The sequence below is a fragment of the Arachis ipaensis genome, chromosome B9 (genome assembly GCF_059453495.1).
Source record: "Arachis ipaensis isolate K30076 ecotype BB chromosome B9, ASM5945349v1, whole genome shotgun sequence".
NCBI lineage: Eukaryota > Viridiplantae > Streptophyta > Magnoliopsida > Fabales > Fabaceae > Arachis > Arachis ipaensis.
In genome coordinates this window covers 8,831,360-8,902,173 of record NC_142444.1, presented here as the reverse complement: position 1 = coordinate 8,902,173, position 70,814 = coordinate 8,831,360, and the positions used below count along the sequence as shown (strand labels likewise).

At 31.4% G+C, this 70,814-nt stretch overlaps 9 protein-coding genes and 2 pseudogenes across 12 annotated transcripts in view; 3 read left to right on the top strand and 8 right to left on the bottom strand.

The window, feature by feature from the left end:
• Positions 1–3,162, bottom strand: part of LOC107619440 (coatomer subunit zeta-2) — a 3,636-nt gene extending 474 nt beyond the window's left edge. The window contains exons 1-5 of the mRNA XM_016321733.3: positions 3,000–3,162; positions 1,885–2,044; positions 1,105–1,252; positions 915–992; positions 492–576 (exon numbers count right to left, since the gene is read on the bottom strand). Coding sequence (XP_016177219.1) covers positions 492–576; positions 915–992; positions 1,105–1,252; positions 1,885–2,044; positions 3,000–3,011 — 483 coding nt within the window. The 5' untranslated portion in view covers positions 3,012–3,162. The remainder of the gene's footprint in view (positions 1–491; positions 577–914; positions 993–1,104; positions 1,253–1,884; positions 2,045–2,999) is intronic.
• Positions 3,163–6,218: 3,056 nt separating this feature from the next.
• LOC107617114 (EPIDERMAL PATTERNING FACTOR-like protein 3) lies at positions 6,219–7,175 on the bottom strand. The gene is made up of 3 exons (XM_016318906.3): positions 6,918–7,175; positions 6,697–6,749; positions 6,219–6,599 (listed from the first exon to the last, which is right to left on the bottom strand). The coding sequence occupies exons 1-3, from the start codon at positions 7,030–7,032 to the stop codon at positions 6,363–6,365; spliced, it is 405 nt and encodes a 134-aa protein (XP_016174392.1). The 5' UTR covers positions 7,033–7,175; the 3' UTR covers positions 6,219–6,362.
• A 6,510-nt stretch (positions 7,176–13,685) lies between these two features.
• On the bottom strand, positions 13,686–15,219 carry LOC107616577 (uncharacterized). Of its 2 annotated transcripts, none has more exons than XM_016318532.3 (2): positions 15,110–15,219; positions 13,686–14,094 (listed from the first exon to the last, which is right to left on the bottom strand). In XM_016318532.3, exons 1-2 carry the CDS (start codon positions 15,135–15,137, stop codon positions 13,844–13,846), a joined length of 279 nt encoding a protein of 92 aa, XP_016174018.1. In that variant the 5' UTR covers positions 15,138–15,219; the 3' UTR covers positions 13,686–13,843. The 2 variants fall into 2 exon arrangements, with proteins under 2 accessions (XP_016174018.1, XP_020967115.1); XM_021111456.2 differs by having other exon boundaries at positions 13,686–14,088; positions 15,110–15,211.
• A 7,453-nt stretch (positions 15,220–22,672) lies between these two features.
• LOC110266415 (uncharacterized) lies at positions 22,673–23,245 on the bottom strand. The gene is made up of 2 exons (XM_088497749.1): positions 22,921–23,245; positions 22,673–22,824 (listed from the first exon to the last, which is right to left on the bottom strand). Exons 1-2 carry the CDS (start codon positions 23,243–23,245, stop codon positions 22,673–22,675), a joined length of 477 nt encoding a protein of 158 aa, XP_088353875.1.
• Positions 23,246–23,522: 277 nt separating this feature from the next.
• On the bottom strand, positions 23,523–25,255 carry LOC148543673 (uncharacterized; annotated as a pseudogene).
• A 5,923-nt stretch (positions 25,256–31,178) lies between these two features.
• LOC107614913 (IQ domain-containing protein IQM1-like) lies at positions 31,179–36,493 on the top strand. 3 transcript variants are annotated; one of them, XM_088499586.1, is made up of 9 exons: positions 31,179–31,476; positions 32,029–32,486; positions 33,053–33,167; positions 33,563–33,628; positions 34,010–34,098; positions 34,219–34,306; positions 35,048–35,278; positions 35,392–35,493; positions 35,645–36,493. In XM_088499586.1, exons 2-9 carry the CDS (start codon positions 32,035–32,037, stop codon positions 36,059–36,061), a joined length of 1,560 nt encoding a protein of 519 aa, XP_088355712.1. In that variant the 5' UTR covers positions 31,179–31,476; positions 32,029–32,034; the 3' UTR covers positions 36,062–36,493. The 3 variants fall into 3 exon arrangements, with proteins under 3 accessions (XP_088355712.1, XP_088355714.1, XP_088355713.1); XM_088499588.1 differs by lacking the exon at positions 31,179–31,476 and adding an exon at positions 31,615–31,640 and having other exon boundaries at positions 35,645–36,188; XM_088499587.1 differs by lacking the exon at positions 31,179–31,476 and adding an exon at positions 31,793–31,940.
• Positions 36,494–45,112: 8,619 nt separating this feature from the next.
• Positions 45,113–46,009, bottom strand: LOC148543672 (uncharacterized). Its single transcript, XM_088498633.1, has 2 exons — positions 45,582–46,009; positions 45,113–45,494 (listed from the first exon to the last, which is right to left on the bottom strand). Exons 1-2 carry the CDS (start codon positions 46,007–46,009, stop codon positions 45,113–45,115), a joined length of 810 nt encoding a protein of 269 aa, XP_088354759.1.
• A 16-nt stretch (positions 46,010–46,025) lies between these two features.
• LOC148543671 (uncharacterized) lies at positions 46,026–46,543 on the bottom strand (annotated as a pseudogene).
• Positions 46,544–58,183: 11,640 nt separating this feature from the next.
• On the top strand, positions 58,184–61,389 carry LOC107614911 (protein IQ-DOMAIN 6-like). The gene is made up of 5 exons (XM_021111566.2): positions 58,184–58,420; positions 58,501–58,755; positions 59,409–59,636; positions 59,951–60,064; positions 60,262–61,389. The coding sequence occupies exons 1-5, from the start codon at positions 58,355–58,357 to the stop codon at positions 60,943–60,945; spliced, it is 1,347 nt and encodes a 448-aa protein (XP_020967225.2). The 5' UTR covers positions 58,184–58,354; the 3' UTR covers positions 60,946–61,389.
• A 565-nt stretch (positions 61,390–61,954) lies between these two features.
• LOC107618961 (Ribosomal protein L34) lies at positions 61,955–64,777 on the bottom strand. Its single transcript, XM_016321157.3, has 3 exons — positions 64,450–64,777; positions 63,122–63,218; positions 61,955–62,413 (listed from the first exon to the last, which is right to left on the bottom strand). Exons 1-3 carry the CDS (start codon positions 64,697–64,699, stop codon positions 62,341–62,343), a joined length of 420 nt encoding a protein of 139 aa, XP_016176643.1. The 5' UTR covers positions 64,700–64,777; the 3' UTR covers positions 61,955–62,340.
• A 6,035-nt stretch (positions 64,778–70,812) lies between these two features.
• LOC107614910 (RAF-like serine/threonine-protein kinase PRAF) overlaps positions 70,813–70,814 on the top strand; it is a 516-nt gene continuing 514 nt past the window's right edge. The window contains exon 1 of the mRNA XM_016317037.1: positions 70,813–70,814. This exon is cut by the window's right edge and continues 514 nt beyond it. Within this exon, the coding sequence (XP_016172523.1) occupies positions 70,813–70,814 (2 nt within the window).

The following is a 70,814-nucleotide window of genomic DNA, read 5'->3' as shown; positions in this document are numbered from 1 at the left end:
ATATATCTTTTCTCTTGGTACCTATAATTATTTATTATTGCAGAACCATACTATGATTTAAGTTCTTTTAAATTTTTTTATTTTCTATTTTTAAATTTCAGACCTTCTAACAGGATTTAGACCATATCAAGTTTAATAACAGGTCAAGATTAATACTTATAAAAACCTATAACAGGCCTGGCCTAACAAAAGTAAGGCCTTATCTTGCCCTGTTTCTAACCCTATAATTTGACTACTCTAGCAAACTTTGGTTTATATTGTCAAAAATGTTTTTTGTGCCTTAAATATGTGAGATTAGCTTTTATGCACTATTATCAGTTGCAAAAGAATTTATGCTCTATGCCGTTACATAGACAAAGTAGTTTTCTTTTTATATGATAGCATGATTAGATGTTAGCATACAAGAGAATAGAAATTAAACTCAATGTGCAGTCAAAAGGAGTACAACTTGGTGACAGTAACTGAAGTGAGATGAAAGAGAAATGCATTACCTGCTCAGACAAGGGAGCATCGGCATCCAAGCTACTGGATGTCACTTTTTCAGCAATAAGAGCTCCATTTGTTTCAAGTATGATCCTTCAAGGGCAAAAAACAAATAACTATTAGAAACGTCGATTACCAAGGAGTAAGGACCTCGTTGGTTCACCAGAATATTGCTGATTTCATTTCTTATTCACTTTAAATTACAAGAATTGACACTTTATTTTAACATTTCTTGGTTTTAGGATTTTGTAAAAGAAATAATAAGAACATTAAAAAACTTGTTTTTTACTATTTCCTTTATAAGATCCTAACCCAGAAAATCAGATGCACCATTTATGTGATTAAAAATGAAATCAATACAAACATGTTTTCTAAAGCCAGGTTGTAAACTTTATTGGGAAAGAATTTGTGGCAAAGAAATATATACACACCCTCCATCAACAATTTCATCAAGACATAAAAGAATTAGATCCAAGTTCTCAAGTGCCTCTCTCTTGTCAACATTGCTCCTGTGAAAAGACATTCAAAGGGATAAAAGAAAAACAGAGGATGATGAGTATATGGCAAAATAAATTCACATCATTGGTTTCAATTTAAATAGGAAAATACAACAAAGAATACCTTAACAAAAGGGTGACCGCGTCAAAGAAACCCTGAAGAACCGACGCTAAAATGAGCTCATTTTCATCATCACCACCAGTGACAAAGAAATGCAGGTCTTGTACAAACTTGTAGATAATGATATTGTTCTCTAGTAGCGTTACCTCAGCTGCGGATGATTGTAAACAACATCATCAGCTTCTAAAGCAAAATATTTCCATGAGAAAGTTAGTGGATAACATCAAGGACACTAATAATTAGAGTTGAATGTGCTTGTTGACAGCATTTGGATTGTTGGAAGACTTATATTCAAACATAACTAAGGTCATTACTCATTAGTGATATTCATATCATTAGTCAGTATAATAGAGAATTGATATCACTGTTAGTGTCTCAATAACTACCCTTTTCGATAAATATCTATTATGAGTTCTCACATTCGTGCAGTTAAACAATGGGGCTTCGAACTATTAATTTCTTTTCCTTTTAATTTTTTTTAGCTAATATACTAGCAATTATCAAGGATGTCGAAGATTATGGCCAACTAACAACTGAGTGCAAAAAACTAATTCTGAAGTGAAAGTAAATGGAATCTATAAGCAGAACTGCTACTGAAAAACAGTTTTAGGGACAAACATGCATAATTGAATAACCTCTTCAAAAAACTACATATCTGTTGCATCAAGAATAATTTTAGACAATAGATAGATGATAGATCGATATAGCCCGTGGCATTAAAACCCAATAGAAATTAATTGACTTCTTATTATGATGAGTATATCTCCAAGCTCTTTTGCTCACCTTCTGTACGCGCATTTGTCTTAACAGTCTTGCTAAATACAAACTTCTCAAAAGCTAACTTTGCATTGTTGGTTGGCCAGTCATCAGAGTAATACTTGACTGCCACACGCTTCCCTTCAGAGTCTAGAAGAAGAATGTTCTTCACTGAAGGACACATACCCTATAGATGAAAAACAAAGCAATAAATCATAAAGGAAAGCAAAGAGAGGCAAAATTGACAAACAATAGGAAAAGGATCTGTGAAAATTAGCTTATTCAGTTTCACAGCATTCATAGGAAAATCAAACTTCTGTACTCAACACTTTCCTCTAAATAGTCCACTATATTTCAATATCTATGGCATTTGAACTTGTAAAAGCCACACAAAACCCCAAAAGTCACAAACAAGGATTTCAATGTAGGAACCATAGCACATATATAGAGTATTCACTTCAATTATCGGTTTAATCACTAGACCAACGTAATCAAAGTTGAGAGTTCATCTAAACTCATGGAACTTAGGCAAACTTGAATCATAAGCTCAACTCAAACTCTATTTGGAGATCCAAACTTGGAATCTCCTAAAGTTCAACTCAAGAGTGTGAAAACCTTGCATCACACTATAATGCTTTTAAAATAATAATGAAAGAATCTCTTCCATTAGAATGATTCATGGTTCCACAAACTGATGAATACCCAGCTACAAATTAGTACATTGGTGCCAGATAAGTTTATTAAGCGAAGCATCACAAATGAACACTCGTAATCATTGTTCTGAACAGATCTGATATTAGAACAAAGAGAAAGATACGATTTGAACAGCTAATTACAGGAACAGAACTTCAAACTCCAAATCACCCGATTATCCAACAAACAATAACAAATCAGGAACTTCACGAAACCGCAAATCTGAGAATCATTGACACAAGCTACACTATGATTCATGAGCACACAAGATCCACCGCAACATAAAAAGATCAAATCTTCATTCAGCTCATTTCTTCATAAACCTAATAATTATTTAGCTAGATTGTGATTTGTGCACATAGCAAGATATTGATACTATATCCGATGCACTGAAGTTGAAGTGACAAAAAATGTTGCAGAGAGAGAGAGAGAGAGAGAGAGGGGCTTACATGAGACGCCATATCTGAGAAGAGAGAGAAGAGACTCGAAGAGAAGAGAAAAGAAAAGAAGGAGATTCAGCAACTGCAGTGCACGTTGAAGATCTGCGATAAAATGGGGGAACTCAACAGGGATGACTCTCTTCTCTTCAGTTTTTCATCTTTCCATTGTCCCTGGGAGAAGGGTAATTCGGTAAATATCAATAATGCCACATTTTTATTTTTTCCTCCTTCGTTTATTATAATCCAAATTTAAAAGAATAATCTGCTAGATAGATTAATATTTTTTAGTATGATCATAAAAGAAATAAAAATCCAAAATTTATTAATTTGTTTGTTACTAACAAGTTATTTTTTAAGAAATTTTGTACTTTATACCTTTTATTTTTGTTTTCTCGAGCACATTAATCAACACTCACCCTAAGTAACTAAACTTTTTTTTTTGCCAATGAGTAAAATATAACCAACATTTATAAGGAAATGCAAAATATAATTTAAGTTTATTTTTTAAGTTATAATTCATAAAAGAATAATGGTAGAGGATCAGTATAATTAATTATTGTTACTAACTAATAGATTGCTACATGTACAAGACGACATTCGAACCCCGACATTTATTTTTAATCAACAGTTAGCCTATAATACGTAAAAGTGTCGATTAAAATCATAGTGTTAAACGGCTAGGTTAAAAATTTTGGACGGGTGACCAATATAAATTAAAATTATTAGTTTTTAAATTTTTTCCTTCATAAAATATGTTTTTAAATAAATTTGTGAATTTATCTAACTTAAACAAATTTGGTTCAATCCAAAAAAAGATCTACCACAAATAATAAACCTAGATTTAGACCACATTTACAATATGGGTTAAGTTCATTTGAGTTAAATCTCAACTCAATCCAACTTATTTTTCATCCCTACTAATAAGCATTTAGCTTTAGTAATCTTGAGTTTGAATAATCTATGAAATTAAATACATATTAGAAGAGAGAGTTACATTTTTTTCTATTATTAGTTAAATGAGTCTAAATATCAATAGTAAAAACAAAAATACAAGTTAATTTTGTTCACTTAAATTATTATACAAGTTTGTAATATACCAACTTTACAAAAATACTATCTCAACAACAAAAATCAATCACCAAATTAATTATTATATATTTATATAAATATATATAATTTAATTTATTTTTAATATATATTTTATATTAATTATTAATTTAGTGGTTGATATTTTATATACAACTAACATCATTCCCAACTTTAATATGCAGTTGAATTCTCATATAACCTTAATTGTGTGCTCTGATCCAAAGGCATTGAGTTAGTTACTTACAGGTGATTAACGTTATCACAAACCTTAGAATATGCGAAAGGATTATATATTATTGGAAGAGCTTTAAATATATCAAAAAAAAGTACTGGTGTTCTAATTGTTTTAACCGTTGATCTAAATTATAAAAAATATATAATATATATTAATTGAAATTAACGGTTAAAACAACTGAAACATTAGTATTTTCGGTACACTTAAAAATTTTTTTATATTATTTTCCTCATGTAAAATATAAGAATATAATATTTCCAAACTTCTATTTTTTGGTGAATGCTATGGTGTTTAAGTCGTGTTGCCTAATTTATTAAAAAAGGCAAAGAAATAATATTTAATAAATTTTAATTATTTTATACATTTTATTTTTTATTTATAAAAGTAAGTTAGACAATTTAAACACAACAATAAAAGACACCATAAAATCCACCTTATTTTTTTAAGAAAGTACATGTCCCTAATCTTGTTGTCTATTATTACAATTATATAAATTTATAATCACATGCATACGTCATAAAAAAAGTATTGTTTAGTCTGGTTCCTATTATTATTGTAGCTAAGCTGGTAAAACTGTAAAAGTAAAACTTTTAAGCGATTGGGGAAGAAGATTGGAAAGTGCATCATAGATTGGAACTTCAAGAATCTGCAGCTCCTATCCCAAGAAATCTTTTTTCCTAAAATGAAGATTGCGATGTTAAGACCAAGCAAACGATTTGAGTCAGACCTTGCTTATGTATCTTTCATAGTTTCCACCCATGCCATTACTTATCTACATCTTATGAACTATAAACATCTCCTTTTTTCATTTTTTTCCCCTTCCAATTTTGTCTTATGTAATTCTCCAGTTTCTATAAGTTTATTGTCCAATGAAGACTAAATTTGAGAATAAGTTTGTTATGGAAAGTATAATGAAATTTATTACGTGTTTTTAAAGAAAAAAAATTAATATTAAAATAATAAAAGAAAATAAATAAGTGTAAGAAGATACTCTACTAGTATAGTAGAGCATTAGTGCTTATCCTTTTCTTATTAGTTTGTTGGCACTTTATTAATTAAGTATGACAATAAATTCAAATTTAAAATTAAAAAAAAAAGTAAATTATATTTTTTGTCCTTAAAATTTGACAAAAATTTTAAAAATACTTCTAAGTTTTATTTTGTTTCAATTTTGTCCCAAAAATTTTCGATTTGCATCAAATATACGTTCGACGGCTAAATTTTCAAAAAATTTAAGACCGATCTAACAATAATGCATGAAAATTATGTTTGATTTGCTTGTGTTGAGAGTTGTTCTTATGAAATTGTTGTTGAATTGGTCTTAAATTTTTTGAAAAGTTAGCCGTCGGGAATATATTTGATGCAAATCGAAAACTCCTAGAACAAAATTAAAACAAAATAAAATTTAGAGATATTTTTAAAATTTTTGTCAAATTTTTGGAAAAAAATTACTTTATCCAAAAAAAACTATGTCTAAAAAAGAGCAAATACTATATATTTGTGTATAAATATATTATTTAATTTATTTTTTATATATATTTTATATTTTAATATATATTTTATCTTATTAGTTAATTTGGTGACTGTTTATTGATGTACATTTAATACGGTTGTAAATTTTTTTATTTAAAGAAAAAATGGATCCATCCCCTTCTGCTCAATTCACTTCTAAATTCCTACTTTCATGATAGGAAATTCATTGAGGGGATTAGAAATAATTTTAGAAGAAGGGTAAAATTAATTTTGTTGTAGTTTGAAAGAAATATATATTTTTTTTTTTATTTTTTCAGTATTATCTTTAAGGGAACCAACAAATATACACAAGTATGTGTATGTTTTTCAGGTGGTACATCATTGTTCTGAGATTAACATCATGAAATTTAGCTGCTTGGCAATGATTGTAATCACAAGGAAAATCTTTACTAATCAATTAAAGTTTGTACAAAATACAAACAAACTAAAAGAGTGATGCAGAACTCAGTATCAAATCAACTTACATAATGTAAAATAAATACATCTATAACTACTCTATTGAAGAATGTTTAATTTCAAGGGCTGTAGAAGGAAGGGCCACACTTGCATTTCCAACTCTCAGGCTCATAATTTGTATACTGAATCCCCAAATGGCTTCTCTTGTTGCTGCTTGTGTTTGGAACTTGGATTGCTTCACATGGAACACAACCATAGCATTTGTTCTCACATATTGGTGGACTTGATCCTATTTTGCTCACTCCTCCTCTTTCATTTCTTACTTGCTTCTTTCTCTCTTCTATTCCCAACATACCCTTTAAGAATAAAAAGGGAAAAAATAGCATTGATTATTAGTCACTAGGACACCAAAGAAACCAAAAAGAAAAGGGTAACAAGTAACAACACACTTACTTTTTCTGATTCTGTAGTATCTACTTTTAAAGACTCCAGTGGATTTTCATGTGCTGATAAAGATTATAGGTGAGAATAGTTAAGATGCCATTTAACCAAGATGTTGAGGAAAATAAAGATACTTAATTATAATAAAATGTTTGTGAAGTTTCAGCAAGTAGTAACAGAAGAATTAATGAAGACAAATTTCTCAAAATTGTTTTCTTTTCTGCATAACAAACCTGGATGTGAAATGCCATGATGATCATTTGGAAGAAAAGGGTTCCTTGCTATTACAGCAGCAACAAAGTTCACAACTTGCAAAGCTATTAACAAACCCAAGAATCTCCCCTTCATTCTTCTTCTTTTTCTACAAAAAAAGAGGTGGAATATGATGATGTTTGTTGTTGGTATTTGTTATTGGTAATAATAATGTTTGTGTGAGAGAGGGTGAAGAATGCAGATGTTGAAATGATTCAGACCAATAAGAGAGTAGGCATGAATGATTATAAGTTTATAACTTCAATATATACATACATATATATAAATATGAAGAGATTAAAATAATATACATAAAATAAAAAGTAAAAAAACCAAAGGAGGGTGCATTCTTGAAAGTCCCCAAAAGCAGAAGCCATGACCACAAAACATTCTATGGTCACACTTTAAAACCTTTGCATTGGCCGAGAGATCTTTGCTTCACAAGCAAGTGATGTGTTTCTTGTCACACAGTTAAAAATAAAAACAAAAAAACCTTCAGCAACTTTCACCTTCATGTATGACAACTCATCACTTCTAAGTTCTAAGACTAGTCATTTTTTGTTTCTGCTTCTAATATTGGATAACTTACCTTTCAATACAAGCCAAAACCTTTTCTCAAATCAATCAAAAATAGTACTAGTGTTAAGGTGGTCCATAAATTCAGAATAACAGCACCCTTTTTGGGTCTGAACTTCCCTGCAACACCCTTACACTATTAATTATCTCATATTGGAAATCACTCTTTTTTTTCCTCAAAATTTGGATTTTTTATTTTAATATGAAAGAGAGAAGTGAGTTTTACGTTAATGTTATAAAAAATAGGGTTTTACAGTGTTATGGAGGCGCTTTTCTGGGCAAACACAATACGCAGAACATGTATTGTACTGACAATACACAAACTGTGTATTTACAATACGCAGTCTGTGTATTGTCTTTATAAATTAAAATAAATTGATTTGGCAATTCGCACTCTGCGAATTTTATAGCCCCATAATTTTGCAAAACATCATAACTTCTAATATTAAAGGATTACACCAATTTTTATCCAATATCCAAAAAAATTAACCTCAAAATTTAGGGTCAACATGCATTATATTTTTATTTTTCTGTTTTTAAAATAGAAAAAATATTTTTTTCAAGCTAAATGATTCATTAGTTTTCAAAATAACTAGACTAGTAGGTAATACCTATTATGTGCATTTCATTTCCTAAATTCTTTTAAATAATTAATTACATTAAAAAATATATAATTGATTCTCTGTATATTTTTTTTACATTACATCAATATTAAATTCTTCTAAAACTAAGACAATGTTTTAAGGAAACGTTTTAGCACTACAAGTTCCTTTTCTTCTTCTGAGAACTAAATTATTAATGTTTAGAAGCTAAACTGATGGTTTTACCATGAAGAATATCTCACTTTTTTTAATTGTTATAGACAAAAAAAATAAAACTTTAGAGACCTAGAATACAGAGCCTTTCCTTTTTCTTGATGATTTCATTGCCACATAGGGAAGAAAGAAATCAATGGCAGAGTGCCAGTTATATCTTTATATGAAGTGGGAAAAATGCATGAGCCTCTGAGGCAGTTTCAGTTCTGCAGGTAAAAGCAAATAATTTAATGAGTTAGTTAATGAATTAAATAAGGTACTTAAATATTCTCAACATTGTAAAAAGGGTAGGTTGTTGGAGAAACATGCAAAGCTCCTCTTACAAATATCCAATTTCAGCTATTCCATATTTCCTCTTCACCAGTTGCCATTCAATTTGGGGTGTCCATATCACCTGCTGGATATTTTATTTTACCGCATTCAATGAATAAAGCATATTCCACTTACACCATTTATTGTGATCTAAATTTACATTCATCAAGGACGGTTAAAATTTTTAGATATAGATAATTTTAAGTGTGAAATATAATAATATTTGATCATTTTGATATTTTATATTATTATAATGGTACTGATATTTTTGTAAAAAAAAAATATTTTTTAATTATTCAAAAATAAAATATCACTGATGTTTTATAAAAAAATATTATTTTAATTATATAAAAATTGACGTTTTATAAATACCACAACAACATATAATATATAGTTTAAATCATTTTTAAATACTTTATCACTTATAATCCAATATATAAAAATAAAATTCATCAGAGACCAACTAAGGGGGATAAAAACAAGCATGTACGGATGAACAATATCAGGTTAGTATTAATTATTAGTTTATTAATGATAAAAAGTTAATTTTTAATCGATAATGTTAAAAAGACAATATTTAAAGTTATCTTATATAATACAATAGACACAAAAAAAAATTTATATAATATAACATGCATTTATAATTTTATACATATGTAATTATATAGTTATTATATTTAAAATTATATACTTATTTTTGTGATAATTAATAAATATTAAATAAAATAATTTTAAATTATTTTTTACTGTTTGTCAAATATTATTGATTTTTAATAAAATACTATATAAAGTACTTAATAAATATTTTACTAATCAGTAATACGGGTTAAAAATAGTATTAAATTATTGAATTAGTTTTGTATTGAATTAGAATGAATTTGACCGTATAATCTCTTTTGTTTTAACTCAAAAAATTTTCTGATAACTTCTAATAGCTGACAAGATAAAAAGCATCCAGACAATCAATTTGAACGAATTGATGTCTGACTTTTCAAACAAGAACTAAATCCCTCCAAATGTCAAATAATTATGCTCTCAAAATGATGTTTTCTGGCACTTTACTAGAACACTCCCACATCCACTTTACCGCAAACATTGAGAACTAACACACCCAAAATCAGTCTTGTTATACCTATCAATAATATTTAGTAGTATCTCTCTATTTTTAGGAATTTTATTAAAAAGAATTCCATGGCATCATGTAAATAGTTTAGTATGTGTCAATATTTACTTTAGGACAAATCACCCATATAAATCAAGCTGAAAAAAAAATTTACGACCAAATTAATAATTGTTACAAGGTTCAACCAAGATCAGGTTGATTCGAATTAGTGGGTGTGTGCGTGTGTTTGTAATTCGAATCAGTGTGATTCGAATTACATTGAAAGTGTAATTCGAATTAGACTAATTCGAATTACATAAAAATGTCCTCTTGATTGAACCTTGTAACGATTTTTTCTTTGGCTGATTCACGTAAATTTTTCGCTACCATGGTTTATATGGGTGATTTGCTTACTTTATTATTCTTAAATTTTAGTATCATTCTTAATCAAATATCCAAATGTCTCCTTTTTTTCCCTTAAATTTAATTGAATGTCAAATAAATAAACACCAAACTTTAATTAGTATAGGCTAATTAATGAGTTATGCTACGTGTATACCAAAATTAGCCACCAAAATCAGCTACTTGTATAAAATATATGTCGTAATACAAATACATATTAAAAATAAATTAAACTACACATGTATTTATACATAAATATATTAGTAGCTGATTTTAATGGCTAATTTTGATGTACAAATAGCATTTTTGCTAATTAATATGTCATTAATATTCAGTAATCTCCTACTCTAATTGATTGAGAGCACCCCTTTTTTGTGTGATAAAACTAAAAAAAAAATCCTTTTAATAGATAAAAATAGATAACAAAATAACAAGATTAGGTCATGAATGAATGAATCATGTTAAAATGGAAATTGTGGGAAGGAAGGAACAGCTAAAGAACAAATGCACCCACCTATATATAGACAAGTCATACATATACACTTAACACTTATGTGGTAATGTGCAATTTGGGTGTGCACTATTGACTGGAAATTATTACTTATAGTGAAGCAGTGTGATTTGATTTTATGTAAAAAGGGTCTTTCATATGTTGAAGTTGATGTGTTATATGGTCAAGGTGTGAAGCTGATGATGTATTGATTGATAGATGTTATCTTATCTCTGATCACTACAAACAGTGTGCCAAAGAAAGTGACAGAAAAGAAGCCTAGTAAATAGTGTAGAGTTTTAGGACTGCTGAAAAGAAGTTAAGAAGAGAATTTGAGGAAAAGGAAGAGAAAATTCCAAAAAATAAATAAATAAATAAAATAGAGGTGTTATATATGGGTTGGATCCTGTGCATGAGAGTGTCTAAGATGTTATGGGTGACGTTAACTAGGAAAAGAACTCGTTAATGCATGACATTGCATGCAATTTAAATAGGCTTAAATTTTAAGTCTTAGAAAGGAACAAATATTATCTCAATTACTTTCTTAATTTTTAAATAAAGTAAAAAGTCAACTTCAAAAAAAAAAAAAGAGACTAAGTCCTTTGAAAAGTAAGGTTTAATATCTTAAAAGAGAAAAATTAGAGAGTTGTTAATTTTAGTTTATATTGGTCAATATTTTTTACCTAGTTTTAATCCAATAAATCAACTTTATATTTTTATCTAATACTTTTAAATGTTACTGATTAACTATTGGATAAGAATAATAACTTGTGCTTGTGTTGTTTATCTTAAAAATGAAATAAAATAATATATTTCTTAAAAATGCTTGTTCGCATCACTTTTTCTGTCTACATAATTAAATATTTAATTTATTGTTCATTATCTTTGCATTTATATATGAGGGATAGTATTCTCAGTGTAACTAAATGATTAGGACCAAGGGGGATGATCATAACAAGTTAACAAAAAGATTTTGAAGTGTAATACTCTTTTGATTCTATATTGATAAGTTATTTTAATTTTTTTTTATCTATTTATAAATTAGTGTATACGAAAACAATTTATATCTAGTTACATTCATTTATAGATATATAAAAAAATGTATCAACATAGAATGAGTACATTTATGCAAAGCATGAGAGCACAAGATATGATCGCCAACCATGACAATCCATAGTTTCATACAACCCTAACTAATATCAACCTATAACTATAGAGCTATTAATAATAATCCCAAACATATATAGGTCATAGAGTATAATATAGCAGCTCCATCAAGTATACCCAAATCAAACACAAGCCTTTAAAATCAAGCAAACTCTTTTCCGAGCCTCGAGGTAGTTTTTGATTGAAAACTCGATGTTGCGAGAAAGTTGAATTTTGTCAACCGAATAATTAAATAATATTAGGTTTGGCAATAATAATTTTATCCACGTGTACACAACATGATTCAGCTTGTTTGAGCAGGGCTCGTAATTCGACCGGTAACGAATAAGTTGAGAACAAAACAGGTTGAACTGCAAATAAGATCGAGTACATGTTTAGGTTTATCCGATATACCCGCACTCTTGATATATATATATACAGTTAATAATTATTATATATGTATAATGAATTTTTTTTGGTGACTATATGTATAATGAATTTAAAGAAAATAAAACTCACATCCTCTCTTTTTTATAATTTCATCAAACCATTAAATTGGGAGAAGAATGATGATGTTGTTGCAACAAATTGAAATTGGAAGAGTAACAAAAATTTTATTATTGTTTATGTTGTTTTAATTTTAGCAAAGACTTAACGTTATGTTATTTGTAATTTTAACATGGATTTTATTATGCTTTTGTTATTATTAATTTTAATATAGACTTAATTTTATATTTTTATTTTATTAGTATATTTATGAAATATGAAATGATTGATTATTGTATTTGATTGAAAAAAATATTAATTTTGTTGCAGGTAAAGTCAGGTAGAAATTAGGATAGGATGGAGAACTTTAAGGTGCGAGTAGGGTTAGAATGGAGAGATTTTCAACCCACAAATATAATAGAATTGAATTTCAGAAAGATTTTAAACTTGCAGATAAAATTAAAGTAGAAGTTAAACTCTATCCTAAACTATCCATTTTATATATAATACTCCTTTCATTTTATATTGACAAGTTATTTAATTCTTTTTTATCTATTTATAAATTAGTGTATACAAATGCAATTTATATCTAGTTACATTCATTTATAAATATATAAAAAGGTTATAAGATGTATAAATATAGAATGAGTACATTTATGCAAAGCATGAGAGCACAAGGCATGATGGCCAACCATGATAATCCATAGTTCCATACAAACCTAACTTATATCAACCTATAACTATAGAGTTATTAATAATAATCCCAAACATAGGTCATAGAACAGAATGTAGCTGCTCCATCAAGTATACCCAAATCAAACACTAGCCTTTAAAATAGAGCAAACTCTTGTTTTTTTATGACAATTGAGTGAAAGCTGAATTTTGTCAAACAAATAATTAAATAATATTAGTATGATTATATCCAAATTTCATTCCATTTACAGCTATCAGCCTATAAATATTTAGATGAACGTGAATCTCGAAGATATACCATATTTACATGCAAGAATCTACCATAGAACTTTCACATCAATAATGTCCCTGCCCAAAGGGTAAAAGCTTTCTCTGCTTTTCTTAATCTGTTAAGGAATGGATTCAGCACGTTAAAAAGAAGTTGAACCAAAAAAGTATATAACAGTTTTGACTTTTGACCAAAACCTCATATGCACTCTATCCAAAACATTACTTCTTAATTACTCTGATCTGTTTGAATACTTCTACCATCATATTTGTGACAACTATCACAAAGCTGGAACATTAAGATCCTCGTTAAGAGGGTAGTTATAAATGAAAATGTAAATGATCAAACATTCCTGCATCATTTTAGTGGAATCTACATGTAATAGAAATTATTAATCTAATGTTGGTAAATTTCTTAATTTTTTTTACTTTACAATTATTCCTTACCATAGAGAATCCAAATCCAAAAAAGAGCTGATATAGCAAGGAGTAATTGATACATTATAGCAAATTGAATAATGATTTGTTCCAAGAGCTCACAACAGTTAAACCATTGACACAAATTTTCAGAATCATAATTACAAAACATTTGAAGGGACATTACTTCCACCATTCTCTTCACTTTGATGATGAATCATGATCCTGAGAGTCTTTATTTGGATGCAAGGCCTCAACTACAGCTTCAATCTCCTCCTTCACCCGTTCAAGAACGCCCGGGGCTTTGACCTCGCTAGTATCTGTTTCCTCGTCAATGTCATCGTTTCTCCCATGAGTTTCTTTGTCATGGGTAGGCGTCTTGTCGTGATGGAAAACTGCCTGTATCTCCTCCTTTGCTCGCTCAAAGATGTTTGGTGATTTGACATCTTTTTCTTTCAAAGATTCAAAAAGGAATGAATTAATTGGTCTTACAAGAATCAGTTAATTGGTGTATTTAAGATTCAAAAAATCTTAGGCAGACGAAAACTTAAAAACATTCGCAATTTTGCATAAAAGTTAATGGAACTAAGAAACAAGTGAGTGCCATAATGGTGAGACCTACTTACTTTGTTGTTAATCGTTGTGCCTAAACACAAGTTACTAGATGCTTTAGACTCACATAAAAACATCTTCATATGAAACTGATAGCTAAGACATAATGGTTTTCAGCTATCATCTTCAAATTAAGTCATCTTTATGTGAGTAGTCAGCTTATTAAATTTGTACATGTGCAACAATTGCTTGTTTAACGAATGAAAAAGATACCAAAATTACCCACAAAAAGATCATGTAGATAGCAATATTATCTACAGAAGAACAAAGATACAAACACTTAAAAGAAAATCACCTAGACAAGAATCATGTCACCATCAATATTACCTACTTTTTAAGTAGATTTGTTGAACGAATCAAATTTTTTGAATAAACTGGACATCTGCTTTTTGTTCTTCTCTGGTTTTTCAGCAACATAAGGTAATTTTGGTACTTCAATCCTTGTTTGAATTAGTTTATTCTGAATTTAGAACAGCCTATAATCTAAACCTTCCTATAAATTCAATACATTTTTTTCTTTCAATTATATCCGAGAATTAATCTATTCCCAAACATGCTGCAAATGTATAACAAGAAAAACTAGAATCAATTAGGCAATAATAACTATTACATCATGTTATTGAAAAAAATAAAAATCAAATACTCTCCACACATTCCCCCTCACAAATAAAGAAAGGATCATTTACGAAATGAAATTCACCAAGAACTTGAAACAGATCAAAAAACAAAAAGGCAAAAATGATTATGGACGAATATTTAACCATAGATGGAAAAAGCAGTATGAATGATTATAGCATGCAGAAATTTTGATTGCAAGGAACGAAAAGCATGGAAGAAGGTTTTGGTGATGGTTACCTGAATGAGAGTCGTGTGGTTCTGCCATTGAAGCGAGAAGCTAAGTTACGACGATACGATTGGTTGAAAGAAAAGGGCGATGTACTTTTGCATTTGTTACTCTTTCCTTTTACATCTGGAGCGGTAGATTTTAGCCAACTGGGCTTAAATGGACCTTCCACCTCTGAATTGGACCTTCTTTCTTGGGCTTATTGTGAGGCCCAATATGAAATATTAAGCCGCTCTAAACTTTAGCAGTATTTTTTCTTAAGGTGTTGGTGTTACTATTTTGGTTTTAAATCTGAATGGAAAATAGCCCAAGTGCAAAATGAATCCTCGGACGGCAGAGCTCACTTGGGAATTAAGGAAAAAACAATAAATTGCTCATTCACTTTTTATTTGGAAGACAAATAAATTTTTAATTAATTAAAAATATAAAAATATTTTTTATTTTTTAAAATTAGAGACATTTAATTTTTTTTTAAATCTATTTATTCTTATATATATTTTAGACGAAAAAATTTAAATGTCTTGCATTGTAAAAGATAAAGGGTGTTTTTATATTTTTAATTAATCAAAGACGTATATATTTTTGAGTTAAAAAGTTAAAAATTTATTTGTTTTTTTTGAAGTTGAAATCACCAGAAATTAATAGCTAAGATGCTCAGACGTTATCTATTGATCAATAATAAATTTTTAAATAAAATTTAGATCTATAATAAATTAGTCAATAACTTATGAAAATGAAAAATCTCTTAAAAAACCAAGAAAATACAACAACAAAAAAAATTAATGGTAAGAGACTAAAAGGCTGAGATGCCAGAGAAGAGGCTTACAGATGACAAGCCAGAGGCAAGAGAATAAGGGAAATAAATTCTCTCTTTTTTTCTAGTTATTTTGTTAAGTGTGGTTTTTTATTATTTAACATTCTTTTCATATATATTTTTGTGCTACTAAAGAAGTGTATAAACTATGTTGAGAAATTATATTTGATAATAATTGAAAAAAATTGAAAGAATTTATTATTATTATTATTATTATTATTATTATTATTATTATTATTATTATTATTATTATTATTATTATTATTATTATTATTATTGATAAAAAAGGGGGTTAACTCTAAAGTTAACACAATTTTTTAATGAGTTTGAAGAGAAAAATTTTAAAAATTAAGGTGGAAAGAAATGTCTATTTTACAAAAGATGGAAGTGGTATTTTCTCTTTTTTATAATAACATTGTAAGAACAATTTTTTTATTAAAAAAACTATTTTTAGGATATTCATTTCCAGCTTTAATGACTAAAATATTTTACATTGAAAAGAATTATTCTTTACCATTTTTATATTATTAACCAATAAAATTGTTAAAATTCTACTTGGTCTATTCTCTTCCCTAATCACTTTGATATGTAATGATGGTTAAATTATTTTGCACTTAAGTTAAAAGTTAAAACTTCCTAGAGAGGTATCAATAATGCTGGACAAAAAGCACTGTGTGTAAACAATCATGTCACTTACATAGTTTGTCGCAACAATGTATAAATTTCCCACTTGATAGTTCATAGTTGCTTCAATATTAGGGGACAATAAAAATAACTAAAATTTGCCGTATTTAGTATCTAGCTTTCACATTGATCAAGTAAATTATCATTCAAAAAAATGAATGTAATTGTATGTAAAGCACAGTGTATCAAAATTAAACTTATTTAATATTTATTAATTATAACGATAATTAATAAATATTAAATAAAATAAGTTTGGATTGTTTTAACTTATTTTTTTATTTCGTAAACATTATTAAATAATTAAATAGTAAAAATGATGATTCATGATTCATGAGAGACAGACAGGGATTCATGGAAAAACAACAAAAATATTATTCACATTTCACAGGGGACGGTGTGTGTTGAGTGTTGTGTTCGCAGTGCACACAAGACACAACAGAGTCAAGGTCGTTGTCGCAGTTGAACGGTTTTACGTTTTGTTTAGGGCACTTGTTTCATTCTTCTTTATTTGTTTCTTAATGGAAAAACATGTTCTTCTTCTTTCAATAGTCCCATGAGGACCATAACCATGAACCGCGTTGAACTTCAACAACTTATTTCAAACGGCGTAGATACTACAAAAACAGAGACAGAAAATTAAATAAATTTCTACCTTTGTATGAACACAATGTTAATATCTCTTTTTAAATTAGATTTCTGGATATGATGTAGTATATACTCTTCAAACGTGATTCTTCTTCATTTTATTTCCTTATTATTAACTATGTTTCTTCGTTTAAACCAATTTGGATTAGTCAAACAATTAACTCACTTGAATCTTATTCTGGATATGCAGTTATTTATTGGCCTAAGAATAATTTTTTAAGTAGAATTTTAATTTATGATAGATTAATTATTAACTTGTCAATTATAAAATATCATGAAAAAATACTTTGTTTCTTCATTTTAAAGTTAGAAAATATTTATAATTTTTTTAATTTGGATGCTTTTTTATGTTTTTAAATATATTTAGTTAATATATTTATGCCTTTATTTTATTTAAAAACTAAAAAAATATAAGTTATATTATAGAAAAGACCCTGTCACCACAATTACTACTAACATTTTGGCAGAAATACTGTATCCATCAAGATTTAAGCCTCATTTTTATTAATTATTTTTTATATAATATAATAAATACAAAATAAAGTGATCTATAGATATATAGATATTATAAATTACTAAATTAGTTATTTGAGAATTCATAAAGAATATAACTAAAGAGAGTGAGAGACCGAAATTCAAATCAATCTATTTCAATTCTTTTAATATGATTATATCAAACTCTAGCTATTGATCGATGTAAGAATATAACTTAATTTATTCTTTAAGAAGGACTGCATCTTTTTTAATTGCTTTTGTTAAAATGTTTTAAGTACAACAAAACTTAAGAGCAACATATACGGCCAAATAAAACAAAAAAATTACTTAGAAATTAAATTGTTAAAACAAAAGGAATTATTATTAGAAAAATCGTTCAATACAATTTTAATTTTTAAAGTATAGATAAAAAAAATTGTTTTTAATATTTTTTTTTGTTTCTGTTTTTACCGTCATTTTTGTATAATTTTAGTCTCTAAAATAAAAACAATTTTAAAATCAAGTTAAATTTTAAAGACGATTTTATATGAAAAAAAAATTAAAACGAAAAAAATTGTCGACCTATATTTTAACGACTGCTTAGAAAAACATATTGGAAGGATTTAGACTTGTTCTTTTCAACTCTCATGACTTTCCACAAAATCACATCCTATTCAATACGTTAGAATTTAGAAATATGAAAAGGATTGCACAGCATGCGTTGGTCCAGGGAAACACAATGTTTGATGTTTCATGCAGTGTTTGGATTTTATTGTCTGATTCATATCTTCATATATTGAGCTATCATTTTACATACTTAAAAAAATTCCAAGGGTCGAAGTTAACAATTTTAATTTATATTAATCAATATTTTTAGTTAACAGTTTAATATTTTTAGTTTAGTAATTTATTATTATTTTTTAGCTAGTACTTTTAAATACAAAAATAATAAATTATATTGATTTTCTAATATTGTCCTTATATATATATACATACATATATAAAAAAATTCTTTTATTATTTATATTATATTATTAAATACTTAATGCATGTTTTGGAATTTTTAAGTACAAGCCATCAACTAGGATAAAAACTAAGTATAGTATGCAAATCAATTTGTTTATCTACTCTTCTATTAATAAAACAAAGAAATTTTCATTAGCACAATTTCACGTATACCCTCCTAATATATCAAATAATAGTTTATACATTATTGTGCGAAAAAAATTTACTTGCTTATTTTATAGATCACTTTTGACATAAAAAAAAAAAAAAAAAAAACGCAGACACACGTTTGAATATTATTCAACTGACAAATATTTTTAAAAGACCAATTTGATGAATAAATTTTTTAAAAAATAAATTTGAAAAATAATTCATTTTTTAAAGACTAATTTGACCTATAATACATAAATACAGACACAGATATATGACATGACATAATACGAGATACGCAGATACACAAATTTTAAAATTTTATAAAATACGAAAACACGACATATATATAAAATATAAAATATTTTTTAGATAATTACAATAATATTTTAATATTTTAGTAATATTAAAATATAAAATAATTTTTAACTATTTTTAATATTTTTTAATTATATAAAATATTTAAATTATTTTTATTTTAATAAATTATATATATATATATTATTTCTAACTCATTTCAATAATATATATTAAAAAATAAATAAATACAATACAATAGATATACTTATTATGTATAAAGTACTTGCTCTAAACTCATTATAATATAGGAAAAATTTTAAGTGAAGTAAAGAATATCAGTGTTTCAGTTGTTTTAACTGTTAATTTTAATTAATATATTATATATATATATATTATAATTTAGATTAACAGTTAAAACAACTGGAACACCGGTATTTCCGATAGAAAAAGTCTAGAGAGCCAGCAACTTTTGTGTTTTGTAGCTAGCACTTAACCATAAAAAAAAAAAAATAAGTGATCTCTTACCGTTGGATGTAATCTTACACTATTAAAATTACTATTAATGACCAATTAATAGTTATAAAACACAAAAATTACTAACCTCCTAACACTCTTCTTTTCGATATACTTAAAACTCTTTCATATAATATATATTATTTCTAAATTTAATGTACTTGCTCTGTTTAAAATAAATAAATAAATACAATAGATGTACTTGTCTTGACTAATAGAACAAAATTCCTATGACGCGTATTAATTGTAGCAAAAACACACGCACAGATTACGAGTGTTCAATTCAATCACCATCTTTCTCCATCACTTTTGTACTAGTAATTGTGAAAGAAAAGGCCATAATGAACTAAACTAAAAGTCTTCATTTTAATTCTTTATTTTCTAATAAGCTTATAAATTTGACTAATTGTCATTATTTCACATCTCCGCGTACATCATAACATTTTCACATACTCAAATAAATATCTCTAAATATTTTATTTGAATATAAAATATTATATTAAAATTGAATCCTAACTAATTAATTTATCACATCGTTTCTATTATTACGAGATTATGAAGTTTGAAACATATATACTTACATAATTTTACAATATATTTAATACATATTTTAAAAGTTTATTTTTAGCCAAATTTTAACTATATATATTAAACTAATAATATCTAATTATTTCATATATTAAAAATATATATAAAACAAACCTATCATACAATAATATACAAAAATTTTGAAATGATTCCAGAATAATTGCCTATGTGTATGTGACACTTTCTCTGCAAGCTAAGTCAGAGTACAATTTCTTTTTCAGTTTTTCAATTTTTCCTATGTTCAAAACTACCCATTTAATAGGATTAATCTTTTTTGTGTCCCTTTAATAGGGCTGAAAGTGAGCCAAGTTGAGTCGAACTAGACCAAACTCAAATTTGACTCACAAAAATTGAGTTTGACTCACGGCTCGACTCATTAACAATCGAGCCTATTTCTTAAATTTAAGCTCGGCTCACCGAAAGCTCACGAGCTGGCTTGAGCTCATGAGCTGACTCAAATAATAGAAACATAAATACATAATCTATAATTCTATATCAATAAATGATAACTTATATATTTTAAAAAATATTTAAAAAGATCAATTTTATTTATTGTTATCTATCAATAAATTATAAATTTTTTATTTATATCTTACATCAAAATTATATGTAAAAAATAAATAAAAAATTTTAAATAATTCATATCATTAATATATATATATATATATATATATATATATATATATATAATCGAGTCAGTTCACGAACTAATGAGCTGAACTTATTCAAACTCAAACTCGACTCATTTAATATGAGCTCAATTTCAAGTTCAAATTTGGTTCACTAGCTCACGAGCTTAGCTTATCGAACTATTAATGAGTCGAGCTCGAGCTAGCTTATGAGCTGGCTTGACTCACTTCCAGCCCTACCCTTTAATAAGACTAATTAAAACAGTTATACAAACTTTTTTATTAAAAAAACAAAAATATTATAAAAATGTGTCTTATTTAATATTTATTAATTATTATAATAATTAATAAATATTAAATAAAATAATTTTTATTACTTTTAATTAATTTTTTTATTATTAAATATTAAAAAAGGTCTCACAGGTATTAAAATGGAATGACAAACGTAAGTGGTGACACATCACAACACTTTTTATTGGTTGAACTTTTGTAAGACATTTCTACTCGAGGACCTTTTGGTCATTTCATTTTTTTTTTTTAACATTAATTAGAGTTTTAATAGATTATTCTAATTTTATAAATACAAAAGTTGAGAATTTCCATACCCAAAATATTCGGTGAACACCTACCAAAGATGTAGTTGTCGGTGACATAGAGAACAAAATTCCATATATTTTTTTAGATATTGATTAACACATTTAAATTTTTTTTGGCAACTAACTAATCATATTAGTCTAAATTCAATAAAAACTAATTTTATTATACGTAGCGCATACATGCGTACTTTACTAATATAAACATATCATTATTTTTTTTCGTATTTTTTTTTTCTTTGCGTACTTTTTTTCTATCATCATTCTTTTATTACTATTATTGTTGTTGTATTTTTTTTCCTTCTTTTTTTCTTTAGTAATTTTGCAACATTAATTTTTTTTATTCCTCTTAAGAGAATTCAACAAAAAGAATTATTAGAAAATGATAAAAAAAAGAAGATAATGAAAAAAAAGCAGTAGAAGATAAAAAAGAAAAAGAGAAAAAATTTTGAATTATATAGAACTTATAAGAATAAAAATACACCAAAATTTCTTAATAATAACACATAAACTTTTTAGTTTTTATACCTAAATTTTAGGGCAATTTACGTATTTAAATAAAATGTATGAATCCTTTACCCAAATGTGCAAAACAGATAGTTGTTACGTACTTGTGCAAATTTTGTTATTATGTAAACCGTGGGAGCCAACCACGGTTTCTCATTTGTACATAAACCGTGGCTGGCAGGGACGGTTTACGTGTTGGATGAAAATGAGCATAAACCGTGGGAGCCTACCACGGTTTATGATTGCATGTAAATTTTCATAAAACCTTGCTACCAGCAACGGTTTATGAAGGAGTGAGAATTGACATAAACCCTTGTAGCCTACAACCAAGGTTGCGAGAACCGGACCGGTCAATGAACCGGTGAGGTCACTGGTTTAATGGTTCACTGGTTCGACCGGGGTTCAACCAGTTTAATTAAATATTAAATAAAATTATTAAAAAACTTAAAATAATCTTAAGTATATAAATTCAATAATTTCTAACTTAATAAAATTTAATATTTCACATAATAAATTATCCATTACTTAATATTAGAGGTTCACAAACAACTTCAAACATCAAAGTTTATAGCTAAACAAAAAATAAAACGTACATAATGACAAACCCATAATGTTCTACATTCAAAAGATACAATTACTAACAAGTTTTCAACTAATCAAAGATGCAACTCATCAAAAATCATAATTATCATTAAGTGTTCTAACATCTCCATCATAAACAGGTAATCCAAAGCCACCATCATCAGAAGTACCACCAAAAGATGCTGTATTTGAAGAATCAGCAACATTAGGGAAATCCACATCAAGTTCCACATCTCCTCCATCTAATAAAATAAAATAGAAAACCAAGAAAAAATTAAAGTTAGAACTTTACATCGGATATTGAAAGGAAATGAAACAAGTTTTGCTATTTCAATAACCTGTAGGATATGAAGGCATAGCATTATCCGTATAGATTAAATTTTCAATGCCTTCAATGTCTCCATTAGTAAATTCAGGATCTTCTTCATCCGGCATTACCCAAAAATCTACTGTGTCAATGCTTTGAATGTCAATTGGATCATAATTCTTCTTCTTGCGATGCATTCTAGATTGAAGGCGTAGATTATAAGTGACATAAACAATGTCACTTAGCCTTTGATGCTCTAATCGGTTCCTCCTCTTTGAATGGATTTGTTCAAAGAGGCTCCAGTTCCTCTCGCAGCCGGATGATGAAGATGTTTGATGAAGAAGACGAATTGCCATTTTTTGCAAGTTAGGAGCACTCCCACCGTGTAGCCTCCACCATTCACCTACCAGAATATGAAATTCAACTATCAATTCTCATTCAATATTTAAAAAACATTCAAAGTAAATTGAACATAGAAATATAAATACTTACCAGGTTCAAGTCTCTTAATTGCTTTCAATGCACTTTCCCTTCCAAAACTTCCTTTTCGATCTCGATACAACTGTATCTCTTGCATTGCGGCAACCGAGTCATCGCAAAGAGTTTCAATATCAAATAAATCAAGCAAAGACCTCAAGATATTTGCTTCTCAACAAACCCCTCACTATAGAAGTAATCTGGATTCAAAAAGTATGCTGCTACATGGAGGTCACGCTTCAAATGCTTATCCCACCGCATTTTCAAGATACTTGTATAAGGTGTGTATGCAGATTTCCTATTTCTAAACATTGTCTTGATATTAATTTTGGCTCTTTGCATGCCCACATACACAATACCCAGAGAAGGTTTTTCATCAGCATCAACAAGCCTCAATAACTTAATTAGAGGACCAACAAGCATAACAGTAGTAAAACAATCCTCCCAAAACTTACTATCCAAGATAATTGAACTAACCATCTTCCCATTGACACTCTTGGATAATTTATGAGAAGTGAAATATTTGTTAATCACCAATGCTTGCAAGTCTTGTTTATGATCATATATACTTTTCAAAGTAATGAAAACAGTAGCAAAACGTGTTACACCTGGTCGAACAATTTCTTTCCACTCTTTTCTTTTTCTAAGCCATGACAAGAAAATCATATGATTGTAAACAAAGACAGTCACTTTTGAAGCACGAGAGGCAAGGTCAGCTATGTGAGGAAGACTTGCTATGTCTTTTAAGATAAGATTGATGCAATGAGCAGCACAAGGAGACCAAAAAATGTTTGGATACTTTTCATGAATGAGTTTTCCAGCAGATACATAATTCGCAGCATTATCACTAGCCACATGCACAATGTTACTAGACCCAACCCACTCAATAACCTCAGCAAACAATTTAAACAAGGTATCGGCAGTTTTTATCATATCAGAAGCATCAACAGACTTAACAAATGACATACCAGCAGGACAATAAACTAGAAAATTAATTAACGTACGCTGCCTTTGATCAGTCCAGCCATCTGCCATCAGTGTACAACCAGTCCTTTTCCACGAGCTCCTATAACCTTCAACAAGTAACTGACACTCCTTCTTAAGATCGGCCAGCAAATGAACTCTCATTTCGTCATACGACGGTCCCTTGAAACCAGGTCCAATTGCAGCAACGCCGTCCAAGGCAGGTTGAAAGTAAGGCGATTGAATTGCATTGAATGGAATCCGTGCATCAATGATCCATCTTGCAAGCCCCAACTTAACCTTGTGTTTAACTTGTTCACTGGCCAAGACACTTTTCAAAGCTGGTTGAGAGCCTGGCGTAGTCCTTTCCTTAAAATAACTTCCAATTGGAGTAGCAGCAATCGCTCTTCTCTTTCCTTTGTCTCCCATTGTTGCAGGAGCCGGAGGTTGTACAGGATTAGGTGCTTCACCCTCTTCTTCCGCTTCTCTTTCACTTTCCACATCATAACACTCAGATGTAAATTTTCTTTTTTCTGCCTTATTTTTTTTGTTTTCCTCCAAAAGCCTTTTGAATTGAAGCTCAAATCTTCAGTTACCTTGTTACAAACTTTAATTTGTCCAGGGATTTTCGCAAGATGATATTTCATTCTATATATCCCCCCTCCATTATAAGTATTCAAGCAGAAAATACATGTATATTGAGCCTTTTTATTTTTGTCATACCTCACTGTGAAATACTGCCAAGCTGGATCAGATTTACCTCTAGATGAACCAGTTTGAGAATTTTGAGCAGCATTATCTTGTGGCTGTGAGTTACTTTGTGATTGTTCCATCTAAAACAATCAGAAACAGAACAGGCAGCATAGAGAATCAAAAACTATTTCCAGATTCCAGCAAACAGAACAGGCAGCATAGAGAATCAAAAACTATTTCCAGATTCCAGCAAACAGAACAGGCAGCATAGAGAATCAAAAACTATTTCCAGCAAACAGAACAGGCAGCATAGAGAATCAAAAATTATTTCCAGATTCCAGCAAACAGAACAGGCAGCATAGATCAACTTCATGCAGCTTGACAGTCACAGAAATCAACTGATTCAGGTAAAATAAAAATTTAAAACAATTTCCATTCAGAAGCAACAAAAATCAGAATCCAACAGAATGGTCGAGCATAGAGCAAACAGAAGCATAGAGCATATTCATGAACCAGCAAACAGAATCAGCAAACAGAACAGGCAGCATAGAGAATCAAAAACAAAAATTAAGAGCAGCATGTTATCCATGAACCAGCAAACAGAATCAGATGCCCTGTTATTTTTTTTTTCAAACAGAAGTACAGAACAGGCGAGCTAGAAGGAAGCATGTTCAAAATCAAGAAGACAAGAAAACCAGTCTTACCGGCGAATGCGATGCGGGCTCGGCGAGCTCGTCGAGGTTCGGCGACGAGGAGGCGGGCTCAACGCGGTGGTGGTCGCGACTGCTGAGGAGCGCTGCTGGGTGGCGAATGGGGAGCGATGCTGGGTCGCGAATGAGGAGCGCTGCTGGAATCTGGAGCTTGGTGGGCGGTGGCAATGGTGGCCTTGGTGGATGAGGGGGGAAGAAAGGGGAGGAGGCTGACTGGCTGAGAGCTTCGGGAGTTTGGTGGGTGGCTGAAGGCTGATTGATTAGGGTTAGCTTCGTTAGGGTTAACTGGTTAACGCGTATGCCTTTTTTTTTTTTTTTAAAAAAAATAGCCAAAACGACGTCGTTTGGCTTCTGAATTTCGAAACCACTGAACCGTCAAAAAACCGGACGGTTCTTCCGGTTCGCCGGTTAACCGTCGGTTCGACCGATTTTTTGACCGGTTTTTTGCCACTCGGTTTTGGAGGTTAACCGGACCGGCCAGATAACCAGTTCTCGGTTTTTCCGGTTGAACCGGCCAGTCCGGTCCGGTTTTCAGAACCATGCCTACAACGGTTTATGAGGAGTAAACATCTATATATATGTGGGTGAGATTCAAGCTGCATGAGAGAGATCATTATCATAATGGCAAGTGAGGAGGAGAGTGTTCTTGTCCTATTGCTAAATTTTAATTTTCTACTTTAAATAAAAAAATTAAATTTTATAATTTAAGAAAGTAAAAATTAAAAAAATAAAAATTAATCTTTTAAAATTTTTTATTTTTCTAAAAATATTTTTTATTTTTTATTTACCGGATAATAATACACCCGGACTGTTGACTTTTTTTTTGTTGCTGGACTTGTTCACAAATTAAGAATAAATTAATTTTAAAATTTTAAAATTTTTTTTATTTTTTTATTTATTTGATATTATTGGAATTTTTTATTTTTTAACTGTTAGAATTAATTTTTTTTAGATTAAATATAAAAAAAATTTACGAATTTGTTGTTTATTAGATATTATTGAATTTTATTTTATTTTTTTATTTTAAATAAAAATATTTAATTTTATAATTAAAAAAATAAAAAATAAAAAATTTTATTTTTTAAAATTTTAAATTTTTCTAAAAATATTTTTCTGATTTTTTATTCACCGGATAATGTTATACCTGGCCTATTGACTTTTTTTGTTGCTGGACTTGTTCACAAATTAAGAATAAATTAATTTTAAAAATTTAAAATTTTTTTATTTTTTTATTTATTAGATATTATTGTTATTTTTTATTTTTTAACTGTTAGAATTAATTTTTTTTAGATTCAATATAAAAAAATGAATTTACAAATTTATTGTTTACTAGATATTATTGGATTTTATTTTATAAATAAAAAATTTTATTTTTTAAAATTTTAAATTTTTCTAAAAATATTTTTCTGATTTTTTATTCACCGGATAATGTTATACCCGGCCTATTGACTTTTTTTGTTGCTGGATTTGTTCACAAATTAAGGATAAATTAATTTTAAAAATTTAAAATTTTTTTATTTTTTTATTTATTAGATATTATTGTTATTTTTTATTTTTTAACTGTTAGAATTAATTGCCCTATTAAAAATGTATATGAATCTAAAAAAAATTAATTCTAACAGTTAAAAAATAAAAAATAACAATAATATCTAATAAATAAAAAAAATAAAAAAATTTAAATTTTTAAAATTAATTTATTCTTAATTTGTGAACAAGTCCAGCAACAAAAAAAAGTCAATAGGCCGGGTATAACATTATCCGGTGAATAAAAAATCAGAAAAATATTTTTAGAAAAATTTAAAATTTTAAAAAATAAAATTTTTTATTTTTTATTTTTTTAATTATAAAATTAAATATTTTTATTTAAAATAGAAAAATAAAATAAAATTCAATAATATCTAATAAACAACAAATTCGTAAATTTTTTTTATATTTAATCTAAAAAAAATTAATTCTAACAGTTAAAAAATAAAAAATTCCAATAATATCAAATAAACAAAAAAAATAAAAAAATTTTAAAATTAATTTATTCTTAATTTGTGAACAAGTCCAGCAACAAAAAAAGTCAACAGTCCGGGTGTATTATTATCCGGTAAATAAAAAATAAAAAATATTTTTAGAAAAATAAAAAATTTTAAATGATTAATTTTTATTTTTTTAATTTTTACTTTCTTAAATTATAAAATTTAATTTTTTTATTTAAAGTAGAAAATTAAAATTTAGCAATAGGACAAGAACACTCTCCTCCTCACTTGCCATTATGATAATGATCTCTCTCATGCAACTTGAATCTCACCCACATGTATATATATATATATATATATATATATATATATATATATATATATATATATATATATATATATATATATATATATATGTTTACTCCTCATAAACCGTTGTAGGCTACAAGGGTTTATGTCAATTCCCACTCCTTCATAAACCGTTGCTGGTAGCAAGGTTTTATGAAAATTTACATGCAATCATAAACCGTGGTAGGCTCCCACGGTTTATGCTTATTTTCATCCAACACGTAAACTGTCCCTGCCAGCCACGGTTTATGTACAAATGAGAAACCGTGGTTGGCTCCCACGGTTTACATAATAACGAAATTTGCACAAGTACGTAACAACTATCTGTTTTGCACATTTGGGTAAATGATTCATACATTTTATTTAAATATATAAATTGCCCTACAAAAGTATAAAAATGTCTTCTTTAATGCTGTATTTTCTTCTTCTTCCTCTTCTTTTTTCCTATTTCTTTTTTCCTTTTAGTTGAATGAACATAAGTTTATTCTCTTTCTAATAATTTTACAACATTATGTGTTTCTTCTTTTTCTTTATTTGTTTTTTTGTTTTTATTTTTGTTAAGAGAATAAAACAAGAAAAAACTTAAAAAGGTAAAATAAGAAGGAAAAGATAAATAAGAAAAAAAAAGATGATGATGATGATGATGAAAAAGAAGAAGAAGAAGCAATAAAAGATGAGGAGGAAGAATATGAAAAATTTTGAATTATGCAGAACTTCTTAATAACATATAAAGCTTTTAGTTTTTACACCGAAATTTTACTACAAATGCACAAAAATGTTTCTTTGATGCTGCATTTTTTTCTTATTTCTTTCTTTCTTTTAGTTGAGTGAATGTAGATTCATCATTTTTCTAGTAATTTTGTAATATTATGTGTTTTTTCTTCTTCTTTGTTTGGTTTTTTTATTTTTATTCTTTTTAAGAGAGTAAAACAAGAAGAAACTTGAGAAGGTAAAACAAGAAAAAAATGAATAAAAAAAAAGATGATGTTAAAAAAGAAGAAGAAGAATCAGTAGAAGATGAGGAGAGAGAGGAAGAGTTTTGAATTATGTAGAACTTATCAGAATATAAATACACCGAAATTTCTTAACAATAGCACATAAGTTTCTTAGTTTTTATACCAAAATTTTGCTATAAAAGCACAAAAATATACTCTTTAATGCTACATTTTTTTCTTATTTCTTTCTTTCTTTCTTTTTGTTATACATATAAGAAGAAAATAACGATGATGATAACAATAATGATGGAGGAGGAGCAGGAGGAGGGAGAAAAAAAAAAGAAGAGATAGAAAAAATTCAAATGAAAAAATAAAGAGGAGAATGAGATAAAGGTGGTGGTAGTGATGATAACAATAATAAAAGAGAAAGATAAGGAAAAAGATGGAGATGAAGAAGACGACGACGAAGAGAATGCAAAGAACGAAAGGAACATAGAGAACGAAGAGCATGTATTTATAATTTTATATATAGTCGCACGTTAAATAAAAAATTTGTTAAAAATAGTATCGTATGGAGGTGAATTAGTTTATAACAATTTGATTGGACTTGGTTTGTTAAATGATTTGGATGTTGATTATTTTTATTAATGGACTAATTTATTATTAAATTTTATGAGATTTTTTAAATTTTTAAAAATGTCTCACTATATATATTATTAATATGCTTTCTGTATATTGTATATTTAATATTAATATAATAATATATACAATACATCTCTTGCGCATTATATATTTTAAATATTAAAAATATAATATATTTTTTGCGAATTTTCCTGTTTTTAAAAGTTTAAAAAATACCATGAATTCTAATAATTAAATGTTACACTAAAATTTGGTTAATATCTAAAAATATTAGTTACAAAATTCCTATCATGCATAGTAATACTAATATATATTGCAATACAACATTGTTCATTGACTCCAAATTTAAAGGTGAGTTTGGTTTATATTTTAATTTTTTATTTATAATATTCTTTATTTTTATTTTTTAGTTTTTTATAAAATATAAAAAATACAAATACAAACCAACTATATTCTAGTTTTCCAAAATTAAATTAAGCAAATACATTAATTACTAGTGTTCAATTCAATCAATATATTTTCTCCAACTTATTAACCTTCCAAAATTAAATTAAGCAAACACACTCCACATTAATTACTAGTGTTCAATTCAACTACTAACATCTCTCTCCAACTTAACCCAAAATTAAATTAAGCAAACACACAAATATTAATTATTACTAATGTTCAATTATTTAATCAGCATCTTTCACCAACTTAACTTCCCAAAAGCGCACACACACACACAGTTCAATTCAATCAACATCTTTCTCCATCACTCTTACACTAGTAACTGTGAAAAGAAAATGCCATCATGAACAAACAAAGTCTTCATTTTAACTCTTTATTTTCTAAGCTTTTAAGTTTGACTGATTGTGTGATTATTTCACATCTCCGCGTACACCATAAGCTTTTCACATACTCATAAAAACACTATTACCGAAACCATATTATATTATAAACTAAATATTCAAATTAATCCTAAAAATAATTTAGATAAGATATTTTAATTTTTAATAAATTTCTATTTAATAAAATTTTTTAATAATTATTCTCGTCATATAAATTAGTTTTTAGTCGCTTTAATCAAATTTTTAATATATAATTTTATAAATAAGTCTCTGATAAATTTATTATAAGACAGTTATGTCTAAAAAATATAATTATTGATTAATGTCTATTCAAAACGACAAAAAGGATCAATTTATCTAATAAAAATAGTTTTCGAAAACTTGTAAAGAATAAAAATTTATAGAAACCAAATATTTTATTTAAAATTTATCGAGAACTAATTTAATTATTTATTTTATATTATATTATAGAGTTTAATTTTGATGCACTAATAATATAAAGTATTTTATACAGTCGTACAATCACATATGTTCTTTTGAATGATTATTCATGCAGTCAATGTGAAAAATAGTTATTTTGACTGATATAGTATTACGTAATTAGCTGCACATATGACCGTACATCAAAATTAAATTCTATATTATATATTATATTATGTGTAATACTTGCTCTACAAGCTAAGTCACACTATAATTTCTTTTTCATTTTTCAATTTTCCCTATATTCAAAACAGCCCATTTAGTGGGACTAATTAAGAACTTTACACAAATTTCCATTCAAACAAAAACCTGTTCATTGGTGCCACAAAATTCCAAAGAGGGAACCAATTTTCTGCAATGTCTTGTTCTCTTGCGTATTTGAAACTACAAACTCAAGAAAGTGAACTTCTATTCCAACCCTTTTTATATGTCTTCCAATTCCAAACTCGTGCATTATAAAACATAGAACCAATCCCCATTTAATTTGTATTCTAAAAGTGAATCATACATACAGAACAATATTCTGACTTGGTATAATTTCTAAGGTGATTATCCTCTCTTTCTGCCACTTCGTCTTTTTTCTTTTAATTTGAAAACCTCACATGACTTATTATAATACGTGTCACCTAAAGCTTCAACATTATGGTATGATCAAAGAATGAGTAATTATTTAATAGAGAATTAAATCATGGGGTGATGAAGATTAGAGGTAGGAGTTGCTGTCAATTTAATTAAGATGTTGGTCGAATGCCATTAATGTTTATTTATTTTTTTATTCATTCTAATGATTGACTTGGTCATGTTTGATTTTTCCTCTTCTTCTTGATTTACTTATCTTACGGGGTAGTGAATGGTTCTTTTATTGAATTTTCTGAGAATTATTGTATTGTATATATTTCATAATTTGACAAATTCTGGAAAAGAATTGTATTCCATGTAAACAATAATGCTACTATATATTCTAAGTTTTCCTTCTTCAATTTGGTGCATTCAATGTGTTTAGTTAGTAGTTAGTACTTCACAACTCTTCTCATTAAATTGCAAACTAACATTGCTTGAAAATTTTCTAAGTGTCTTGTGTTTAAATGTTTCTGCAGAGGAAAATGGAAATGGTTACTTTGAGACCAATGGAAAGAACAATGAGCTTCAAGAAAGGAAGAAACTTTGATGAGTTTTATGAACCCCAAAGGAATGATTTGGATGAAGATGAAGTTGTTAATTCTGAAGAATCTACAACATGCTTGAAGAGAAGAAAAGTTGGGAACTTGAAACTTCAAACCACATTCTCATTCAAGTACTTATTACTCCCATCAGAGAATCATTGTGATGATTCAAAAAATGAGAATAGAGTTGGAGGTGGTGGTGGTGGCATTATTGTAAATAATAATGAGCAAAAACCAACAATTTTGGTCCCAAAATCAGAATTTTGGTTCTCATCATCACCAAGGCCAATTAGGGAGCTTGATGTTGCTGCAATAAAGCTTCAGAAAGTTTATAAGAGTTACAGAACCAGAAGAAATCTTGCAGATTGTGCTGTTATTTGTGAAGAGCTATGGTAAAGTTTCAATATTTTAATCTTGATTTTGGTAAAGTTTCAATATTTTAAGTGTTTTATAACATATATTAATATATACTCTTTATCTTCTTCCTATTTCTAACTAATTGTCTGCTTAGACACAGTGCTATATTAAAAAATATGATTCCACCCTAAATATTTTGTGTCTAAATATATTTATTTTTTAATTTTTTAATATACTATTCTATACAAATAAACAATTATATATAAAAGCAAAAGGAGTATGTGATGGTTTTTAAAATAAGAGCCAAATGTTTTTACTTTTTAATGATATAAATATATAGGATATTAAAATTCATGAAAGCCTTGCATATTCTAATAAATATATTCATTTAGATTTATAATAATGATATGATATATATTAAATATTATATTATTAGACCACAGTCTGACAAAAAATAATTAAGTGAATAAAAACTTATTAATTCGATTTTTATATATATTTTGATAGGAGAGACATATATATAGAACCATGATTAATTACTACTATTTAATGAAGAATATAGAACATATTATTAATATTACTTTGTTTAAAAAAATTGTAGGTGGAAAGCTTTGGACTTTGCTGCTCTGAATCGATGCTCAATCTCACACTTTGACTCTGATAAATCGGAAACAGCTGTTTCAAAATGGGCAAGGGCTAGGACCATGGCTGCTAAGGTATATATTATAACCCCTAAGAATCTTTGAATAAATTTGTCACATGACTATAATAATATCTTTCTTTTTTCATGAGGAATTTTTATATATTTTAAATTATCATCATATTTAAGATAAACAATTATTTATTTATTTTTTTCTATTTTTATGACGATAAATAAATAAAAATTTTTCAATGTTTAGAAACTTAAAATATAATTAAAAAAATTATTAAGAGAATATATTATTTATTTTATTTTTAAAAAATGTGGGTCCGGAATTTTTCTATAAAATCCCAATTATATATTTGACTGGGACCACAGAAAAGAATTCAAAGTTTTCATTCTCTTCCGACATAATTTCTCTTTTGTTAATGTAGTTATGAATAATATAAATTTATGCTCCATTTTTGGTAGGTGGGAAAGGGTTTATGCAAAGATGATAAGGCGCAAAAATTGGCTCTAAGGCACTGGCTTGAAGCTGTAAGCTCATACGTCCAAACTTTTACTTATATATGACTTTTTAATTCACTTTACCATATATACTAATAGTCTAATACTATATTATTCTATTTTGGTATTGGTCAATGCTTATTACTTATTAGCTTAAGCATTAAGATTTGACTACAAATTAAAACAAGTATATTTTATTAAGTGGAAACTATTAAAAAACTAGTTTAAAAACATTTTTAAAAAATTAATAATATACAAAATTAATTACAAAATTAGAAATAATATACAATTTAATTAAAAATATATAAAATTTTAATTACAAATTTAATAAAATTATAAAAATAAAAAAGTAATTTATTTATTTTTTAACTATTTTGTCTCATTAATATGATGTTGATGTTGTTTTTGCAGATTGATCCTCGTCATCGTTATGGCCACAACTTACACTTATATTATGACATCTGGTTTCACAGCCAGAGTTCACAACCGTTTTTCTACTGGTAAATTATTATTATTATTATTATTATTATTATTATTATTATTATTATTATTATTATTATTATGTGATAAGTTAATTAACTTTGTAATTTAATTCATAATTGTATATTGGTGAAATGAAGGTTGGATATTGGGGATGGAAAAGAAGTAAATGTTGAGGAGTGCCCAAGAAGTAAACTACATAAGCAATGCATAAAGTACCTTGGACCAGTAAGTTGTTCATCACTTATTTGACCTCATGAAATTCTCAATGCCACAAATATATATATATATATATATATATATATATATATATATATATATATATATATATATATATATTACATACTAATCACGTGTAACCACAAGTCTGATTTCAGTAACTTTTAATTAATTTAATGAAAGTAGTATATAATTGAGTGATATATAAAACTTTTGCATTAATTAGTAATTTATCAAATCAAAGCAATTAAGTATTATTATTATGTCACTTTTTTATATTGATGAAGCTGAGTGCGTTTACTAAGCAATGCTTGGTCAATTCTAGAGTGCTATTTGGTGCTTGGGAAAAGAGTCAGAAGACTAGCTTTGTTGACTATTCAATTAATTTAGGTACAAAAACTTAAGAGTAGCTAATTAATAACAACATGATGACATTTGTATTGAGTGCTTCAAGGAAACAAATGATTTTGTTATGCATTTTAGTTGCAAATAAATTCTTTTTTAATTTTAGTAGTAATTTTTAAGGATTTAATTAAGGTGTGTTTTTAAAATATATGTTAAGATTACTAATGAATTTTTTTGTTAGCAAGAAATAATATTTAAATTTTTAATGTATATCTTATTTATTTATTAAAATAAAATATTTAAATTTTTTGCTAATAATAATTTTAATATAAAAACACATGTTAGCTGAATTCATTTATTTATTTAAGAGATTTAATATAATAACTTTCTTGCTTATAATTGCAGAAAGAGAGGGAGGCATATGAAGTAACTCTGAATAGAGGGAAGCTTATTTATAGAAAAAGCCAAGAGCTTGTTCACACTGCTGAGGGATCAAAGTGGATATTTGTTCTTAGTTCATCAAGAATTTTGTATGTTGGTGAGAAGAAAAAAGGTCAATTTCAGCATTCAAGTTTTCTAGCTGGTGGTGCAACAATTGCATCTGGAAGAATGGTTGTCCACAATGGAGTTCTCCATGTATGATATACATCTAACTTATTTGTATACATTTAAATTAACTCTAATTTTTTTAATAAATGTTATGATGATATAAAAGTATAATTGATGATAATTCTTATATATTTATGCAGGCTATTTGGCCCTATAGTGGTCATTACCGCCCTACAGAGAAGAATTTCAAGGAATTCATAGGATTCTTGATGGAACATAATGTGGACATGACAAATGTAAAGGTGAATAATAAATCACATATTGAGACAAATTCCTTTGTTTGTATATAGACATTGGTTTCATTTTGGTCTTTTGATTTGAGGTCACCAAGCACAATATTGTTGAATTTAATTAAACATAACCTTTTAATGTTAATTTGATGGGTTTTTGTAGAAATATGCAATTGATGATGATGTCCCACCTTCTACACCTCAATTTAAGTCCAAAGAAGGAAATGTTGATTCAAGTGATGACTCATCCAATGGCAACAATAATTGTAATAATCAAGAAAATGTGGGTCATTTTGGTACCAATGTTGAAGATTCAAAACCCAAAGATAGCAAGAATTTATTGGGTAATAAATGGACCACAGGAGTTGGTCCTAGAATTGGTTGTGTGAGAGAATACCCTCCTAATCTCCAAGTTAGGGCACTTGAACAACTCAATTTTTCACCAAGAGTCAACCATGGAAAGTTTGACCTTAAAGCTCCAATTCCATCTCCAAGACCAAGTCCAAAAGTTCATCTATCCCCTAGACTTGCACAAATGGGTCTTCCAAGCCCAAGGGTAAATGCTACTCCCATAAATTAATTTCGATTCGCGACAGATTAGTTCTTAATTTGTCGGATTGAAAAATATTGTAGAAAACCAAAAAAATTAGTTCCTAACTTCTATATATGTTAGGATTTCACATTATGTGATTCATCATTTTTGAGGCATAATGTGATCAATAACCATCTTCTAATTTGGACCATAAGATTTAGTACAGAAAAATAGGATCATAAATCTTATACAACACAGGATCTAACCACACAAGATTTATTTTTTCCTTTATTTATTTATTTTTATTTTGATGGTCCAAGATTTTTTTATTTGGTTTTTTCTTGGCCAGTTGTTTTGGTCATTCGGCTTCTACTGTATCATTTTTCCCCTTCTCCCCAAATTGTATTGTAGGAGGTGGGTTAATCTTCCATACTTGTAAGCCAATTAATAATTTAATATATGTAAATTACTTTTCTCTCATTACTATTCCTTTGGTTTTTCTAATTTGTGCCTCAAAGTACTCCATTCAAATCCAAATAAATGGTTAGTTTTAAATAGGTGCATAAATTAATGAAAGGGGTTGATAATATCCTTTTTTTTTAGTAAATATAATTTATTTTATTTTCTTTCTCATTACTTGCATAGGCATTTCAAAGTTTAAATTTAATTAATTGACTATGCAAAAATTTTTATATTATGGCACATGCAAATTAGTGAAAAAATATCTTTTCTATTTTTTAAAAATTTTTAAATAAACAAATAAAATAATACATAAATATTTACAGATATCTTTTGTTTATGCAATTCTTAGCCAAATAGAGAACTCCTAAGAGGTTAGTTACTTGGTTTGGATTTAAATAAAAAATATATTAAACTAATTAAAATTTAATTAGGTGAGTTTTGGATCAAGTTTTTTTTTTTAGTCACCAAAAAAAACCTTTTTTTTTTAACTCAGATTTAAACTTATCTAATCCGTTTAAAATTAATTTGTAAGATGAAACCTAATAATATCCAATCTAAATAAGAACGAATTCAATCGATTTTTACAAGATTATGTGTGAAATACTAAAATCGATTAAATTGAATTCATCCAACCAATTTGAGTTCCTCGTGTGGCCATCTCACTCGTCTTAGTCGTCTGTTTAAGTAAGTGTCGAAAATTTAAATTCTATTTTATGCATGCAACAATTCATTAAACAGCAACAGACCTTTAAATAAACTTCAGATATACGACAGAATAGTCATTAGTTGTTGAGTTGAAAAAGACCGTGGATACAAAAAAATGAATTCATCCGATTTTAGTAGGGAGCACTCTACTATACAGATTAAAGTTGTATAGAGAAAAATATAAATTTTTTGTAATTATTTTTTATTATATTATTATTCAAAGTATAGGCCCTAGTTTCTCGAATACTATCTCATCTCATAAAAAAAAATCTATAAATTTATATCTTTACAACTTTACCTTATAATTCACATTTTTTTAGTAGAATAATGGAGTTATCCATTCTTTTCTTTGTCATGAAGGTAAGTATTGTAGCCATTAAGCACGCATGCAGTTAGGGATTGCGTCAGTGATGCGCATAATTGGTCTCACATTCTACATTCGAATAACATAGACCAACAAGGAACTTGGAACCCTGCATCTGCCTCTGTTACATGTGACTTATTTATTTGCATTCAATTCACTGAGTCATATCAAAGTCAAGATTTGGCTCATGTTTCCAAAAGACAAACCAAAAAGAAACCTTTTTTTTTTAAAAGTGGATCAACATTTTGCTTGGTTCAATAATGACATAAAACCCCCCTTCATAGTCATGAGCTGAATTGACCAAATTGGCAAATTCTCATTGTGCTGCCAATGATTCTAGACACAATATTATTTTTAATCTTCTTTTTCACATGTTAAATAGTAATTTTCCCTTGTTAGTGCCTAATTCATGGGAATTTTACTTAATAAAGAAAATTTTTACATTCACAAGGAATGAGTTGTCTTACACCAAATTAAATTAGACCCATCATTATGGATTTCAGGAGTCCCATTCAACTCTACAATTGTGTATATATGAAAGCATGCATTGAATTATTTATTTAACTACCAATTTAGTGATAAGTTAATAGGAGTTTAGATTAGAATTGTAGAACAATTACATAACTTCAATTATTAGCTACGTGTTTGAAGCTGATTAATAGATTAGATGCACTGACTTTGGCCTCTCCCATTGTCAAAGCTGGTAATCAGATTAGATGGAGAACATGCGACCTGACTAATGTTTCTTGCTCATCCTGCTAAGAGAATAGTCCAATCTTTTAACAACGGAAATCTTAGGGTGCAAGAATGAATTATGTTTTTATATTCATTTTAGATAATAGTTAGGGTTAAGTACGATTTTGGTCCTTAATATTGGAGCCAAAAGTTTATTTTATTTTTGGCCTTTTTTTCGCAATAAAATAATCCCCAAGATTCTAGTTTGTATTAAAATCGTCCCTCGGACGAATTTACCCCTGCGGTTGTTAGCCTCCGTTACAACCGTTTTAATAGATAATGATAATATTAATTAATATCAATAATAATAAAAAAATTAAAGAAAAGAATAAATATATAAATAATGAAAGTGAATAAAAGTGCAGTGCCTGGGGTGTTCAACTGCAATGTCTTCTGCTGAAGCTCGACGGAGAGTAGCAGCGTTAGGGTTCAGTAGACAGCGTCCATGGCAACCCAGAGTTCAAAAGCTTCACGATTTCGTTCACCTGCGAAGGAGTTGCTCTGCGGACATGGTGAGAGGCCGATTCTGCGAACTTCATCCATGAAAGATAACCCAGGACGAAGATTTTGGGGTTGCGTATACTATAAGGTACGGTGTTGTTCCTCTTTGCGATTATGGGTATGAGAATTTGGGATTTTTTGATGTCTATGTGGCTTCTATCGGGTTCAGGATGGCTATGATTTCTTCCGATGGGCAGATCTAGAAACTGGAGGTGCTCAACAGGAGGTTGAAATTGCAAGGACCAGGAGGAAGATAACCAAGTTGAAGGCAAGATTGAAGGAGGTGGAAACAAAGCTTAGGGTTGTTGCTGCCTTATGTATTGCTGGCTGGGTTGGATTTTTGTTCTTATTGCTGCAGAATCAATATAACTTAAAGCACCCAAATAGAATGCACTTAGGTTATAGATGATTAGGGTGGGAATTTTATGAGATTTGTTGTAATGTAGGGGGTAGAGTCTGTGGGTAATTTGTGATGTTACAATGGTTTAGGGGTGTAGCATGTCTGATTTTGTTTGAATTGATGAAGTAAAGTGGTGTTTAATGTTGCCTAAATATTGTTCTTGAGTAAAGCACAAAAGCATGGATCACAGTACCTAAAAATGCAGTAATTAACTAATGGCAGATTTCATATGATGAGAAGTGAAAACAAACACAAATTAACCATTGGCCTCCACAGGCCTGATACCAAAATACAGTGGATGTCCTGACAGTGTAACAAAACACAGAGATGCAACACTCAAAAAAAGTGTGTTGAAACATTTAATACCAAAATACAGTCATGAAATCATTGTCTATAAAGCAATGTTCTGGAACTAAAGAGATAATATCGAACTACAAACATTGTATCCATACTACTAAGACATAGATAACAAAAGAGATGACATGCAACTCCTAATGCTTTCCCCACTGAGATGGAGGTAATTTGGCCATCAGCTTCCGCTTTTGCAGAGGGACATGAGGTGCACTACTTTGTATGACAAAAAAATGTCTCTTCCTCTCAGATGGCTGGCTGAGGGACTGTTTGTTGCTGGTAGAGGTTGCAGATGCTGCAGCTTTGTTCTTGGATTGGGCTTGGCTGTTGGACTGAGACAGGGATGTCAATGGGGCGGGGCCGGGGCGGGGGATGCCTCCCTGCTCCCCGTCCCCGCCCTCAAATTTTGTCCCCGTCCCCGCCCCGATCCCCGCCGTGGGGAGATAATTGCCCCCATCCCCATTCCCCGCGTTCCCCGTGTTCTCCGCGGGTCCCCATTCCCCATCTCTTTATGTTGAATATTTATATGAAAATTACAATAAAAAATTTAAAAAATATAAAAAAAAACGACAAAACATTATTACAACACACAAACATACATATCTTATCCAAGATTACAACTTACAAATCAAGAAATATAAAATAAGAAATCATAATCCATAAAATGAAATTTTAAAATACAACTTCCATTCTTAAAAAAAGTCATAAAATAAAGTCTTCAACTTCCAACAAACAACTCCATGTTCTCTGTTAAAATACAACACAAATATGAATATGTTAACATACATCATAAACAAGAATATCATATATTTAATATGAATTTGACATAATAAGAAAATAATTACCTAAACTCCTAAATCCCCATATCCATCACATAGTCCCAAGGAATTGGAATTTTCGACCCTGATTTATCTATATTATATCAACCAACAATTTACAAGAGTTAAATTTAACATGAAATTGAAATTTAAAACGAAATAAAATTTGAGTTATTAGTACTTTTACCTGAAGAGTGTATCCAGTGCTGAGTGCAAATTAACGCCTCAACAAGTTCACAATCCAATTTATTGCGATGTGGATGTATAACTCGACCACCGGTGCTAAAAGCAGACTCTGAGACAACAGTAGAAATAGGAATGGCTAAAAAATCTCTTGCAATCTTTTGTAAAGTTGGATATTTCACTCCAATATTTTTCCAGTAGCCCAAAATGTCAAATTTTTCCAAATTTGTTTTATCTACCATAACACTCTCTTCCAAATAGAAATCCAACTCAGTTTTTGCGGCGCAGTCTTCAGATGTATCTTCCACAAATTGCAAGTAGATAGAGTTAAATTTTCTCTTTGAAGATCCTTCATCATGTCCAATATCCAAAGTAGAAGCTGAATTATCATCATTTGTTGCTCTTCTTTTAACCCTAGCCTTAAGTTGATATTCACATACTAATTCTTCCATCATTTTCTTCACCTTGCTCAGATAATTCTCACTTTGAGATCCATATATTTTAGGGAAAAAAAATTTCAATAACTTCATCTTATACCTAGGGTCTAAGATAGCTCCCACAGCCATGACTTCATTAATTTGATCCCAATACTTTTCAAACTTACTAATCATATTTGTTGCCATTCTATGAACTATCTCATTTGAACTACACAACCACTCATTCAATGTCAATCTCATTTCACACACCTTGGGAAAGTACAGATTTGTTGTTGGATATAAAGTGCCAGAGAACAATTCAGTCACACTATAAAAGACTTCTAATTTATCAACAAGTTCATTTGCCATTTCCCACTCATCATCAGATGGTACAACTTTATACAGAGATTCACGGTGTCTTAAACGCTAAAAAACTTCTCTATATGGCAAAGCAGAAGCAAGCATTAGATAAGTTGAATTCCATCTAGTTCTACAATCAAGTGCAAGCTTTCTCCTATAATTGATATTCAATTGCCTACAAGTCTCTACAAATTTTTCTTCCCTCTTCTGTGTTGCAACCCAAAAAGAGACACTATCTCTGATTTTTTCAATAGAACCATATATTGCATTCATGCCATCTTTCACAATCAGATTAACAATGTGAGCACAACAACGCATGTGAAAAAATGCCCCTCTCTTAACAAAGTTAGATGGTGAAATCTTATCAAGCAAAAGATGAATCATGGCATCATTTGTACTACAATTATCAACCGTTAAAGTTGATAATTTTCTATCTATGTTCCAATCATACAAGGAATTCACCAAAGCATCACAAAGAACTTCAGCAGTATGAGGTGCAGGCACATATGCAAACCTAGAATAATGTAAATATAATAAACAATCATGACATTAAAAAATCAAATATTTAAAAGATGATAAAAGCATAAATAATACCTTATAAGTCGACATTGCAAGTTCCAATCATCATCAATAAAGTGGGCCGTAATCGCCATATAACCTTTGTTTTGACAATCAGCACTCCACATGTCAGTAGTTATAGCAATGCGGCTTGAATTTTTCCCAACAATTTTAAAAGCTTTGCCTTTTCAGCTTCATACATCTTCTCAACATCACTTCTCAATGTATTTCTTGTATAAAATTTGAACAAAGGTTGAGTCTCAGCCATAAACTCATGAAAACCCACTTGCTCAACAAATGACATAGGGTGTTCATCCCTAATAACCCATTTTGTGAGTGCTCGTCGTGCTGCCTCTTGACTAAATGTGAAGTTTCCAACCAAAAGTGAATCCGTTGGTCTTCCCGTTCCTATAGAACCTGATGATTGTTGCACTGTTTTTAATATTGACTGCTTTGGTCCCCTAACAGTACGAATCGGGCAAATTCTAATGTGATCATGCAAGTGCTTAGTTCCTTGCTTCGTGTCACCTCCAATCTTTCTTTCGCAATATTTACATATTGCCTTCCACTTTCCATCTATTTTCTCCCTCCTAAAATGTTTCCAAGCCTCAGATGTTAATTCTTTTTTGTTAGGACTGTTTTGCACTTCTTGGCTAACTTCTTGTCCTCCCTCTTGTGTTTCTTCTTGTCCTTCCTCTTGTGTTCCTTGAATATGTGCTTCAATTGCTTGACCCTCATCATCTTGAGTTGGTTCTATCTCATTATTATTTTCAATAGGAGTTGAGCTAAAGCTATCCATCCTATACAGTAATTTTTAATACAGAAATATTAAATTAAAAATGAATACATAAACAATAAATTAAAACAAGCCAAAATAAATTAAATCCAGCAGCTGAAAATTAACTCAGAATTATTAATAAATTAAATTATAGAATTAGAAATAAATTAACAAGAAACAAAGATATATAAAAAATAGAAATAGCAAAAGAACAATTGAAGAAGACAAGACTCAAGTAAAATGACTAGAAAACCAAAACTAGCAAAACAGTATCAAATTAAAATTTTATACATAATAATAATTTGTACAACATAACTAAAGACTAATAGATAGAATCTAATAAGAAAATAGATGAAATAATAACTAAACAAGTAGCATAGTAGAATGAAGCTTGTGATGATGATGATGAAATAATAACTAAACAAGTGGCATAGTCAAAATAAATTAACAAAATCATTAACTGGTCAAGAATTCTAGTTGATGGATTAGTTAATGAAATTGGACTACATACAATAGTGGACTACAGAACTTGATTTGAGGGAAAGTAGGTTTTATATATATAACTGGATTGGGAATATTGAATAATGCATTGGATCACCATATATATATATATAACCGTGCATGAATGTGTTTAGGGAATGGATAATGAAATGCTAGCTGCATACTTTACTTCAGCTCCTACCATCAGTGCTAAAAGTTACCACAGAATTCCTGATTTATTTAACCACAATCAACAGACTCAATTCTGACCATTTCTAACTAATGAATTTTGTACATATGTTTAATTTGAATTATATATGCCAGTATACTCTGTACAAAAATTATTGTTTCTAGAATAATGAATAATCGTACCACATGACCACATCATGAAAAGGGGTAGTAGAATTATTAGTTCATTGTAGTATACTAATTCAGTGCGATTTGTTTCAGAGTAATAAAACGACACGTTCATTGTATCAGCATTAGTTCATTGTACATACCTATGAATAAAAACTGAGAATTAAAATTATTAGAAATATTCTTTTGTTAATAATATTTAACTTACAATGAAAGGAAAATACTTAAGCAAGCAAACACTGCATTTAAAAAGAGTTTCTCCATTTGTTGCAGAAAAATGGTTTGTTCCAACAGCAGATAAAAAAAACATAAAACCTAAAGTGAAATGCCAAAATATAAGAAGAAAATGGGAGTAATGACTCTTACCAGGGATAAGACAGAATCACAGAATTGGCCGAAGAGGTAGAGACGCTGGTGAAGAGAAGAGCGCCGACCGATGCGGAAGAGGGCGAACGGAAGATGGCGCACGGGGCGGTGCGGTGACGATGGTGGTCGGAGGTCGTGACGATGGTGGTCGGAGGTGGCTGGCTGGGACGAGGGAGAGAACGCAGAGGAAGGGCGCAGAGAGGAAGGGTTTCGCGAAGAGCACTGGAGCAGGGTGAGGGAGTTGCAATGCGCGGCGCTCTATGCCTCTGGGAAGATGGGTTTCGCGAGGAGCACTGGAGCAGGGTGGATGCCTCTGTGGTGAAGAAGGGTTTCGCGATGCGCGGCGCTCCTCTATGCCTCTGTGCGATTTGGGATTTTGGGAAGAGAAGAAATTAGGGTTTCACTTTTCAATATATATATATATGCAAAGTGAAATGACTAAAAAACCAAAATAAAAACTAAATTCTTAAGAGTATTTAAGTAATTTAATATATTCGGGGATTGTGGGGAATACGGGGACGGGGACGGGGATCCCCGCTCGGGTCCCCGAATCTGCTTCGGGGGAATTTTGTCCCCCATCCCCGTCCCCGCAGGAAAAATTTCCCGCCATCGGGGCCCCGTTCGGGGCGGTCCCCGCGGGGATCCCCACTGCCTGGGAATTTTTGACACCCCTAGACTGAGTGGAAGGTTTGTTGGGCTGAGGTGCTGGTTTAGTGGGCCGAACTGCTGGTTTCTTAGGCCTTGGGTTTGATTTCCTAGGCTGAGTTGCTGGCAAGTTAGGTAGTGATGGTGCAGTCTTTCTCTTTCTTCCTGTCCGAACTGTTTGACCAGGGGCCAGCTTAGGTGCATCATTCTTTCCTCTTTTGGTTAAGGCTTGGGCCTATCAAGAAAATGTAAATTAATGAGATAGTTATAAATAGAGAAAAACCCAAATCAGCCCCTGACAATTACCTCGAAAGACAACGAGGCCCCTGACAAAAAAAAAATCCCAACCCGGCCCCTGACAAAAAAAAAACCCAACCCAGCCCCTGACAATTACTTCGAAAGGACAACGAGGCCCCTGTGCAAAAAAAAAAATCAATGTTATCTTTTTTGGCACAGGGGCTAATCAGTCTCAAAAAAAATTATCAGGGGCCGGATTGGATTTTTTTTTCTTGGGGGCCTCGTTGTCCTTTCGAGATAATTGTCAAGGGCCGGATGGGGTATTCACTCTTATAAATATATTCAAGTAGTTAAATTTATAGCAAGTATCATAGTAAGTAACCCTAGAACATGATGTTATATACCCTCTTCTTAGGCTTGGTGTAGCCACTCTTCTTATGTCCAACTACACCACAGTTGGAGCACCTTTGGACTTGACCCCTCCGTGACAGATGATTCTGGCTTCTGTTCTCTTCATCTGCAGGCCTTCGCTTTCTCTTCTTCACAGGTCTGTGGCTTGGCTTCCTGTATGGAGGTGGCATGACATCATCATACTGACTCCTCTCCCATAGGTCTGGACCATTAACAGGATGTATGACCTCCCGGTAGCACTTCAGGTAGGCTTCTTTCTTGTAGCAATCATCCACATAGGACTCCAAATCAAGGCCTTTGAAGGTGATGCAGCTGATAGCATGAGAACAAGGAATCCCAATCAGTTGCCACTTCCTGCAAGAACACTCACCAGTAACCAGATCCACAATATATTTATCTAGTCCACACATAACCTCGTACGTACTAGCAGCTGACTAGTACGTATATGCAATTGGAAGAATCTGGTCATTTGGGTCTTTTCTAATTGCAGTCAACAGTTGTCCTCCTTGAGGGATTTTCAGGAAGCATCCGTCCAACCCAATAAACCTTCTGCAGTACTGGAAACTTTTTTTGCATGCATCAAAGCATACATATAGTCTTTGAAAAACACAATAGTTCATCATGTTCGGATTCTGTATCTCTTGAGCAAAATCTAGTGATCGAATCACTTTTAGAATCACTGTTGATCCTGGATTTGTTCTTAAAAGTTCACTGCAGTAATCGTTAATCCTTTTGTACTGCTCCCTAAATGCTCCTTGGATCTGACTCAAACCCTCTTGTTTAGTTTTAGCTGTCATTGCCTTAGTAACTGTCAGGTTCCATTTTTTGTGTGCCCTTGCTACCAGCTCCTTTACCTTGATCCTTATCATGGTCACCATCCACATTCTATCCCTCCTGGCCTAATTCTACTCCACCCTCCTTCTGCTGACATTTGGCTTCAGCCGCATCCCCATCTCCATGAGTGTTTTCTTGGTCCCCTTCAAACACCACTACTTCTAGACCACCACCTATAGGTTCCTCACTGTCGACGCCTCTAGTATCTCCCCCCACGTCAAGATATCCAACTTCTGGAAACCCCTCGGCATCCCAACCTCATGCACCACAAACAGATCAACAAAGCCCCTCTTCTATGCTATGCTACACATTTCAATTGCCTCTTTGTCACCTTTTAACAGCTTCAAGTGACTCTCAGAATCATCCGCATTTGGGTCTTTGTACCATAACGCGGCGATGGTAGACTTCAAGTATCCAAGTTGCCTCAGCTCCTCATACACCTCGAACACACTTCACCAATCACCGTCAATATCTTCCACGACTGTAGCTTGACCCTTCAAGTACTTGAACACACCGTTCTCATATCCAAATGCACACTCATGGTGCACCCTCATGTTAAAGAGCGCCATCTTCTTCCCGAACAACCCTATTAATCAAGGCAGGGCGTTACTAAACCAACTAACAACAACAACAAAAGCAACCAGCGGAAACCCTAGGCTTACATACCGGTTTGCATGGCCTAGATTAAACCTTACACCCGTTACGTCCATTAACAAAGGCGAAATTGCATGGAAAAAAAGCTTACCTCGACAAGGGCTATCTTTAGGAACGAAGCCAAGTCACCAATGCAGGAAGTTTTTTGGCAACCTCGCTCGAGCTATCAACACCGGACTGGACGCCCTTCACCCACTCGACTAGACAGTCCTCGCAGGAATGTGTTCGTAGGATTTTACACAGACGTTTCACTCACCAATCCTTTTTCCCAAACAATGGCTTGCTTGGGAAAGGCGAAATAATTTCGCGGGAATGTAATGAATGGGATAACAACCATCAGGGGCAACTTTGTCTTTAAAATTTATTTTTTGGCGCAAAAGACGATTTTAAAATAAACTGGAACCTTGGGGACCATTTTGTTGCGAAAAAAAGGCCGGGGACCAAATAAATTTTTGGCCCCAACGTTAGGGACCAAATTCGTACTTAACCCTAATAGTTATTTAATTTTTAATTAGTCAATCGTCCTTTTTTTTAATATTTCGTATTAAAAATATAGAAAATTAAGTTTTGACTTGGCTTTTTTCTTTTTTTTTTAAACAAGAAGAATGTATTAGATTAAAGCGGGCCCAGCAAGTCCGAATAGGCCAAGTTACAAATTTTAAGAGGAGCTTCCTCCACCCATATAGAATTTAAATTGGTTAGGGCCAGTTTTGCTAAACTATGTGCAACAAGATTTTCATTTCTCTTTACATGAGAAATCTGAAAGGTTCTAAACCTATTCAAAAAATAATTGCAGTTTGAAAGAATTAAGCCCAAACTATTCTTGTAAGACTGAGCATTCCTAAGCCCCCTAATAACATTTATATTATCTCCCTCTATGATTATATAAAAAAAACACCCATCTAACGCCATATTGAGGCCAAGAAGGCACGCGGTTGCCTCTGCTTCAGCGATTGATAATTCAGTTGAGAGCTTCCATATGCCAGCTACCATAATAACTCCCTCACCATCTCTAATTAATGCTCCTACTCCCCTCTCCCCATCGCTGGAACAAGATGCATCAAAATTGAGCTTGTACATTCCTGATGGTGGCGCATCCCATGCATTGTGACTGAGACTCCCCGGTAGAGGTGCTGCAGCGGGTGAAAAGCGATGATCCTCTGCGTCTTCAAATTCGCAGAACCTGGTGGCAGCGCGCTCGATGACTTCCTCTGGATTGGAGGAGATTCCATCGAAGATCAACCTGTTCCTCTCCTACCAAAGTCCATAGAGGCACTCCAAAAAGAAACCCCTCTTCTTTTTTTCGATTTGATCCAGGAGCTTTTCAATCCACTCCTCCAACACTTGCTCCTCTGTAAAGGCAATCCAAAGGGTAAAATGAGATTCAAACCAGAGCCTTTGTGACCAAGGACAATCTTTGAAGAGGTGAGTTTCAGTTTTTTCTCGTTGCCAACACCGTGGGCATAGCATTGAGCCATTTATCCCTCTTTTTTGCAGATTTGTTTTTGTGGGGAGACCTTTGGAGATAAGACACAAGACAAAATTCAATGTTTATTTGGGAGCTTTGATCGCCCAGAACGCTTTCCAGGGAAAGATGCGACAATGGTTTTGGACGCTTGCCTGTGCTTGATTTATGTTTTGTGACATAATCATATGGTATGCCTTCTTCACTTCATCCTTTCTGTTTGCTGAATTTTTCCAAAAAAAAAAAATCAGTCTTCTTGTTGGTTGATGTCTATGAAAATTTTGAGAATTTGGTCTATCTCAAAGAGAAAATTTTGCCTTATGAGTTGTTCTTTCCATTGCAGAGTTTCTTGGTTAATTAAGTTATCTACTGTGGTTTTCTGATCAAAGCTTGGGCATGAGCTCCAGCTTTTAAACCCATTTTGATTAGGAAGCCACGAATCCCCAAAATTCTAACTGACTTGCATGTTCCTATTCTCCATAAACCCCCCATTTCTATCACCCACTTTGCTCCCCATGTACCTCTCTAAGTGTAGCTTAGATTGTATCCTAAATCTGATCTCAAAAAGTTCTTTCTGTTGTAATATCTAGCTTTGAGCATCTTGGCTACCAGAGAGTCAGGATTTTGAATAAGCCTCCATCCTTGCTTCGTCAAGATTGCTTGATTAAACGCCTCGAAACTACTAGAACCCCTACTGCCTTTTTCTTTCAATCTGTATAGCTTTAATCACTTTATCCAATGAATTATTCTCTCCCCATTTTTGCTTCTCCAGTAGAACCTGCTGACCATTCCTTCTATATGTTGGAAAAGACTCTTAGGAATTTGAAAACACCCCATAATATAAGAAGGTATGGATTGGATGATGGATTTAATTAACATTTTTTTACCAACCTTTGAGAGATATTTTTTCTTCCACCCTTTAAGCTTCTTCCAAATTCGATCTTGAACACACTCAAATATTTGTTTCTTGGATCTTCTAACAAAAGTTGAAATTCCCAAATATTTTGAGTGATTCTCCACAGCCTTAATTTTGATCCAATCTTCGATGAGCATCTGTTTGATAAGAGGCACGTTTTGGCTAAAGGAGAGCTCTAATTAGTCCAAGTTGACTCTTTGGCCAGATGCTTGTTGGTAGATTTGAATAATGTCTTTGACTTCTTGAATGTCTCGGTCTGATGTTCTTGTGAAAATAATGCTGTCGTCTACAAAAAAATGTGAGAAACCTCCGATGCTTCTCTAGATATTCTGATCCCGTGAATCAACTTCCTTTCCTAAGCTCTGATAAGCAGTCCGAACAACACCTCTGTGCAAAGAATAAAAAAGTAAGGGGATAATGGATCCCTTTGCCTTATTCCTCTTGATGGCTTGAATTTCATGGAGAGGATATCATTAATGAGAACCGAAAAAGAAACGATGCTAACACACTTGCCAATCAGGTTTATCCATTTTTGGAGAAACCCCATAGGTTTGAGAACTTCTAAAAGAAAAGGCCATTCAATTATGTCGTACGCCTTTGCCATATCTAACTTTATACCAATGAATCCCCTTGCCCATGTTTTTCTTTTTCTCATATAGTGGAAGATGTCAAAAGCCACTAAACCATTATCCGTGATCAGTCTCCCGGGAACGAAGGTACTCTGATATTCACCCACTATCTTTGGTAAAATTTGTTTCATCCTATTTGCAATAGTTTTGGTTTCTGTCTTGTAAATCACATTGCAAAGGGATATTGGTCTGAACTCTTTTGTATGCTTGGGATTTTTTGTTTTGGGGATTAGGCAAATGTAGGTTTCGTTCATCTCAGTTGGGTCACCTTCACCATTCAGGAAATTCAACACCCAACTAGAGGTATCTTCTTCAACAATGTCCCACATTTTCTGATAAAAAAGGGCTGGCATGCCATCCGGTTCGGGGGCCTTTGTGGGGTGCATTTGATCGAGGGCCTTCTTAACTTCATCTCTTGTAAATTCTTCTTCCAAAAAACTGTACTCCTCTTGTGTAATTCTTCATTTAACTACCTCTATTGCTTGCTCTATATCCATTGTTTCTTCAAATTTAAACAGCTCTTCATAGAAACTGACAATAGTCTCTTCAATTTTTCCCTCTTCTTCATATAAGATCCCAGCATCATCACTGATTCTCTCTATCCGGTTCCTCTTGCTCTTTTGGGATGCTTTTTGGTGAAAATATCTTGTGTTCTTGTCTCCAAATTTTAACCAATTTGTCCTTGACCTTTGAGCCCACCAGATTTCCTCAAGCTTGAGCAATTCATCCAATTTTCCTTGGACCTTTTTTGTTTTCCTGATTGTTTCTTCATATTGCACCATTTTTATTAACTGGTCTAATTTTCTCTGCTATTCTTTTATTTCCTTTGGTATTTTTCCAAAATTCTCCTGCACCCATTCATCTAGCACATTTTCGCAGTTTTTTAGCTTCCTCCAAATCTGGTTCTGTCGGTTTGTCCATGCCCTGTTCACTATTTCTTTACATTCTGCACGTTGCAACCACATTTCTTCGAACCTGAAGAGATGTGGCGTCTTCCTTCTTCTTAACTTTGTCCCTGCAACATCAACTAATATAGGACAATGATAAGACCTATACCTTTATAAATGTTGTACCAATGCCTCCAAAAAGATCTCTTGCCAATCTATAGTTGCTACAGCCCGATCTAGCCTCTCTTGGATATTGAAGCCACCTGGTTGGTTATTTGTCCAGGTGAAGTAATGCCCTACAAACCCCAAATCAAGGAGCTGGTTTAGTTATAATGCTTCTTGGAAACCTCTTGTTTGGGTGAAAGTCACGGACAGCCCTCCTTTTTTCTCCTTTTGTTCTAGAACTTGGTTAAAGTCCCCAAACACCATCCATGGCATACTTTGCGCTTGGCCTAGGGTGTTCAGTAGCTCCTGGAATTTTTGCTTATTTGTTGAATCTGGACAGTCGTAAAAACTGGTAACCCTCCACGGCTGGCTTCCGGTCTTTGCCTGAATCACCATGTCTATGTGGTTTAAAGACATATAGTTAACACTCATGTCTATGCTATCGTCCCATAAAACTGCTAGTCCTCCTGCTCTATGTCTCGCTTCCCCTTCGCAGTCCACTCCCACCACATTCTGTAAGCCTCCTTTGTTCTTTATCCTTCCTATTTCCGTTACTTTTCTCCTTGTTTCTATTAGGAACACAAGGTTGGGAGCTTGTTGTTTCAAGAGCTTATTCAAAGCTCTAACTGTCCATGGGTTCCCAAGCCCATGACGGTTCCAACTTATAAGCCTCATTGATGGGGGCAGGGTTGCAAAACAACCTCTGCCATGTTTTGTAGTGTGTCTCGTTGTTGTTTTTTAGTAGACATCTCCTCTTCTTTAATCCCTACGTTCCTGACCTCATCCATCTTCCTCTTTCCTAGTTCTTTTGCCTTTCTCTCCCCTGTGGATGTTCTATTTGAGTTTTCCCTTGCCATCCTTTTTCATTTCTTGCTGTTGTTTCCTTGGCTTTTAATTTTTCCTGGTTGCTTCTCCTATTTGTTGTTGCTATCTTTGGTTATTTCTGTATTGTCTACCTTCTTGGAACTGTCTATATATTTTTCCTTTGGATCCTTTATCTTCCCTTCCTCTTCTGTCTTTTGGTTCTGTTCAGTCTCTTCTAGGGCTTTTCCATGCTCTTTCCCTCCTTGGTTTTGCTCTACTTTCTTCTCAGTGCTGGTATTGGGTTCTTTCACTGTTAGTTCAGCCATTTTCTCTATGACATCTCCTTTCCTAGCTTGTTTTATTCCTTTTGCTCCAGCTACTAGTCCTCTTTCTTCCATTTGCTTTTGTGGTCCTAGCTGCTCCATTTTTGTTCCTGTTGTCTGCCCTTAGCCATGTCCCTAGCTCATTTGACTTCGCTCTACCACCGTCCTCTTCAGCTTCATGCTTTTCACAACTTACCTCATCATGTCCTATTAAGCCACAATAGTAACAAAAGGTTGGAAGCCTTTCAAACCTAAAATCCACCCAAGTTTGCTCGTCCTCCTTAGATCCCATATGGATTCCTTTTCTCACTGGTTCAGCCAAGTTCATCTGAATGTTTTCTTTGATGAAGCTACCTTTCCCTGGGCCTGCTGAATAGAGGTTGCATTCCTTTACTCTTCCCCTTATGTTCACTATCTTCCTTCTCAGAGTTTTGTTTTGCAATGCTCGGGCATGTTTCATATCTGAATCTGTATTTCAGCAGTTGAGAAATCCATGTCCATGGGGTTTATGCTTTTTTCCCATTTCTTGACCAGCAACCATGCATTTTGGAATGTCCAAGGATTGCCTTTGAGTACTCTCCTCATGTCAGCCTCTCTTTCAAAAAAGAACTGATATAGTTTGGGTCTGATCTCTATCATATTAAAACCCACAGGCTTCCTCCAGATGTTGTTCATGGCTGTATGGACCCATATAGGATTAATGATTTTTGTAGTTATCAACTTACCTACCACATTGTGCTTGCATTTTTGTACTCCTTTCTTTACGTCTTTTTCTTCATATTCAATGTATTCCTCTATTTCTTCTTCTACTTCAGTTGTTTGCACATGTTCCTTTATTGGTTCTGACGTTGCAGCTTCCATATTTTAAGATTGTACCGCTGTCTCAGCACGTATGGTGAATCTATTCACGATTTGCTAAGGAAACGATATTGTTCGCTACTCTCTTTGTGCTCTAACAGAACGACAAAGAGAGAGGAAAAAAACATTTAACTAGTTTTGACTTAACTAACTCATCTCTTTTTTGTTAACATTATTTTTTTTAAACTATGATTCTTGCTATTCACATTTCACTCATATCTATGTTCCCTTTTTCTCTCCATCTCTTCTTTCTCCTCTCTCTCTCGATTTCTTCTTCCAACTATACACGTTAGGTCGACTTCTCCTTCTATCTGTGCACCAGGTCTGGAATCAACCTCAATGCCCAGTGCCTGATTGGATTTCGCAAGTCTGATTATCTATTTTATATTTTGACTTATATAAAGTAATATTAATATTGATTCAAATAATAAAAGACTAAGAATCATATTGGTTTTGTCTGTGTTAACAGAGACTGAAACAAAAATTGACAACGAAACTGTTTAGAAACAATAAAGAACTGTAATGTTTTTTAAGGAGAGTTATTTGTTATTCGGAGAGGATTTCTTTTAGTCTAAAACTTGTGGCAAAGAGACGTAATTTGCGAAATGGATTGTCTGAAGATTTTCATTCTTGTTAACAATTCTCATGATAATGCTAGATGTGTAAATCTTTTGGTGTTTAAAGTCAGAAATATTATGACTTGGATGTAGTGCGTTGATTTTTGTTTGATCCTGCGAGATGCAAACACAGTAGCGGACAGCATAGCAAAGACGGCGTTAAGATCACATTCGTAGTATGTAGAGTTTCCAGTGCCTTGAAAGAGTTTGAAATGAATATTCAAAGGCATCACTCTACACCTTCTTAGTTCCTTAGGACTTTGTTTTTCTTTTCTGCTTAATTGTTTTAATTTTTCAATTACAGAAAAAAAGGAAAGAAATAAGTCAATATTATTTGTTAGTTGGAGCTTAATAAAAATAAAATCAATATTATTCTATTTTATTTGGGCATTCAAAATTTAATAAGAATTAATAGTCTACCATAAATACAATAACATAGAATTTTAGTCTCTAAGGCTGCGTTTATTTTTAGAGACAGGACAGAATATGACACTAAGACAGAGACAATAGGACGGAGACACTAAAAATTATCCTTTGTGTATTGTGTTTAGATACGATGTACAAGACACTAATGTAATGTCCAGTATTATGTTTTGATACACATGAACAAGACTAAAATATTATATATGTAATGACTAAAATAGCAATGTGATTCCAAATTTTCTACATCAAGTACAAACTAATTTAATAAAGAATGAGAGTACGTAGGAGTACAGACGGAACTTGAAAAAAATATTTGAAGAGGCCAAAAATTTTAATAAAAAAATATATAATAGTATTTATATTAAAATAAAATTTATAAATATAATTATTTTATTTTTAAATTTATTATTAATATGTAGGAATACATATGGTTAAAATTAACAAAAAAATAAATCTGAATTTTATTAATAAAAAATTTTGTTTAGGTTAATAAGCCAAATTAATTTTAAATAAAAAATTAGTTTTAAAAAAGAATCCATTTTTACATGAAAAAAATTAATTTTTGCACATAAAAATCTATTTTTATTTAGAAAACCAATTTTTTTTTATCTAAAAACTGATTTTTCTTTTCAAAAAATTGATTTTTCTTTAAATTATATAAAATCAATTACAACTTATAAATTATTTTTTAGTATTTTAAAAGATCAATTTTACTTTTGATAATATTTATCTTTCAAAAATTTTAAGACTAATTATTTTTATTACAAATCAAATAATATAATACAAGGTTAAAATTGTATTGAAATAAAAACGATAAGAAGGAAAGAATTTTTCACCCCAATAAAAAATCTACAAAAAGGAGAGAGTATCTGAAAAAGAAAGAGATAGAGAAAAAGTCCGTGTCCACTCTTCCAAATTCAGTGTCCATTATTGTTCTTCGTAAAAGAGTGGATACAAAAGTATAAAAAACTGTCTCGGAGACAATGTGTTCAGTGTTCATGTCTCTGCTTCCAAACACTATCACTTGTTTCTAGGATGTTCTTTTGCTTGGCAGGTGTGGTGTGCTTAGACATCAGCTTTTGGCCGAAAATGGTCTTATTCGGGTTCGATGAAAGAGCTCTTTTTAAGTTGGACAGAGAAACCGAGGAGTAAAGAAAATCAAAAGCAGCAGTTGAGGTGCTTCTATGCGATTCTCTAGAACATTTGAATGGAAAGAAATAAGAGGATATTTCAGAATACAAACAAAAGGCGTATAAAAAAAACCTAAACAGATTAGGTAAAGAATAAGTTGTATATGAAGAGTGATGCAAGCATGATTCTTAGCAATCCCAAGGCAGGTTAATTTTGATTAATTAAGTAACTTAAACAGTTAAGTTACTCTCATTTTTGTCTCTCTTTTTAAATATTTTTTTTTAAATTTACGAAATTTATAAGGTTATTAATTTTTAGATTGTATTTAATTTTATTTATTTTTATCATTATTTATAACAAAAATAATAAAATTATTTTTAAATCGACAAATTTCTATATTCCTGATGACCAATGAACGTTTAATTAAAAAATTTTATTTAAAAATTTAAAATTTACACTTTGTTAAAAGTAGTGATTGGGGTATGCAATGTGTACTAGAAGGGTGTCCTAAGCTGAGAAAACTTGAGATAAGGGACTGCCCATTTGGGAATGCTGCACTTCTTTCGGGGTTGGAAAAGTACGAGTCGATGAGGTCGCTGTGGATGTCAGATTGCAAAGTGACAATGAATGGGTGTAGATTGTTGGCTAAGAAAATGCCAAGGTTGAATGTTGAGGTAATAAGGGAAGACCGCAGTGACTTATCTTCCCCATTTTTTATAACTTTTTTTAATTTCTGCTATCAATCCATTTTTTATTTACAATTCAGTCATTTATGTTTCTGTTATTTATTTTTTTGCTCTGCAAGAAATTGAAAATTACATCAAAGTAAAACTGAATTTAGTATAAACTAAAAAAAAGTGCAAAAAGTAAAATAAGTACATAAGAAAAATTCTACACTAAGTTTTCTGGAGTCTCTAATTCTCCAACCTCTATTTCTACCAGAGCCACCTATCCAAGTCTCCTTTCAATCTGATGAATTGTCACCGTCTTCAAAACAAAACCTCTTTATGAAAGATATACAATAAATTCACGTTCATGTGAAGAGTTTTGATATCCTCTAAATTTAAAATTCTTGAAATATGATATCAAACAATTGAAAACCATAGTTAACGGTATTGACCCATAATACTCTACTGGACGTAAATATACTCCCTAGGCCTTAATTCCATATTTTGTGTGATTCATAAGCTTACATATTTGGAATCAGTAGCTATGTTTCATTGTTAAAGTGGTATATGTTTTCCCTGATTCATGTGTCTTGAACGTTCTTGAAGGTATGCTGCTGTCCAAGTGGAAGAATTGCTGGTGGCAACTCTCTACTACTTGGGTTGGTTAGATCAAGGGGAGCCAATATTGGGATACAAATTTCACATGCAAATGCAAATGCACCAGCGAATTCAGATAAAAATGTAAACGTTGTATTATAGACACAATCTTTTAAAGTAAAAAAGTTAATTAAATAATAAAGTGAGTAGTTGGTAAACTAAGATAATAAAATATATATTTCATAAAAATTATAAAATTAATAATAATTAACATTTTACTTTATAAAATTTTTGGTTTAAATATTATTGGATGATTAAAAAGTGTAGAAAATTTGGGCTTCTATTCCTGTAAATAAAACCCACTCATACTTCTAACATACACGGTTTTACTTCTTTTTAAATATGTGTTGTCTATATCTCTGTGTCTTGTCTCCGAAAATAAACCCTACCTAATATACTTATAAAATTACGATTCTTACCTATAAAAGAGTTGTTATTAACTTCAATCAAAATTTAGTAATTTTTTGTTGAAAAAAATTAAAACATCATACATTAAAATTTAGAATGATAAATGAATATAGAGATTAATAATTAAATCTAAATCAAGAACTAAAACCTTTTAATTATACTCACAAATTTATTTACACTTCTATTTTTAGTTTTTATTTTTAGGAAATAAATTTTGGGACTTGCAAGGATCGGAGTAGATTGTTGAAACATTTTAAAAAGTGCAAACTACATTAGATTTGCCTATTTATTAGCTGATGTTTGTTGTTTGTTTGTTTTTTTTTTTTGGTGACTTGTTGTTTGTTTGTTTGTTTTTCTTTATTAACTCCCTAATTGGATTATAAGAATAAAAAACGCTTTTAAAAAATGTTAGTTAATGTTAGCTATTAATTTTTTGAAAAAGTAGGAGTCAATAAATTTAGTGTACAATATGTATAATAAGATAAAATTAAAATTAAGATAAATAAATTATTAATTTTTAATAATTACTAATTTAAAATTTAAAATAAATAAAAATTTATAACAATTACGTAACTTCCAAAAGCGGCCTCCTTCTCTCTCATTTGATGTTACTGTCTTCTCGTCCAATCTCTTCCTCTTTTACGGGTACCGCGTCGCCACAGACACTAGTCGCCGTCGCCCATAGTTTATGCCGAGGTGCACAACAATAATTGTGCAAACAATTAGTTAAGTCCATGATGTTCCCGTTTTTGTACATGTAAACGTAGCCCACTTTAAACATGTCCTGTCTTGCGCGGCCAATTTGGCTTTTTTGGATTTTGCTTGCGTTTTCAAGGGATAAACATCAACGGACGAATTTATATGCTAGAATTCAATTCACTAGGTATATATATGATTATTTGATGGCCGGTGAAAGAGTTTCTAATGCCGAAGAAGTGGAATGATTGATGAGGATGGAGTAGCAGACGTTGATGGAGACTAGAGAGAATGTTTCTATTGGTAAATTAGGATTAGAATGGTTAATTTTTTAAAATAATGGTTAAATTTTTTTTTTTTTTTGTATTGGGCCAAATTTAAAACTTATTATACACATGGCTCAATACCTTAATTGAGTTTATTGTTAAAAATACTAGAGTTAAAAATAAAATAAAATAAATTAATTTTAACTCAAATATAAGATGAATGAAAGAAATTATCGATTACTTAATAAAATAAATATTTATATGCAAATGTTTATGTAAAATTAATAATAAAAAAAATTAAATAATAATTTATTTAAATATATTAAATTATTTAATAATTCTCCATTAGCGTACAACTGGTAAATGGACCGTTTAACATTTGTTTAACATTTGTGTTTGATAATTATGAGATGAGTTTTTCGATTTTGAGTTTGGAATTTGAAGCCCATTGAACTGAGAGTATTTGTACGAGATATTCGCGTTATACGGCACCGTTTTCACCATTCAGAGGTCGCATTCATGAAAAGGTCAACTCATAGCGGTACACGTAAGAGTGTAAGACAGAGAAAACCAGAAAACAAAAAGAAAAGTCCTCGTATCCGTTATGTTCTGTTTTTGTTTCTTTTGGACACTTTTTCGCACACATTTCAAATTTCAAAAAAACTTCTCTTTCCTTCTTCTCATCTCCTCTTCACTCTTAAGTCTTAATTAAACCAACCAAAACTCAACAACATTTTGCATTCTTCACATTTTTCACAACCCCATCAATAAAAATCTGATCTTTGTCCTTTGCTCTCAAGTGTTTTTCCTCAAATGGGTGGCTCAGGAAAATGGTTTAAATCACTCATATCTCACAGAAAGCCCTCCACCAGCGATCAAGTTTGCAACTTCATCACAATCTTCTTCTTTGTGTGTGTTTAGTTATGCTTTTGTGATTCTTATTTATCATTTTTTTACAGGAGAGGGGTGGTGGTGGTGGTGATAAGAGCAAGAAGAAATGGAAGCTATGGAGAAGTTCTTCAGAAGGGTTTGGTTTTGGATCCTCGACGAAGAAGGGTGACGGTTCTCACAAGGCCTTTTCTTCTTTGGTGGATGATGAAGTAGCTTTTAATGCCGCGGTGGCAACAGTGGTGAGAGCGCCCCACAAAAATTTCATGGTGATCAAGCAGGAATGGGCTGCTATACGCATTCAAGCCATTTTTCGAGGCTTCTTGGTAAGTCACCGTGTCCACACACTTCGATGTTTTTGATCAATTTCAAACTTTTTGTATGATCGTGATCCTGATGCTCCTTGTTCTTCGAGGGTAGTTATTATGTGTGTTTAATCTTGATTTGTTTAATATGAAAATCATTGATTTGGCCTCACATCTATTTAGACTGTAGCCTAGGGCACTATTGGGTAAAAAAGGCAAAATCTTCCAATCCATCAATGCATTGAAAGTTTGAACTCTCAACTTCTAATTCTAGTATCTTTAACATGCAATAGTTAGTTGATGTTAAATTACTAAAATTCCGGGTCAGGTAAGGATCAGGATTCCTAAGATCATAGCATGATCTTTTGCAGAAGAATTACTAACTAGATCCTAATTTTGAATGAGTTCAACCATGGTAAGACTTTGACCTATTGAAACTTAGTCCATGGTAAGACATCAAGCCACAATTTTTTCTAGTTCCTAAGGAATGCTTGAGCACAATGTTGGTGGGTTTCGATTTGACCAGAGAGAGGTAGTTCATAGTTGCAAGCTTGATCCTTGTGTTCAGAGAGTTTGATCAGTATGTTAAACTTGTGTTCCATGTGATTGTATTTGTATTTCTCTTACTTGTTTATTTTGAGTTTTTGACCTTAATTATGTGATGAATGTTGCAGGCAAGACGAGCTTTGAGGGCGTTGAGGGCAGTGGTGAGGCTGCAGGCTATATTTCGTGGAAGGCTAGTGAGGAAGCAAGCTGCTGTTACTCTAAGGTGCATGCAGGCTCTTGTTCGAGTTCAAGCTCGCGTGCGCGCTAGGAATGTGAGGAACTCTCCAGAAGGGAAAGCCGTGCAGACACTATTAGATCAGTACCGCAACCAAGCTGATCCTATTAAGGAGGCTGAGGTAGTGTAAAAGCTTTTTGAATTCCTCCCCCCAAAAAAGATTCTCTAATGAAGAAAAATACTCATGTCATCCAAAGATATATACATAACACTCAAGTTAGTCCTGCACTGATCTTAAATGTCATTGTAGTCTCTCTTTCTTGAAATTGATATAAATTTTAGTTCTCTTAGACATATATTTGTTCTAATTGATGTAAATTTCTTTCAAAAACTAACATCTTTCGCGGATCACTTTTGTTCTTGTATGTTTGATTCCAATTCAAGTTGTTATTGAGATGTTCAAATGTATGAAAATGTTCCTTCTTGTGCTATCAGGACGGCTGGTGCGACATTCCAGGAACAGCAGAGGAAGTTAAAGCAAAACTTCAAATGAGGCAAGAAGGAGCAATTAAGAGGGAGAGAGCAATGGCATACTCAATGTATACCAAGGTAATGGATTCTAGCTAAGAATTCAAATATACATGTGATGAGATTCAAATTACTTTCAGAATTCAAGAAAGTTTCAAATCATACTACTAACTATCCATTATAATTTCCATTGTTCTAGATTTCTATTACTTAATTCGATTAAATGGTGAACGAAATACAGTTCATTACTTAATTTGATTAAAATTGTTTGCTTTCAGCAATCAACAGTGTGTGCTAGTCCACGCTCGAGAGCTTCCAAGCCAGTCACACCTCTCAAGCAAGGCAGCCTAGACAATAAGAGCTCGCGATTGAGCATGTTAGAGCGCTGGATGGCGACAAAGCCATGGGAGAGCAGGCTAATGGAGGAGAACAATTTCGGCTCGCTTGACATGACTCCAGTGTCTGGAAAATGTGATGATCTTGTTGCTCCCTTCAATTCACTTCAACAAAGAGGCTTATCCAAAGCAAGAAGCAGCGGTGCAATAACAAGAATTTCTTCCAAGTCTCTCACAACTACTCAATCAACTCCATCTTCTTCGGGTGTTAGCTCCGAATGCATGTATGATGATAGCCCTGCCTCAACCTCATGTACATCTGGATCACTGCCATCGATCAACAATGTTGTGGAGGAAGCAGCAGAGGATAGAAGTGTTAATAAACCAACCTACATGAATCTGACAGAATCAACCAAAGCTAAACTGAAATCTTGTAGGTGTTCCTCTCAGAATTCGAAGAGACTCTTAATGGATGACTGTCATTCTCATGGCTCAAGATCAGAATTTCTAAATGGAGACAATAGAAGCAGTTGTGGATCCTATCCTTCAGTCAATTCGTGGAGGGATCTATACGCAACACCTTCAAGAGCAAGTTATCAGAAACGATTAAATTCGGATGATAAGTAAATTGACATTCCAGTGGCTAGTGATAAAAGGATGTTTGGTTTAGCATTCAGAATGCTTTGAACCATGATTCAGGCAAAAGATTGTCTTTGATGATAATGTTTGCTTGAATAACGATTCTGGAGTTTTGAAAGCTAAACCAAGCATGACATAAGTCTGTTAGAAGTGTGTGTTCTTTTGATGAGTCCAACAGCTTGTTGTTCATTGTCACCTTTAAATGTGTGCACAAGTTCACATGTGAAAATTAGCATTTTGTTTCAAGTTTTCTTTTTTAGGAAAAAACTTATGTTTGCCCTTTTTTCTTTTGAAAAAAAAAAAACTGAAAAATAGCCCCCCACCCCCCCCCCCCCCAAAAAAAAAAGATTTACTTGAGCTTGTGTAATTGTGTTTGGATGCAAGGATGACTGTGTGTATGTTGAATGAAATGGAGCCCTGTTTTCATTGCTAGTGTTCACTTTCTTACTTCTATAGTTCTATTTCTAAGAAATATTTTGCCAATGATGTGAATGCACTGGACTCGGTGCAGTGTGATACCAATACATGCTCACAGCGACACAAAAGACTCAACATCCGTATCATTTTTCATGATGTGTTTCAACTTCCAAGCCTTTCCCACCTGTTTCACTTCCTTGCCAGAGATCTCTGTTCTGTTTATCTTTTTTTTTTTTTTTTGACACCAAAAAAAGAGAAAATGCCTTTAGAACATCCTCAGCTGCTCAGCATATATCATCGTTGTTATCACCCAGCCAGTTCGGTAACCGAATTAAGTGAATATATATATATATATCACCATATCAAGCAAGCTTTGATCATTTAGCTTATAAATAGATTATTGAAGGAGAGTTGGAACTTAGAACAGAGTCTTTTCCCTTCGCTAAATTGTTTGGGTTTACTAGAACATGATATTAGCATCTACAAGCAAGTTTCATAACTATTGTTATTTTCCTATGGCTGAGCCATTCTTCTTCCAAAAACTATCAGATGAAAAATGGCTATTTTATCAGAAAGCGTGTACAATTTTAACTTTCAAACTACTCATTTGGAAATGAAAAATGTTCACACATCAATACATCACCATGATCGTCCATTCATCTGATACAAGTCTAGTTCAATAAGAAAAGGGAGACCCGAAAAATGAAATCACTATCGAAATTGTCCATTCTAGGCTTGCAAATTATTGCATCTATTTTCGAGAATCACAACCACAATATAAAAATATCCATACATATTAGATGCCTCAATATTTTGCTCATTTGCATACTGCACCAACAAACATCCCCAGTTCCCCATCCCTGTTCAAAAGAGATCTGAAGATAACAAAGTTCAGCATCTTTTGCTGGATCATACCATGAACTGCACTAAGTTCTAAATTTGATGTCTTGCTCCAAGTCAACGACGTTAAGCTGTAATCCTAAACCTACCCTTAGCTATTCTTCTTGCAATTACTCTTCTGCCACCCTTGGTTGCCTTCCTGATCATGTAGAAGAAAAATTATTTCATCAACACGGCACAGATCTGTTGAGGTTACTCGAGTGAATTTTCAGTAACAATTCTAATAAAGAAAATTTTAGAAAGTAGCATTGGACCAACACTAGATTGGTGAAGACAGGCTTGCCCACTTACTAATGGTCTCAAGTTTGAGCCACACATATAGTCACATATGGAATGGATTATCGGAAGGGTCTAAATACCAATGACAAACACAATAAAAAGAGGTAGTACTTGGCAGTTGGGAATAGTAACATAAACCAGGTATGCCACCTTATGTGGTCATAATCTAAAATGTTACACTTATTTAGCCTTTTGTTTTCTTAGTTATGAAAAACAATTGGGATGATATTAAATGCCCCCCAAGGCCCCAATATCTACCTATGCTTGCCCAAAAACAGAGCAATCACAGTCTAGAGTCACAAGCAACACAAGGAAAAATATTACTCAATGTGGTGTCATATTCCATAAAACAATTTGTATACAACTGAAGAATTCTAACAGATATAAGCAAAAGGTCATCGAATGAAATTGAATGATGTATCAAAATTCAGTGGCAATCTACTTCATCCAAATTCTTTGTGTATGCATCATTAGCCTTAGCGTAGAGTATGGACATTCATGTGAAAGAAGAAAGGATAAATAGTCATATTTTCCCATCTCTAAAGGAGACATACACAAAAGTATTTACCGAGCAAAAAAACCATGATTCCTCTTTCGTCTAATGATGCTAGGTTGAAACGTCCTTTTGGGGAATAAAATCATTGGATCGTCTGAAGAAGCATCTCCTACAGAACAGAATAAACACTAATTAGAAAGAAATCTTTTAAGATGGAATAAGTGTAACCAACTGCTTTAAAATTTTCAGAAAACAAGTGTTAATGTCAACCTAGTGTGGGAAATATACTTCTGAATAGATATGCAAAGCATGACATGACAATTGGAGTGCGTGATAAAGGCTAATTTGATCACCAACGTGACATTATTCCCTTTTTCCTTGATAAGAACTCCTTTAATCCCACTTATCTCAAGGCTTGCAACCTAAACCAACAAATTAACAATAATTCAATGACTTTAGTTCCACGAGTGCTTCCTCATAACAAACACTACGTTGACATGAAGATAATGAGAAAAAGCGTCAATCTTTTCTTCCCAAAATGCAACTGAAGCCAAAGTAACTGTCATCCAAGGAGGCATTACCCCATCTGCTTGCTACACAAAAACTATTGTTGTCGAAGAGATGGCACAGCTGCATGCCTCTTATCTTGGATAAATAAATAAAATTTGTATTTGAGTAACCAGTGATACACAATCCAGCTCCAGGTGCATATAGATTTCCTTTCTCTGTTCTATCAAAATGGATACTCCTTTGATGCACATACCGTCAACATAAATTCAAAAAAGCCAAACTATCAGCAGCGTATTTTCCACAATATCTTCAGATAAGACATGTAAAGGCTCTAGTTATGAAATTGGATCAGATGGATGATAGTCTTATAGCTAGAGGTACATACATGGAGGAGGGAGACCGAACAAAACATCAAAAGAAACTATTAACAGAGATCTAAAAAATGAATGGTTTAAACATTGGTATGATATATGGTAGTACGGTTGGCATCATTTGATCAATGTAATCGAGAGCCCACCATGTGGGACAAGGCTTATTTGTTGCATAACAAAGATAAAATCCCCAAAACTTCAGCATTGAAGATCCTTTCTCATATACTTTATCTTAAAAAGCACAAATAAAACCCAGAATTGAAGTGATCCTCTTCTTATCATATCTTTTCATCTTCAAGTGACATTTCGACCAACCACAAGCCACAGCAGGAAAAACCAGAGTCAAATATTTCTAGTCTTCTAATTCTAATCAAGCAGAACCGATTAGAACAAAATGTGTACAAAATGAACAAATTAAACGATGAAAAAGACTGTAAATGAACAAAATGTGTTGCAGAACCGATTTCATCCTTCGATAAAATAAACGAACCGAAACAGTTAATAGAGAGTGAAGTGTACCATTAGGTAAGAAGAAGCGGAGAGAAGGAAGGCCGCAGGGGTAAACGAAGCCTTCGGTGTAAAGCTTCTTGAGCGATTCGGCGTCGTTTTGGGGAAATTGTGGAGAGCTCGGGATCCTAGTGAGGGAAGGGAATAGCTGCGGCGAGATTTGAGGGTAATTGAGATACGGTAGTGGAGTTTGATTGAGAAGCGATTTCGACATCTGATTTAGGAGAGAAGCTCCGCTTCTGAGAAGGGTTTTCGACGCCATATTTTAGTGCGTGGAGTTTCAGAGAACCAGCGATAACTAAACCCTAGTGTGTGTTGCATCGAAGGAGACGATGAAGAACAAAGAAACTCTTTTTTTTTTTTGGATGATAAAACAATTGGGCCCAATCGGGCTGTGGTCTTGGACCGGAATGGTCCAAAGCGGAAGATTGGACTTCTACAGTTTTTGTGGTTTCTTTTGCAAAGAAAAAGTTTTTAGAGCAGACAATTTTTTTAATCGATTTTAGCCAATTTTCACTTCCTTATTTTTCTTTCCCATGCTTTCATTCTCACTCATACATACCAAAAATGACTTACTAAATCAGTTTTTATATATTTATATTTATATATAAATACATATTAATATAATTTTAATTTATTTTTAATGTATATTTATATTCTAATATATATTAATTTCAAATGTTTATTTCGATAGTTTGAAGATTTTTAATGATGTATTAAGTATCTAACGTTTTAATGTGATAGTTTTTTATTTTGGTTTTTTTAAAGTCACTAATAGTGTGTGATTTTAACAAAGAAAAACAAAAAAAGAAAATTGTGAATGTAAAAGATAAAATTTTATTCTTTAAAAATTAGCTAAAATTTATTGTTAAATAATTTATTCTCTAGTTAAGCTTAAAACAGAATAGTGTGATTAAAGAAATATTGATGTTATATTTAGTAAAAGAAAAAGATTATAGCTTGTTTTGGAAAAATTGAGGACAACAAAATTTAATTATAAAAACTCATGTTTATCATCTTATATAAAAAAAAATTTAATTTAAAATTTCATGTATTTTATTGAAATCCTTTACCTGAGAAATATTAAATATTATTTTTTATTTATTATTGTATTTTTATTTCTCCATTTTCGAAAGTAACCATGATAGTTCAGCTGGGAAGAATAAACAACCATCTTCATTCTTCAATCGAAGAGTATTATTGGTATTGGCACCACCCACCACTTTCTTCTTTCAAGTTGCCATTTCCAACGAATATCACAGCTTTCAACTTTCGCTTCTACTTTTCTCCTTCCTTTCTCTCCGTCTTTCACTCTTTCTCACACTTACTTTCACTACAAACACCTACACTTTCCCTCGCCTCAGGTTCTCTCTCTCTCTCTCTCTATCTCTCTCTCTCTCTCTCGTATTGGATAAAGTATTGGCTTTTTTGTTGTAGGGTGTTTGGATTATTGATAGAAACTAGATTGCCTGCTAACAATTTAGCTCCATAATTTACTGTTGTGGCTTTCTGGGTATGTCTGATTCAATGTTTTTAAAAGGGAATGCATGCGATGGAATTTGAAACTTGCAGTGATTTTGTTGATGGGCAATGAGAACTATTTACTGTATAGTTTAGAGAACTGTGTGAGGGATTATGCTTGCTTAACATGTTCATTACCAGCAACATGTGGGGATTTTCATGCTTCTTTTTGTTAAGGGGAAAAACAAAAGGTTATGAAAGAGGTCATTGTTACTTGTGAGGGAATCGTGAATATAGAGTTGGCTGAGTTTTAGCATTGTAACTACTTGCAAGCTCTTGGAGTAAGGAGTGGACATGTTCTATGGCATGAGATAGTAATGTTTTGGAGGTTAAGAATTGATCATGCCATGTCTCAGGAGAATTATTCTGGATGCGTTTTACCGAGTGATAGTCAATATTCAAATTGAGTAGATAAAATAGATTAATGCTCTGAGGCTTAGGCAAAATTTACAATCACAAATTGCTTGTCAAACTAAAAGGAAAGTTGTTTTGGAATATAAGGTAGCAGTGCACTATCATTGTGATTCATGAATGTTGCATGGATATAGATCCTTGTGCATATATCTTTGGTATTCTTCAAGTCAAGGTTAATGCTAGCAAGTTAATTCCATAGCTATTATTGTATCATGGACAGGTTCTATTGCTTTTCTAAATGGAGGTCAATGAAGATCCTGGGCCGATTGATAGTCATGTACTTTATGATCAAGATAATCATGTTTCTTCAGCAATATGGGATGGACAGGTGGATGATGGATTTAATTGTAGTGTTATGTTTTGTTTTGTTTTTAAATTTTCGTTTTATTGGCTAGTATAGTAGTATGATCATATTATTCATGCCAAATTCACAGGAGCGTGGTGTTCTTAGATGTCATGAACACACTTCAATGCTTGATCAGTGGAAGCTTACGCCTATACAGATTAAGTTGGTTGAGAAGGCCGGCTTTGGCTACCTGAGGCTACTTCCTCCAATGAGTCTTGACAATGCACTAATAACTGCTTTGGTTGAGCGGTGGAGGCGAGAAACAAATACCTTCCACTTGACTGTTGGGGAAATGACCATAACCCTTGAAGATGTAGCGCTGTTACTTGGATTGGCTATCGATGGAGAACCTGTTATAGGCCCGATAAGTGCACCGAGTTCAGTTTGTGAAAAGTTATTAGGGAGAATACCAGACGAACTGAATGGTGGAATGGTGAAGCTTACCTGGCTGAAGGAGTTCTTCTCAGAGTGTCCTGAAGATGCACCACCGGAAGAAATTGAGCGCTGTACTCGTGCTTACCTTCTATACCTTGTTGGCAGTACAATATTTTCTACAACGACGGGGAACAAAGTCCCCGTTATGTATCTTCCTCTGTTTGAAAACTTTGAAAAGGCAGGGAAGGTTGCATGGGGTGCAGGAGCATTGGCATTTTTGTACAGAGCACTTGGCAATGCCTCCCTTAAGTCTCAAAGCACCATTAGTGGCTGTTTAACTCTTGTACAGGTTAGAAACATTACTTCCATTACTATTGAGATTTTCCTCCCACATTTTTGGTTCAGTTTGAGTACTGACTAGATTTCTAATCATGTTAGTGTTGGAGTTATTCTCGCCTCAACGTTGGACAGCCAAAATTTAATCAAGAGCCTTATATTAACTCCTTTCCATATGTGCTTAAATGGAGAGGGAAAAGTTGTACCCGGACAAAATGTAATGTATTATCCTACAGAAAGGCTTTAGATTCTCTTAATGCTTCCGACGTAAGTCCTTAATAACGTGGCTTATTTCGTAAATTGTGTAGAAGACGATAGTAAATCTGCTTTAGTTTTAATGCACAGGTCCATTGGCTGCCTTACAAGGATATGGACTATACGACCATACCAGAGGATATAAAATCTAGTCTGATTTTACGGGCTTCTAGGACAATGCTGTTGTGTTTTGATAAGGCAGAAAGACACCTTCCAGATCGATGCTTAAGGCAATTTGGCATGCATCAAACAATCCCCAAAGATATAGAGCGGTGGGAGAGGAAGAGTCGTATAGTGGATCATGGGATCGATTTAATAGGAAAAATGGACTTGGCTGTCAAACAATGGTCAGAGCGTTGGCATACTATTGCCAAAGGTGTTGATATTGTTGACGAGGACAGGTATATGCAGTGGTACCAGAAGATTACTCGTAAATTCATTGGAAGAGTTACATCATCTCTCGAGTCAGAGTATCAAAGAACAGTAAGTCTTGGCTGAATTATTTATCATTACTTATCTTTCACTTGAATGAAACTAAACCCTAGAGTTTATCTTCAGGAAAAAAGTGGTGTTGGATAAGTGAAACTAAGTAAAAATTATTAGTCCCATAAGTTCTTATAAGATACTTTTACAAGTTTAATTTCCTCACACTCTGCAAAACTCTTTTATACTGACATCTAATCCGGAAATTGCTGTCTCTTAGATGATAAAAATGGTTTCTTTTTGAGAAGTAAACTGTTTTTGTCTATATGACTAGACTTAATTAGATGTCAATGTAAAAATATTACATTTAGAATGTATAGAAATTAAGCTCTATTTTTTTCCCCTTAAAAAAGAAATTTGGTTTTCTAGTTTTCCTCATAGGCTAACAAGTCATTTATTTTAAGGTTTTACTCCTTAAAAGAAGATATGCTATGTATCGATAAGTAAATGTTTTACAGGTTACTGCAATGAGGGAAATTGCAAGCATTGCTGATTTAGTCTCAACAGAAGGATTGGATTCTTATAATACAGAATTGCTTAATGAGGTTAAGAACATTGTGCATAAATGTTTAACTGAGCAAATCGACGAAACACCAAAGGAGAAAATGACAAAGAAAGGTAATCGAAAACGGAGGCAAAAAGACCACCTGAGTGTGGAGTATGAATAGAACCATTATAGAGGAGTTGCTGAAGCTAATTCTGACTTTGGTCGCTAATATTTAGAACTTAGAGGTAGAAAAGGAGCTAAGATATACATTATACAATCAAATGGTCAACACCATTTTACCAAAACATATAGAAGATTATGAAATATATTATTAGGGAACACAGATTTGAGACATTGGGATGCAGATAGTTAACTACTGTAAAGCTCCATGTTTCAATGTTATAGGCGTTTCTTAAATGTTTTATTGTTCATTTCCTTGTTCTTTTTAGTTTTATTTCCTGATTTGGAATGTGTGAAATTACTAAACCGAATTGGTTGGAAATTTCTTCAGTTACAAAGAATGTTTTGTATTTTTCTTTTTGTGGATTTTGTTTGTTTAAGTATACACTACGAGGGAAATTCACCAGTTATCCCTGTGTTACTGCTACATTCCAAGTCTAATACAAGAAGCTTGGCAAATTGTTTGTTCAATTACTTTTCTGATGTTTCCATTGATTGTGAAAGGATGTGTAAACAAGCATGCCAATTTTTTAGTGTTTATGTGCATTTTAGAAGTTGAAATTATAAAATTTGCTAAATGGCAAACTTATAGATATTGTATCATTGTTCCACACAGAACAGTTTTTGGTATCATATTTAATCAAATGCTTTATAAGATGTATGACTTGCCCTTTTATTTTTCTTGATTGAACTATAGTCTATAGACATTCGAGTCATATTATGAAGAATGTGTGTGATGTAGCCTGACTTAAACTAAGGTCTTAGAAAAGAGATGGCTTGATTATTAGTATCACATTAGTAACGCATTGTGAGAATATTTTGTTAAAACCTGAGGACATGTGTAATAAAGTTTTACCAAGACATTTAATTATATGTTATGACATTAACAAAAATAATGATTTATATAATCATCTAAATATATAAATTTAATTTGATGATAGTGTAAAATTTTTTTATTATATCAGAATTAAACTTATTTAATTAGAGATTTAAAAATATAAAAAATTACACATAAAATTCATTTTGGTAAAATTTACATTCATTTATCAGAATTATTATTTTTGTCCTTAAGACATGGTGTTACTTTAGAAGGAAAAAGTCAAGTTGAAAAGATTGAACTTACACACATAAGAGATATAACCACAATTTAGTGGGTAGAGAAGAGTCATTAAATAGTGATTTTTGAACCCGAAGATTGGGATTGGATTTCTTGAAAAGAAGAAGAGATTCTCGTTCAAAGAAAAACAACACTAGTTGCTAGAAAAGATGGTCTATTCCAAGTGATAGGGATTATCAAGGACGATTTAAGCAAGAATAATTTTTTTGGTAGGTATAGTAGTCTAATTGTGCTTACTATCTCTAATTTTTCTCCTTTTGATATATATGCAAATTTGGGAATAAATCTTTTTGAAAAAGGAGAGGATAATACATGTTCAGGAGGATATTTTCGTCATTTTAGAAATAAGTGACAAAATAGTAATTTTGTCATGTTTAAGAATCTGAATACTAGAAAAATTATACTATACCTGTCTTGGACATCAAAAAAACCAAAAATTCGTCTCAAAAACAGGATACTGAAATGGTGACAACTCATAAGACCTATTGGGTTAAGCCACGAGATCCATCTGTCTTTTTCAAATCTAATGGAAGATACAATTTTAATATTAATTTTCGAAATTATTAGGTTTATATTTTAATTTGCTTTATTGTTAAGATTTGATAGAAGATTTGATTTAGTTCTGATTTGTTTAGTAATATTTTAAAAATTTTAAATTTAAATTAAATCTCATCTAATCTAATAAAATTAAATTTGATTTAAATTAGTTATTATATCTTTGAAATTTTAAAATTAAAATTAAATTATCTTATTCTATTTTTAAATGATTTGTTAGGTGACTATTTAAACTATTAAAGTTGATGCTGCCTATGCGAATTTCAAACTCAAAACCACAGAATACAAAATAATAAGTTCAGTTACAT

Coding starts and splice junctions, on each gene's coding strand:
- LOC107617114 (XM_016318906.3), bottom strand. CDS start 7,032: ATGAAGGGGAGATTCTTGGGTTTGTTAATAGCTTTGCAAGTTGTGAAC. Junction 6,750..6,917: donor TCATGGCATTTCACATCCAG/GTTTGTTATGCA, acceptor AATCTTTATCAG/CACATGAAAATCCACTGGAG. Junction 6,600..6,696: donor ATACTACAGAATCAGAAAAA/GTAAGTGTGTTG, acceptor TTATTCTTAAAG/GGTATGTTGGGAATAGAAGA.
- LOC107616577 (XM_016318532.3), bottom strand. CDS start 15,137: ATGGCAGAACCACACGACTCTCATTCAG. Junction 14,095..15,109: donor ACCACACGACTCTCATTCAG/GTAACCATCACC, acceptor AATCTTTGAAAG/AAAAAGATGTCAAATCACCA.
- LOC110266415 (XM_088497749.1), bottom strand. CDS start 23,245: ATGGCAATTCGTCTTCTTCATCAAACATCTTCATCATCCGGCTGCGAG. Junction 22,825..22,920: donor TATGCCTTCATATCCTACAG/GTTATTGAAATA, acceptor TTATTTTATTAG/ATGGAGGAGATGTGGAACTT.
- LOC107614913 (XM_088499586.1), top strand. CDS start 32,035: ATGGAAATGGTTACTTTGAGACCAATGGAAAGAACAATGAGCTTCAAG. Junction 34,307..35,047: donor GCATAAAGTACCTTGGACCA/GTAAGTTGTTCA, acceptor TTATAATTGCAG/AAAGAGAGGGAGGCATATGA. Junction 35,279..35,391: donor TCCACAATGGAGTTCTCCAT/GTATGATATACA, acceptor ATATTTATGCAG/GCTATTTGGCCCTATAGTGG.
- LOC148543672 (XM_088498633.1), bottom strand. CDS start 46,009: ATGATAAGGATCAAGGTAAAGGAGCTGGTAGCAAGGGCACACAAAAAA. Junction 45,495..45,581: donor ATTCTTCCAATTGCATATAC/GTACTAGTCAGC, acceptor GTGTTCTTGCAG/GAAGTGGCAACTGATTGGGA.
- LOC107614911 (XM_021111566.2), top strand. CDS start 58,355: ATGGGTGGCTCAGGAAAATGGTTTAAATCACTCATATCTCACAGAAAG. Junction 58,756..59,408: donor CCATTTTTCGAGGCTTCTTG/GTAAGTCACCGT, acceptor TGAATGTTGCAG/GCAAGACGAGCTTTGAGGGC. Junction 60,065..60,261: donor CATACTCAATGTATACCAAG/GTAATGGATTCT, acceptor GTTTGCTTTCAG/CAATCAACAGTGTGTGCTAG.
- LOC107618961 (XM_016321157.3), bottom strand. CDS start 64,699: ATGGCGTCGAAAACCCTTCTCAGAAGCGGAGCTTCTCTCCTAAATCAG. Junction 63,219..64,449: donor CCGCTTCTTCTTACCTAATG/GTACACTTCACT, acceptor TCTGTTCTGTAG/GAGATGCTTCTTCAGACGAT. Junction 62,414..63,121: donor AATCATGGTTTTTTTGCTCG/GTAAATACTTTT, acceptor CTACATGATCAG/GAAGGCAACCAAGGGTGGCA.